General features: G+C 44.6%; 1 protein-coding gene across 2 annotated transcripts; it reads left to right on the top strand.

Moving 5' to 3' along the window:
- The first annotated feature begins 17099 nt into the window (after positions 1 to 17099).
- IL1R1 (interleukin 1 receptor type 1) lies at positions 17100 to 58562 on the top strand. 2 transcript variants are annotated; one of them, XM_080916651.1, is made up of 12 exons: positions 17100 to 17270; positions 18508 to 18603; positions 33094 to 33157; positions 43298 to 43535; positions 43631 to 43820; positions 44825 to 44993; positions 47169 to 47234; positions 50396 to 50513; positions 51355 to 51506; positions 52801 to 52944; positions 54952 to 55116; positions 55593 to 58562. In XM_080916651.1, the coding sequence occupies exons 3-12, from the start codon at positions 33100 to 33102 to the stop codon at positions 56009 to 56011; spliced, it is 1719 nt and encodes a 572-aa protein (XP_080772777.1). In that variant the 5' UTR covers positions 17100 to 17270; positions 18508 to 18603; positions 33094 to 33099; the 3' UTR covers positions 56012 to 58562. The 2 variants fall into 2 exon arrangements, with proteins under 2 accessions (XP_080772777.1, XP_080772778.1); XM_080916652.1 differs by lacking the exons at positions 17100 to 17270; positions 18508 to 18603 and adding an exon at positions 31695 to 31747.
- The last annotated feature ends 2386 nt before the right edge of the window (positions 58563 to 60948 follow it).

Consider the following 60948-nt stretch of genomic DNA (forward strand, 5'->3'; position numbering starts at 1 on the left):
GTGCCGTCTGTAGGTTACTGTTTAACCTACCTTAAGTACAGGAGATTAACTTCTGGATCGCAACTCAGTGACATGGTCTCAGAGAGATTTCACATTTATTTAACATACTGGAAAATATGTGGCAAGCCTGGTGCCAGATGGCTTTCTCTGCCAAACATGGATTTAGCTTGAAGAGACTTCACGGAAATTACAAGACAAACCCTGGCTGTTAGCATTTGGTTGAATAGGTAGGTCTTATTTATTTTAATTTTTTAGCTGCGTTGAGATATGATTGGCAAATAAAAGCTGCATCTTTTAAAGGTAGACATCATGGTGATATGATGAACTTATTTAGTATAGAATGAGCCCAGAAATCAAGTCACTTGGCATATTGCCTTACATAAACTATCATTTTTTTGTGATGTGTGTATGGGCATAACATATATAACCAACAAACATGCACAGCCATGCCACTTGTGATCAGACAGTCACCCACAGGGTCATGTTTTAAAGCCACAGTTTGTGAGGTTATTTTCCCAATTATTGTTTTTAAATAGTTAATGTGCATAATGCACATATGTGTGCATTTGTATGCATGTGTGAATGTGTGTGAGAGTGAATGTATTCACCCATGCACACATGTTTAGAAGCCAGAGTGGGTGGGTATGCTGTGTCTTCCTCCATCACTCTCTGCTTTAGTTTTTGAGATATGCTTTCTCACTGAACCTAGAACTTGCCATTTTGGGTAGACCAGTTGGCTAATGCTTTGTCTTTACCCATCTTTGTTCCTCTGCCACTGGGGGTTTTGTGACTCCATTCCTGGCTTTCACATGAGTGTTGGGATTTGGACCAGGTATTCACTTAGACTTGCACAGCAAGTACTTTACCCACTGAACCATCTCCTCCACCCTTACAGTACTAGTCTGAAGGCAGATCAGCCTTTGGCTGGTTGAAGTAGGCTTGCCTTTGATCTTTATGACTCAAAAATGTGTTTTCTCCATTTTGGCAGCTCAAAGAAACTGCAGTTTGGTTTCTGTAGCAAGCAGCCTAACTTTATAAGGTAGCACACAGGTGTAACCTCTGCTTCTGAAGCAGGTTTGCTCCACAGTGGCTGTGTGTTTCCCATCTAAATGAGCTGAACTTGCTCTAATTCTGCCACCCACATATAGTTCCTTAGTTTAATTGCATTTCTATTATGTCACAGTGATAAAAAAAAAGTAACTAATACAGTTGCCATGGTGTCTATCAGATCATGGACAGTGCAAGTTTAGACCCTTTGATCCACATCTCATTGTCTCCTCCTGTCCAGCACTTTATAATAACCACCGCACTTCCTATAAATCATCTGTGCTCATTGCTTTGTGTGCGAGTTCTGCTGTGGCCCCTGTGTAAACTGACATAGGCACATTGTATAGAACAGCTCAACCCAAAGACTCCCCTGGGTTTCAAATTTTTCATTTACTGCCCTGTGCATTGAGCCAAATAATTTCATTACTTATCTGGATGCATCAGCTCACAACCCTCAGTGGTGTCTAAAGTGAAAGGATTTTCATATGCAGGCTTTGAGGTATGTGTTGTATGAGTATGTAGGTATAAGTATATGTGGGTGTATGTTTGTAGTGTACACTTTCTGGACACTGTGTTAATGCATATGTGCTGTGTGTATTTCTTGTGTGTATTGTGAACATGTCTATTGCATGTTGTTTTTAGAACATGCATTCTGTGTATATTGCATGGTCTCCTGGGAGAGTATTGTGTGTGCTATAGGTATGTCTGCTGGATGTCTTTTGAGTGTATGATTGTAAGTGTTTTGTATATGTTATATGCATCTGTTGTGCAAATGCCTGTACTGTAGGCACTGGAATTGTGTGTGTAGTAAATATTCTATGCCTTATGATTATATTCAATGTGTAAATCATGGGTCATATTATTCTATATGTTGAGTATATAATATATACTTGATGAGTACATATAATGTATGCTACACATATAGAGTATGTTCTGTATGTTGTGTGTGGTATATGTTTTCTGAGTCTGCATCGTGTGTGTTGCATGTGTTTTATATATAGTATGTGTTGCATGAGGGTCTGGTAATGGACATATTTGATATAGTTGACCATTTTCTTGGCAGACAGTTAGATGGAGAAGAGGCTATCATTCCTTCATAAGAGACTTAGGGCACACAGTCCCAGGTGGCTGGTTAGTTTCTTGAAGACCTATTTGTGTTTGTTCCCTAGCCTTCAGTCTCAGACAGAGGGAGGCAGCCCTGGTGCGACAGACAGTCACGGACCGGTCATATGCAACCACACACATCCTTGCTCTCAAGCTTGGGCTTTCTCTTACCTTTTTTCTATTTTTTTTTACTTTATCTTTTTCACTCACTGTGTAATCCCTCCTTTTTTTTTGGTTGGTTGTGTATTATTTGTCCATGCCTTGCAGAAAGTGGGAATCTTATCTGACGTACTTCCAAGTTTTGCTTCAAACACAAAGATGCTATTTGATATGGGTCATACGTACAATAAAAATGTTTGATGATGAAGATATCTTGTTTAAAGATGAGAATAAATGAGCTCCAGAATATCTCGTTTAAGTCAAGGGTTTATCCAAATGATGGTGTTCTCAGAACGTTGGTAATATCTTGCGCAACAGTCTTCTACTGTTCCCCCTCTTGTTGAGCATCCGTCTAGTCTTGAAGAAATTGTGAAGTTAGCTTTAGTGGGATGTTATATCCTCCTTGGTTTACAGTTATCAAAAGGCCATATTTTTCTTTGATGGGGTGTAGAACCTGGTGTATCTGGTATCACTAGGAGTTTGCGTCTCAAGCTGCCGAATGCTCATAACTGTGGGTCTTCCTAAGCCGTGGCCTCCAGTCTCTTGAGCTCTCTTCAGGTCTCTTTAGGCTTTTCTCAGCAGCTTCAATCTCCATCCTTGACCCAGAAGCTTTGGCACCATCTCTGTACCCTTACTCCATGAAACAGCCGCAGCTTCTGGCTTGCTGTAGCTGGTCTCACTGGTCTTCTCTGAGGGGGTGGATTCTCTGAGGCTCTTCCTTTTGGGGAAGAGGTATCAGCTCTGTGGGTGGGGGTGGGGTCCTACTCTGAAATCTGAGCTCTTGCCTTCTTTTTCTGTCCCTCCTTCTGTGAGTCCTTCCTGCCAGACTTGAGAGGGACCTTACTAGAGAGCTGTGTGGGAGGCAGGTCTCCTGAAGCACTTCATGGTCTATCAGTCTAGCATTGTTCCTTGACTGTTGAGGTGTAGGGTGGAATCGATGATGTTTAAATGTACACTTTGGGGCTAGGTAGATGGGTCAGTCAATAAAGTGCCTGAGTTGTAAGCAGGATCCCCTTCAAACTTTGGGTAGTACATGACAATAATCCTAGTTTTGATGAAGGGGAGGGACAGTCTTAAACAGAAGGATCCCCAAACTGGTTGATCAGTCAGCCTAATTGAACTGGTGAGCTTCAGATTAACTGAGGGAGTCTGTCTCAGTGGTAAAGATGAAGTGCAATCAGGGGGAAGTATGGAATATCCAAGGCAGGCCTTGGCACTCACATGCAGCAAGCAGACCCACCCTACAAAGCATGCACTTTGTCTTTTAGCAAAGTCTCACTTAACTCATCTGAATGTATTTAGGATTTCATCTTAATGTACAGAATTTTAAAGGTAAGATGCTTCTTAACACAGATGCGTGTCCTCTTCCCTCCTGCACAGGCTCATATTTTTATTTAGACTTTTGTCCTGCTGTGAACTTAAACTCCATTCTGGGCTCCAGAGCTGAACAGCACTGTCTGTTGTCTTTGGTTTCAAGGGTACACAAACCTATGTTGTAGAAACAATACATGCACTTACAGAAGCAAACTGAGCTGTCTTATAAAGGCTTAGTTTTTTGTTTTTTTTTTTTTTTTTTTTTTTTTTTTTTTAATGTTCCTAGATTTTCAATGCTTAAAACATAGATGGGTAAAACAAAGTGAAACTTATATTGGATTTTAATAAAATCTTAATATTAACTTTATTTATGAACTAGCAGTTAAAAGGGCTAAGAGAAGTAATTCTGAACATCAACATAATAGTTCACACATGAAAATAGAACTTGGCAGTTTAAAACACTGCCTATTAATGATGTCCTAAGAACATATGGAAGTCTGTCTCATGTGGGTCCTTGTCAGTTAACAGAAAGCAAAAAAGGAGACTTGGAGGACTTTGTCGTGGGTGGGATATGAGAAGAGATGTAAGGTAGAGGAAGGAATTAGAAAGGGGATGAGGGAAAGAAAAATGGCTCCTCTGTGTGAGATCCTTCGAATAAGAGCCCACACACCACCACACGGTTTCCCATGCTGGGAAACCCTCCCTCATGGCTCTCAAAGCTGGGACAGAGAGACACTCTCTTCTTAGATACCATATATCCATTCATCTAGAACCCAGAAATTGCCCACCATGGGGTTTCTTCTCCTTTCGTAATGTACTAGTGAGAAAAAAACAATCACATCTTATACTGGGTTGGCCTAATGCTGCTTGTAGTCTAAAGCTAATTTGGGAGCACCAAGGCCATTTGCCCCAAAGACAAGAAAGTGCCTTATGAGTAAAACTCTAACTTAAGACAAACTTGTACTAGAACAGACCTCCTGAGGTGTGTGCAGCTTCTTACAACTATTACGTCAATGCACGGCTGCATGAGGCATAGCAAGACAGCTGCTGTGAAAAGAAAAGAGAGCTGCTGTATTGTTGGGAAAAGATACTCTGACAACCATATACTTTGTGTCACATAAGACACCGGGTGACCCTGTCCCCAGTTGATTGTGATTGATAAATAGAGATGTCTACAGCCAATAGCTGGGGCAACGAGAAATGGGTGGGATTGAGTTTTTGTGGGCTTAGAGGAAGGAGCAGGGAAAGAGGAAAGAGCTATGGGAAAGGTGCAGGAGAGGAGAAAAGAGAGCTGCCACGGGCTAGGAGCCAAGAGAACGTGGCCCAGAGGGTGGCCTAATGGGAGCTAGGAGCAGCCCAGATGGAACACAGCGAATAGTAAGTACTAAGGGGGTTATTGATAGGAAGCTAGAATCTAACAGCATGGAGAGGAGGCAGCTGCCCAACTATTGTGCTGACTAAGCCATATTAAAAAAAGTAAAGGCTGTGAGCGTGTTTCTTCTGGGAATTTAAATGGTCTAAGGTGGGTAGAAACCCTGAGCCAGGATTTTTTATAAATAGTTTTTACTACAACGTCTTCCTTCAGTATTTTTGCACCAGGAATTATTTTTAGCTATAATTTGTTCTGGCATGTGTACACACACACACACACACACACACAAACACACACACACACACACACACAAACACACATACACACACGTCCCCTTTCTCCTTGGGAATTGTTCCTGATGACCTTGGTAACTCTGTAACTGTTTCTTGAGTTTCCAAGGGAGTGAAGGGAAGATTTTTCTGGCATAGGTCGGGGCTGACTTGAAGATTTGTCACTGTCATCAACGGGAATATCCAGTGTGGCCTGGACAGGAAGGGATAAGAAAGGAATAGAAAAAGAGGCACAGATTACCAGGCCTTCTCAGCCCCACTGTGGCTCTCAATGTTGAGATGTCAGCTGATGTAGTTGGGTTAATTCCTATTATGTCTTTGGAATTAGGGCTAACCCCAATTAAAAAAAAATCAAGACCCAAGGGTGGAAAGGTCTAAGGATCCGTTCTTCAAAAGCAAAGAACAAAGCATTAGAGCATGCCATCTAGGGCCCAGGGAACCCAACTATGATAAATGACCTTTTTCTTGAGTTTGAAGGAGTCAGTTCCGGTATATGGTTGTCAGAGTATCTTTTCCCAGCCCTTGAAATACTGTAGCAGCTCTTTTGCTAGGCCGCATACAGCCATGCATTAATGCAATTGTTGTAAGAAGCTGCACACACCTTAGGAGGTCTGTTCTAGTCTGTCTTAGTTAGAGTTTTACTGTTAAGCAGACACCATGATCAAGGCAATTCTTATAAGGATGACATTTAATTGGGGCTGGCCTACAGGTTCAAAGGTTCAGCCCATTATCATCAAGGTATGATCCAGGCAGGCATGGTGAAGGAGGAGCTGAGAGTTCTACATCTTCATCTGAAGGCTGCTACAAGAATCCTGCCTTCTAGGCAGCTAGGATGAGGGTCTTAAAGCCCATGCTCACAATGACACACCCACTCCAACAAGGCCACACCTCCTAAGAGTGCTTTTCCCTGGGTCAAATATATTCAAGCCACTACACAGTCCTGGCCACTTACGGACAACCTAGACTCCAGCAGAGTTCTCTCTCTCTCTCCTGCCCACTGTTATACTCAGGTGCTCTCTTGCTCAAGCATAGAAGCATCTGGCTACAGTTTTCAAATCTCTAAAGAGCTCTTGGCTAGGTTTTCTCCTACTGACTTCAGAAATATTCTGATCCAGGAGTGAGAAGCCTAGCATTAATGCTCATGTGGAGTGAGAGAAAATAGAAATGGTGGGAATACTGTAAGTCATTGCAGAAAAGGGCTGGAAAAGAAAAGTATTAAAACATTAAAACACACACACACTGGGATTGAAAGCCACTAAAAAAGTACACAGGCACTTTTTAATGGACAGAGTTAAGCAATCTATTCATTCAATCAACCAGAAGTAATATCCTTTCAGGTTTTATTTAATATAACACCGATAGAACAATGAATAAAATGACCCAAATTCTACCCTCACGGGTCTTATGTTCTAGTAAGGAGAGAGTTAGGTAGGTAAAATTAAGTGGTTACGTGTACTAATAAATATGATGGGGATTCAGTACTGTGTCTGTAAGACACATGTTTATTATACTCATGTGTAACTTTTAGCAAAATCATCTAATATTTTGGAATACATGTTTGGCAACCAGCAAGGGGAATTTCTTCAGCAATAGTGATTTGGACTCCAACAATGTAAGAGGAACAAGAAAGACATATTGCAGTTGTTAAGACAGGAAGTGATTCAAGTTTGGCTAAAATGTTTTAACAATTAAAAAACCAGAGCTTAAGAGAACCACTTGGGCTCGGCAATAACTAAATGTCTCAGTTTACGTAAAGAAGGTTGTGAAAGTTTTCGAGCTTTTATTTAACTTGAAGATCTTTGGGATTTCAATTTCTATTGCTTCTTCATGTTGTTGGCCAAGTTCAAGGTCCTTCTCCCACGAGGTAGAGTTACTCATACCCAGCAGTTGGTTATGCACAAATGTTCAGTTTTTCAAGTGTGGTTTGGGTTGGTGCTGGGGGATGAGGAATTTATCAGCTGTGGTCACTAGCTTCTGGCCTGCCAACTAGCCATACTGGCCTCCTTTTTTTTTTTTTTTTTTTTTTTTTTTTTGCTACCAGAAAACTCCCCATTCCAAAAAGACATTGCTGAGTTCATACCCAAGAAAGTCCCAGAAATAGTTACTTTATTTCCATAGTACTGTTCCGTTACCCCCCACCCCCAGGCATGCTAAGTGTCTGCAACCTCAGTAAGCCTCTAATAAAAGTGGACAGATATGATTGTGTCCATTTTCTAGAGTCAAGAAGCCTGAATGAAAACAACTTCTCTAAGGCGGATAAAGACCATCTCTATCACCTGCTGTGCACCAGGCAATGTAAACTCTTTTACGTTTTAACTTTCTCCATCCTCACAGCAACTCAGTGACTTGAGACCTACCATCGTCACAAGCAGCGCTCTTTTCTTAATGACAGAGATATGTTCTGAGTAGTGTTCTCCTTAGATATCATGTATAAGAAAATGGAGATATACAGCTGAGATGGTTGTGATGTCACCAGGGCCCTATGATCTCATGGGATTATCTTTGTACACATGGTCCATCGCTGACCAAAGTGTCACATGTTTGTGATTATCAGTGGGGCAGTAAAATACATCAACGTGGACGGGAGACAGCATCTGCTTTGCATAGTGATTTGAATTCTTACCCTTGGGTCTATTCACGGTTTATCTTTAGACAAGTTCCTACTCCTATTTAGAACATCTGTTGCTGTTGATAAAAATGGGTAGTCATGCTGTCTTCTCATAGCATCTCACTTGTGGTCAGACACACGTGTGTGGTTCTTAAACACTCTCTTCCTGCATATATGATTGGTTACTGGGCAAAGGCCAGATGGAAAATCAAGAGAACTGTTCTAGTTTTAACATGAAACTCTTCACATAGGCTCATGATGAACAGTCGATGTTGTTGTATTGGGAGGTTGGAACCTTCAGGACTGCAGCCTACCTTCTGGAAGTGGGTCACACAGGGAAGGACTTGAGGGTGACATTCGCTTCAGTGTCCTGCCTTAAGTCAGCACCATGTTGGACGTTGACCATGCTTTCTGTACCGTGGTGGACTGTTTCATCTGAAACTGTGATACTACATTTCTGATTGATGTCTGAGCACAGGCCAGATCTGTTCCCTGCTTGCCCCCAATTGCTTCTGTGAGGTTTTTGGTCACAGCCTGAGGAGAGTAACTAACACAAAAGCTGTAGTGAAGCAAACTGCAGATGATGAAGGGACTCTGTGTACCTTTTAGGGGATTCAGCACAAAAAGTTTTCTACCCTGTGATGTAATATCTCTGTGGGGTTACACCGAGTCCTCATAGATGAGGCTTATCGAGGACAATGTCCTTAAGATACCATTTCAAAGCCAAAGTCAGGAAGTTAGTTCCAAGGAGGTTTTCTCCTGATATCTCTACCCTTTGTTCTTTCCCTCAGAAATTCCTCCCATGACCTACCCAGTGACCTCACTGGGCTGCTTTATGCAAAGAGGTTATCAGAGGATACTTTAAAGTCACTGGTAATGCTACAAGGCTTTTGTCTGCATGATTAATTCTACTATATTAGAAACTAAAACTATGCTGTTTTCAAAGTAAATGTTGTGGATCATTAAAACCACCAATAAAGTAAATGTAAGTAGCATGATGTCTCTCATAAAGTAACTGTGTATTTAAAACAAATAAAAATAAGAATTATGACATTGTTTTATTATGTGTACCCTGTACTGGAAAATTCCTTTATGTTTGGTTTCCCAAAAGAGAGTACATTTTAAAAATTTGCATCTGTATGTGATCTCTGAGCTAACTGCTGTGTACTCGTGGAAAACTATGGAATGCCCTCAGAGAAAGTGTATGTGAAAGCCTCTTTGAGTTGCTATGAAAGCACTTTTGATCTTGGCATCCTCTGAGGGGCTCTTGAGGAACCTTTTGAGAATCACTGAAATAGAATATCCTTTTCTCTTTAATAAGGTAAAATTTATTTTTAGTTGACATGTGAAAATTGTATGTACTTTGGAGCGAGAGTGTAATACATCTGTCACCAGACACCTTTAGAATTCCTTTCAGAAGCAATCACAACCCTCCTGGCTAGCTCCTTTGAATCGTACATTTAGTAATGATCAATCATAGTCGCCTCCGATAGATTATCGATGCTCTTTCTTCTTGCCAGTTGTCCCAGAAGCACTAGACATCATTTCTACACCACCCATTCTGCCAACCACTCCTTAATAGTTCTGCTCTCTACTTGTAGAAAACCACGAGTTCACATCTGAGAGAGCTCGAGGTATTTGTCTTTCTCTGCTGGTTGTTTTTCACTTAGCACAGTTTCTCTAGTTCCACCCACGATGCTGTAAACTATAGAACTTCTTTCTATGGCTGAATAGGAGCTTCACTGAGTATGTACAAGCACATACACTGTGTATGGTTTCTTTATCTGTTCATCTGTCTTTGGATGTGTGGGTTGATTTCCTCAATGTGATTGACCGTAACTAAGGGAAATCATGCTCCAACATTTAATGGTTGTTATAATCATCTGAGAATCCCCTCTCAGCTTCTCCCTTCTGCAACCTGCTTTTAAATAGCTACTGCTAATGATTCTTTTGGAATTCTTGGATTTGCCAGATCAAAAGAGTAGATAGCTGTCTCTTTCCTCCAGACATATCCCTTTTCCTTGTTCTCTCTTTTATTTTTATTTTGTTTCCTTACAGCTGGAAACCTAAGGAGATTTTTTTTTTTCTTTCTCATCTGTGCTGGCAACCTAAGGAGATCCCCCCCTGGCTGAAGCCTTATAACTTCTCTCTCTGCCTCTTGGATTCAACAGTAGCCAGGATATTCCTAAGTAACATCCACAGTTAACTTCCTCAAAATTCCTGCCCTAGGCAATCATTGATCAATTCTGCATTATGGTTTATGTTTTATGAAGAGTTCAAGTACTTCTGGTTAAATGGAAAGAAATAACTATTTTTCCATGAGTAAAGAATCCTAGTCAGTTTTACTGGTGAGCCTCAGAAGTTGATGGTTCTAGGGGTTGAGAAATAGAGCCTGGATAGACTTGCTCACCAGAAACCACCAAGTAACAAGAGAGAATACACAGGGTTTTAAGATATTAGATGTCAATGATGAAGACCCAACATCCTAGGAGTCAAGAAACATATGGGTGAGCCCTGAACTCTTTCTGTTTACCAATATGATATTACAGTACAGGAGAAGGCAACAAGTCATAGCTCGGCAGACTCCTGAGTGGATGAGATGGAGCTTAGAAAGGCCATGGTGGCAACTATAAGCAAACAAATGCAGAAATGGGCATTTTAGGAACCATCAGAGTTCTGTGTCAGAACTCAAACACATGCATGAGAAAGCTACCCTATCCAGGAAAGGGATCATGGGAAAACCCTGATAAAACAGTGCACAAACTTAGGAATGGCCCTTGTTGCCACTGGGTGGCTATAGAATGTCTAGATCCAGAGGTGTTTTTCAGAGAACTCAGAAGCAACAAGCTATTGGGAAACTGTGTCTTAGACCAACTGCTGCTTGTTGTGGTCCTACATAATGATTAAAAATCAAGACCCCGAGGAAGCAAACTATTCAAGAACTCAAGTGTATCCTGAGAATATAAAAGACCCGGAGTCCAGAAAGCAAACATTTGGAATATTTGGTGTCCACCCAAGAATAACCAGATGTGCAAGTCAACGAGGAAAGTGAACAAGAGACTAAAGAGGACTCGTACCAATGTTAGGGTCAGAGTATAAAAGCATTAACGTTTATTAGAGTCGTATTGAATGTGTGCTTCAGGAGATAAGCAGAGAAATCTACAGAAAAATCACAGCTCCAAACAGTTCTATCAGGCTATTAAGGAAGACACACATCAATTTTACTTGAACTCTCCTAAAAAACTGAAGGGGAATCTGCCATTTTTCAGCTCGTGAAGCCTTCCCAACTCTCCAAGGCACCTCAAAATAAGAGAATATGACACAGACACACGATGTACCAGTATTTCTCATGAACACAGACACATGCATTTTAGACAGAAAACTAGTAAATCAGACCCAGCAATCTCTAAAAAGGCAAAGACATAATGACTATTTGTCTTCACAAAGCCAGACCAGCTCAGCGCTGGAAAACTGATGGATGTCTTTCGTCATGTTAGCAGAGTTCAAAAATTGATGCTGCAACCACAGTGCTGTCCCTATAGGAAAGCACTGCAGGGGAATGGAAAGCCACTGTAATCACACAGATTGAGTACAGCACAGGGGGAGCGTGTGAGCAGGCAGGATCAGCTGAGGCACACCAACCATGGCATGGCTAAGGAAGGGAGGGTACAAAGGAGCTTCTTGTTTGCGTATAGATTGAAAGCAAGCAGATTGCCCATTTATGAGGAAGATCAAATTTTAGGGGGATGGCTTGCCCCCACATCCATCCCCAGAATCCCCAACTGCCTAAATGTAAACATCAAAATCTGACAGAACATTTTGCAATTATGACATCCTGTGTCTGCCTGGTTAGGTACCGAAGTCGAGTGACTGTGGAGCTTTTGAAGTTTTTCTAATATAACCAAGACATGAAAATACAATTTCACTTAGTTTTGAGTGACTTAGATAGCCACGGGTTTCCAGAGGCCACACACTTGGCAAGCACAGGTCCATGTGAATAAGAGAATGACATGTGTCCCCTCACAAGAGCCCATGATAGAGTCACATTCAGGAGCACCTCTGGGTCTCCATCTGGTCTGTTCTGATCCATGTTTTACTTTATGTGATTGCCAAGGAGCTGGCATTAAAGACAAACACTACTGTCGTTTTGAGGAGGTCTCAAAATTAGTCTCCTCAAAGCATAAGACAAGACTTCGAGTGAGTCCATTGGTAAGTCTTCCCCAGAGAGAGGTCAGGAAAGCCCAATCCTGCCTCTTAAGACTGGATGAAATATAACTGTGCAAGAAGCCAGAAGGATCCACTGCACTGAGACCTCCTATTTGCTTAGACACAAGGCAGAGGGCTCTCCTAGCTCCCATCCTGCCTCAAGGTGGTCATGGATAATGGTAATTATTCCTGGATAGTGGTTTTCTACTACTGGGTATCAGACACGGTTGGCTGTTAACACACTTGAGCATTAACAAGATGATCAGAAAGACATGGCTCACTGTCGCCTGCCATGCTTCCAGCTGCTGCTGGTGGAAATGGCTGCCTACTCTTCACCGTCCTAAGTTCAAGTTCTTAATGCCTTGTAGAGACTGCGCTCTAATGGGCTGCAGTTTCCTGAGAGAAGCAATGAATAATGCTAGCAATGAAGTAATTCAAATAATGGTATAGCGTCAGCACAATTTCTTTTATCTGAAATGATATCTGTTCATAATTGATTCCATCTGCCCATCTGAAAGCTCTCGTTTTAATTTAGTTTGCCTCAGAGATTGTTTCTGTGATAATCCCGAGGAACTCCTCTATCATATGTGGCATTCAGAGATGCTAAAGAAGAGAACACATGTATCGTTTAGATTTTGGGAGATCTGTCATGCTATGTATAGTTTTCATAGTACCGCTGGGCCACAGTTACACACTCCTGAGTGTGGCCATTGATTTGCTTGGCCATTACCGTGTTTTAATCCACTCTGTAACTGTGCCCTGCAGCAATGCAGCCTGAAGGATTCTGGGCCGGCTCAGTGCTACTTACTTGCAGTCCATGATGGATCCCATCGATTCGAGCTGTTTGGCTTGTCATCAAGGATAGATCACTCCCATGGCTGGGGCTGATCTGGACAGACAGCTGAGAACCAGGGTACCTGCATATGACTGCATGCGACTGGTGTTTTCCAGCGGAACAATAGTCTGAGGCTAGTAACATTTCTCGTCTGGCCGCTCAGAGCCTGAAGGATGAGTATTCAGAGGTTCCAGAAAGGGCATGAGAACTTTGGTTGGCCCCAGAAGTCACTTCCACTTCCTCCCTTCCTGCTATTGGTTGAGTAAATCACTAAAGCCTGCCCAGATTCAAGGGAAGGTAAGAAGGCATGGTGTACACATTCAGTGGGGGGAGAAACTCAATGTGGTTCCTCGGACTGAAAGATTATTGCAGTCAATTAACTACAGTGGTCATAGTAAAGGAAAACTTACAGAAGTCACACTGTCATTTATATTTAGAAGAGATGAACAGGTTGAAAGAGTCCCACATAGAAGTGTGGGTTTGAAAAATACTTATAGGAAAAAGGAAAGCAGATGTAACTTCAGGCTGTTTATAGGAATGCACAGAAAGGCAGTGATGGGGGGGGGCATTTAGAACCTCAGTTTTAAAGTGAATTTAAGGGCTGGGGGGATGGATACGCAGTCAGTACAGTGTCTGTCTTGCCAGTGCACAATCCTCAGAACGAATGTGTGGAACACACTTTCGATCTCTATGCTGGGGAGGCAGAGGCAGGTGGGAGGAGCCTGACAGATGACACTTGACCTGCTTGCACATGTATGTGCAGAAACCATTCCACACACATATACACACAAACATATATGTACACATAGAATATAGAGACATGAGGATTAAATAAAGGGGGGCTTAAGGAGGGCCGTGCTCTTCTTGTCTGGCATATGACTGGGCCTGACAGTTTCAATAGGTGTATTTGTGCAGCAGGGGAACTTATGGGAAATAGTCCAGTGGGTGACAAAAGTTCTGTTACTGGTGCTGTGAGGGCCTCACGCTTAAGTGCTCACAAAACAGAGAAATGTTGAGAGACATGGGGAGAGGGAGGGTAAGGAAGAGAGAGAGGAGGGAGAAGCGAGCACCCCACCAATCTGGTTCTGTTAGCTTGTGGACGTACTTCTCCATAAACACGAGCACAGCCAGGCACAGCACCTCCTTTGGTTATTTGTTCAGTGAAGACAGAATAAGACTAAACTGCAATGAAGCTTATGATTGGCTTGGCACATCCGTCCCATTTTTTCTCTGCGTACGAAGGAAGTTAAAAACGGTTCATTGCTCTGATGATGAATGCTCTTCATTCTTGTCGGCTGTCACCCACAGTTCACTTGTGGCTCTCTGCTCAGCAAAGGGCTAAAAACAAAACAAAACAAACAAAACAGAAACAAGAAACCCACCTCCATAGTACACTGACCGGGAAGGCAGTCCCAGAAGCCTCTGGAAAAAAAAAAGACTTAGAGAAAGGGGAAATGTTCAACCCATTAAAACTGAGATGTTGCAGAGAGACCAGACACAGGTTCAAAGGCCCCGTTTGGAGGTCAGTAGATGGAAAATGTGTGACAGGAGTGGGGGAGCTGGGCTGTGCAAGGAAGCCCATCTAGGACAGTGGTTTCCAGTCTGTGCTGCGGTTCTGCAACAGGTTACTGGAAGTTTCACAAGTCTCCAAAATAGGTGTAGCAAGAGTCACACAGAGGGCCTGCCTGTCAAAACACAGCGCTTTAGCACTCACTGCCTGTGCATTTCTCTGCCTGGTCCTTACGAATTCTTTCTTTCTGGTGATCGGAGGGAAAAAAATTACGGATTCAAAGCTGTTTCTTCTTTGTTGGATTCAAGACCCAGGATCTCCACCAGTCACAACACACTCTTGAAGATTCTCCCCCATCTGGTTCTAACTGGAAGTCTTTGTGGGCAGTGAAGATGAGGGACATTGCCAGTTGCCTGATCTCCAGGGAGGATTGCTGAGCCCCAAGTCATCTCGTGGTCTTAAGAACTGTAGCCGAACCCAGTGTTACATCCTTCTAGCCTTGTGTCCCCTGGCTTCTTACTGATTTTGGCTCTCCTGTCCCTGGCACCTTAGGAAGGTCTGGAGACTCTTGGATGCTTTTCTGAGCACTGGGCTCTCTTCGGCTCTGGCCACACTGAACACCGGACCTTGTTAGGACGCCGATGAAACCCAGGCCTGTCAGCAGCATGTGACAGTTAGCAGTGTGTTTTACGCTAAAACATGTGAATACACTCAGAACCTTTTTGTGGTGCTGGGAACTGACCAGAGCACCCTGGAAAGTGGCCATCTGTGACTTACATGAATCCCAGGAGATCGGCTGAGCTAAGCAGCCACATATAAGTTACCCCCCCCAAAGGAAGCCAAACAAAGGGCAAAGAGGAAAACACCCAACATGTCTGAGGGATGGAGGTGGCAACACCCAGGTCCTGGGTAAAACCTTTGAGATTCTAAGGTGAGAAGGGGGATCTATATTTCTTATCACTTGGAATGTGAATCTGGGAGCTCTACCTGCAAGTGGAGGCCCAAGTGTCTCCAGGCCATGTAGGGTATAGGTTGGGAGTGAGTCAGAATTTGAAAAGAAAAAAACCCTATGGTGCCTGCCCTGCTTCTTGGGAGGCTGAGTAGGTAGATATGTGAACCCAGGACTTGAAGGCTACCCTAGGTAATGCAGTGAGACTCTGGAAATAAATGTTATTTCTACATTACAGCACAAATCAACTTTGCTACTTGTAAACTGCTTTAAAATTTTTTCAGTATTTGTATCTGGGCAAGTTTATGTTCACCAACATAAACCTTCCAGATTGCTGCTTTGGCCATACATTTATCTTGCCTGTGACAGGATAAGACTCGGGACTTGGTACATGCAAGGCAGGTGCTCGGCTACCACGACAATCTCAGGTTAGGCTCACGTGCTTTTAGTATTCAATATACTACCACTTCTAACAAGACTACCACAGGATCCGTCTCAAACGCTCCTGGAGTCGTCCTGAAAACGTCTAAGTCTGCATGCAGCTACCAGCATGTCCTTCAGCACGAAGACGCCCGGCGTAGCCATCTTTGACGCTGTTCCTTTAAGCTTTCTTCCATTTCAGTTGACTCCGGGTTTCTTCAACCTCGGGTTTCTGGGCTGCATACGGAAAAATGGCAGGGAACCCAAGGCATGTCCACCCTGGAAGGCATACGCGTGATCTAGAAGGGACAAGTAGTCGCCGTCTGCAGTTGTATCGCAGGGTGGCCCCTCCTGACCGTGAAAGAAGGTGGGGCAACATGGATGGAATGGTTGGTTTCCGGGACCCCAATGTCCCCCTTGCACGTGGTCCTAAAACTTGGCTATTCTTATTTTTTTTTTCCTTCTGGGCATTCTGAGAATTCTGAACTTCTCCTTTGCACAGCAAGTCGTGCAATTAATGAGGTTATGATAAGAGGACCTGTTTTTCAGCCTGGCAGACAGCAGTAAGGCAGCAAGGTAGAAAGCTTACGAGCTATCAACTCTTTGCCAGCGCTCTTTAAACTTAACCCCTCCTACCCATCAAGGCTGCGGGCCTTTATAAACCAAAAGAGGAAATCAAGATACTGCAGACTTAGTTCTCAAAGCCGGTTGGAGGCACACAGTACTGGGCTCCAGAAGTTGTGCTGAGCCCAGAACTATGTTTGCCTCTGGATCTGATGCTTTGTAGCTCACCAGCTCAGATCTTAATTAGGTGGCACAGTCTGGTTGCAATATAGAGGTGAGTTGTCCCAGCTAATTTTGGTTTTGGTGGGAACACAGAGGCTGCTCAGAGGAGCCATGTCATTTGGGAACGGGAGAGCCATTCTTTCTGGACTCTGGGCCACCTAGCAAGGATGCAGGGACCTTGGAATGCCCCAAGGGGATGCAGAGACCCTCCAGTACCCCCACTCCCAGGGGGATACAGACCCTGTAATGTCCCGCGGGGATGTAGAGACTCTGGGATTGGGGCAGAAGCTCCATTGCCCAACCTATCCGGTTCCCAGGGCGGGGCATGGGCACCAGGCCAACTGGAGCCGGCGTCCTAGGACGCCTGCCTGCAGTCTCCGCCCGCTGCACGCCCCCGCGGGCGGGCTAGGAGTGGGAGCAGCGTGCGGCTCAGGCGGACGGAGCTCGTGCGCGCTCCAGGAGCCGCCTGGGAGCGAGGCGCCGACGAAGAAGGGTGGGAGCCCAGCTGGTGCCCGCCTGCCCCACGAGCAGCAGGAATGTGACCCCCGAGCGCACGCCCGGAGCACCCCAAGCGCGGCTCCTAGGGCTCCGGTTGCTCAGGCCTGGACGGGTTTAGTTCGGAGCTGCTGGATTGCTGCGCATTCCCACTGGGGCACCCGGGCACGCCCAGGTAGGAGAAAACTAGAGTTCCTGAGATGTGGCCAGGCTCGCATCTGACCCTGGCAAATGCCCTTCCTAAGTTACTCTGGGTAGCTAGTAGGTCAGCGTTCTCTGTGGATGGAGGATAAAGGGAATGATAGTTCAGTCTTTCTCCACCCCCCCTCCCTCTTTCCTTCGCTGCCAGGGTGTGTGTGTGTGTGTGTGTGTGTGTGTGTGTGTGTGTTTGGGGAACTTGTTCCACTCTCTTCAGTTTGTTCTAGTCTTCACTGTGTAAATTGCTCCCAGGCCTTGAGTTCTGGCCAAATGTAACTAACTTGTTCAGAAGTGTTTCTCTTAGAGGTTTGGGCTCAGAAGAGAGGTCTTAGTGAAGCCAGAGGATTCCTTAACTGCCCTGGTGGGATGCCTCCTCTCTCCAGATACGTTGATACTGGGTAATATAGATGCATTATTTACAAACACGCACATACTCGTCTGTTTATAGAGCCCCTGACTCTTACTGCCCTCTGTCTTCTCAGTGCTCCTGTGGGTGAGATGCCAAGATCACCTTGCTTTAATATCAGAAGCTTAGGGTCTATCTTGTTTGAGGATTGGCACTCTCTGGGCTTCAAATTTCTATGTCAAAAGTCTTAGGGAGTGGGGGGGGGTTAGAGTGAGAGAGGCTACCAGGGGAAGCTGGTAGACTCATGTTCATACCAGGGTAGCTCTCTGTACTGTTTGAGATGTTTACCACATGGGTACATCCCGTCATTTTGACCCCAAGGACCCTAGGAACCGAGATGAGTTTTAATCAGCTGGGCTAATCAAAAGGAGCTGAAGTCCATCTGTCATTGGAACTGGTGCCCGAATCACCCTGGCTTAATGCCAGTCTTTGGGGTGGTGGATCTACCACAAGGAACCCCAGGGCTGTGAGCTCCAGCCTGGCACTGAGGACAAGTGCTACCCCTTCCTCCTCTTAACAAGCAGCTGCTGGCATCCCTTTCTTCTTTGACCCCCTCAAGTTCCTTAATACCCTACACATTATTTTATTTGATGACAGACACACATGCCCCAAACTAACTCCTGAGCTAAGTGCAAACATCATGTCCCCTGAGATGGGGTCTGATGGGGGAGGGACCTAGGATCTGACTTACTTTCAGTCTTGGGCTGGCTGCCGGTTTTGGCCCACAGTGAGTTCTTGCCAGTAGGCTCAGTCTTGGGTGCCCAGTGTGCAGTTCAATAAAAGCCATTTGTTCTAAATTCTCACACAGCCTCGGCTCTGCTGAAGCCCTGTGTCATAATGTGGGCAGGAGCGCGCCCTTCGTGTTCCGGAGGCTTGTGACATCTTCTGCTCAATCTCCGTCCCGGTGAGACACTACTTAATGTTAGCTTTACTCATTTTAACCAAACAAATAGTCACTGAACGCTACTACGTGGCGGGCACTGGGGGAAGTACGAGGAGAAGGGAGGCGAATACATGGAAATCTTCTCATGCACAGGGCCTCTTGGCAAGTCATAGAATGCCAGAGGCTCTTTTATTCCAACACAGAACCTTGGAATTTACCTCTTTGCAAAGCGTGTGTCTGGGTGGCCTGTGGGACACAGCGAGCATCTCTAGTGGAACGGGTGTGCAGGTAACGGTCATACATGCAGCCCAGTGGTTCTCCAAGGAACATCGGGGGTGCTGAGATATCCTCTCGGGCCAGCTGTGCAGTAGAACATGGATGGATTGAGAACCGGCGGACGGGAGGAATCAACAGGGAGCGTCTACTCACCTGCAGTCAGAGATTCTGTAGCCGGAACAGCTTGTTGAAGAGCAGCACAAAGCTGGACCGTTGTGGTGGGACAGACATAGCATGTGGTACAGGGAAGGGTCTTATGCTGTATGATGGATCTATTGTGAAGCTGCCACTTCAAAACAGAGAGGTTATCAGGGCCCTGACTCATCGGACAGGACCTGGCCCACGTGTTCTTATCAAGAGCTGTCACTTGGTTTGCGTTTCCCTTCTCTTGCGACGTGGTTAGGGTTAGAGGAGAAAATCTGCAGAGTTAGCAGCTTCAGTCTCCTCTGCTTGCCCACCTGGGCCTCCGGAAGTGCCAGATTTCTAGCCACACCCGGGTGCAAGAGTGTGCAGAGGGGACCCGCCAAAGAGAGCTGTCACCAAGCGTGGAGAGTCACTGGAGAATTTCCAATCCCCCCCTTCCTGTCCCTTTGAATTCTAAGCTGTCTCTTCCTCCTGTGTGTGAGAGAGAGCGATTAAGACATTTCCCTATCTCACATGTTTTGGAAAGGACTTATAAGTTGTCATAAATTTTAAAAGAATGAGAGGAAAACAGAAAACGGAATGTTAAAAACGACCCTGAAAGCCCTGACTATTGTCTGTGTCTTCAAAATAAATGTGAAATACTTGGGAAGATAAATTTGATGTAAAGTCAGGTAGAAACCTTTATTTGGTTTTAATGAAAAGGGCGGGAAGAACAAGACATAGGCCTCTGAAGTTACCTGCTCTGCAAGTACAGGTTGGGAACCACAGCACAACATCGAGTTGACAGAAAGGGTCTTCAGGGGCTGGCCCTGCATGTCTGGCCACCTCAACTCAAAACCCAGGTCACCTAAAAGTACAGCAGTGGTCCCTAGAGGATGAAGTGAAAGGTGAGGTGCTGTCCCTTTTAATCCAGGAATCTTACCCTGTCCATTACCCAACACATTTGTGTCAATATTTTTAAACCAAAATGATATCATAAAATTTAGCTGTACTACCATTTTTTTAAACACAGCAATGTGATGTGGAAATGTAAGAAAGGCATAAAAGCACTTTTATTAAACTCGCTTATTCCAGCATATCAGTGCTTAGGGTAAGGCTACAATAGCATCTTATATAAGTTGACCAGAGAATAGTGTGGTTGCCAACACAAGTCTTCAGGGTAACGGAGGAGCTGGTGGCCACATGCCGACCTGATCTTGACTCCAGTCAAGGTCTCAGTGTAGTCAGAGGTGAGTCTTTTCGTCACCACAGCGGTTGTAAAGCTCCCCAAGCCTTTCAGTATGTATGGGAGTCATGCCAACTCTGCATTTTCCCTAAGTGTGGGGTGGAGTCAGGGGTTAAACTCCAAGCAGCAAAACATTTTCTGTTGCTGTGCCTGGGGGAGGCCTGGTGCTCATGAAAAAAAGGAGTCAACTCTTCATGAACAGGACTGCCTTGCGCTGTCCCAGATTCTAGAATTTGACCATTACCCAAAGTGTCCCCTACCACATCCCATGTGTCTCTAGGGACTTTACCTGACTGGGGGAAGCAATGGGGAAGGGACAGACAGGTACCTATAGAAAGGCTGGAATTCTCGGATAATAGAGAAGTCTTATCGCCTTGGAAGCCCAGCGTGTTTATCATATATAGTCGAACAGAGAGGTGGAGTTACAGTATGTAGCTACACAAGGGGGCAGGATTATACAGATATACAAGGAGGAAGGCTTACTGTATGTAGCCGAGCAAAGAAGCAAGGTACACTAGTCTCAGGATAATCAGTCTCCGAAGGAGAGCAGTCTTCAGGCTGCAAACATCCATAGGGGGGAAGCAATGACAGGCATGTTCTGCACACACTGTCAGCATCCACACTTGGAGCCACGAGGGGAGGCTTTCCTGGAGCCTAGCCCAGGGAAGGGATCTACGGCACCGGGATTCTTGACCCAATGTCAGTCGCATACCTTCACTTGCTCCTCATGTTTCCCTTCTGTATGAAATCTGGAATGCTCGCCCAGAGGCCCCGCCAGCCATGTTGACAATTACTGGCTGAGCTGCATGACGGGGTAGCAGTGGTTAGAGCATCTGTGTGGCTGTGGAGCCTGGCATAGCCCAAGCACTATTAGGTTGTACGAGTGGATAGTATTAGACGCTAGCCATCTAGGGTGAGATCGTATGTAGAGGTGACTGTAGAAATCAGAATACTGGGCATCGTGTTCATGGGCGTAGCTAGTGAGGGGCACAAAGAAATTTGATGGAGGGAAAATATAGGGTTATTCCTGGACCTACAGTTGTTCCAGCTTGTGGAACTATGTCTCCAAGGCTCCTGTGTTGCGCTTTCCGTGTGTTACCTCAGTTAAGCACTATGGAGGAGAAAACTGGGAATTCCAAAGGAGAACTGCTGCAGCCATTGGCTCTCTGTTGATCCTCGACTAAGAGTCCGAGCTCTTCTCACCCGCACCAGCCTCATCTTGATTGTAGTTTCTTACAACGGTAGCCACGGCTCTACCTCACTCTTCACGTTCTGCCCTTAAGCCTGGGTGCCTTCGCTGAAGTGGGTCATCTTGTAGCTTTATGCCCTGTCTAGCTGAGTGTTGACTTTTCATAGTAGCACATGAAGCCAGTTTGGCATTTTGCTTTTTTTAACCTCGTCTTCACCTTTTTGTATCCTCTGTGGTAAAAAAAGATACTTCCTTCCCTTCTTGTGTGGGTTAGTAAGCAAGCTCCGTGGACTATGATTGAAAATGGAAGGCCTCGGTGTTCCTTGGGGTTTCCAAGACGTGAGTCTCTCTGGTCCCTGCTTGTTTATGAGGCTTTCTTGCTCGCAGTTCTGCAGAGCCATTTCTCTAGTGGTTCCCACGCTTAGAATGTCTCTGTGTGTTACTCATCTCTGTAGAGTAGATACGAGTTAGATTATACAGCCCCATCTCCTTTCTGAGCTTAGGAAATTCCTAGGCCCATGGACTTTTTAGAAGTTTGTGTCAGATGCACTATCTTATCCCAAGGGTTTGAGGTTGTGGCCTTGATGCTTTTATTTCTCATGTTTGGAAATCACAAGATGATAACGGGCATTTACAGAGATAGCGCCGCGTAGACATTCAACACAAAGACGGAAGGAGAAATCAAAAGGGAGCGCCCACCCTGGCACTACAGTGCAGCTTACCTTGTGGTCTATTTCTTACTTTTCCCTTGACGAGATCTTGGAGGTGTCTTTCCTTTCTGTTCAGTGACATACTCACCTTTGTTTCAATATAAAACTCCCTTCCTAGATCTCTGTGGGTAAAACCGATGAACCCACTGGAATAGACTCAAGTCCCTTGTATGTCTGTAGGTTTCCTTGGATATGTGCCCATTCTGGTTTCAGAAGCAAGGGCTCCGGTAAGTACAGAACTGTAAAGCGGTTTCTGTAGTCACGCGGGTTTGCAGCCTCATGCGTTTCTTTCAGCCTTCCCTGCCACACTGATTCTTTTGGTCTTAAGGCTGCCAACGACAGAGTAGCTGGTTGAATGTGTATAACAAGAGGACACTTGGGGAACATTGCCATGGGCGGATTTTGTTCAATACCCACTCTCTACATTTCTACCAATTCCTAGTAGACATATAGGCTGGGGTACTTTATAAGCTGGGGAACACGCTTAGACTCCATTTTATGACCATAACTCTCAGTTATGACCAAACTAACGAGAGCTGAATTTTCTAAATATTTCTCCCGACGTTAAACCCACACATGCATCCGTGTTTCTGGGGCAAGAGGCTACAAATGTGGTTCAAGCGCTGAAGCACTCTGAGGCATTGCTTTGAACGGTAGGTATGTGGGGATGAGGCCAGAAATGTGGGATGTGTGTGCTGCGGTTTGAGTGTGGTCAGAAGAGTTCACAGGTGAGAGACAGAATCTCCAGGGCGGTTGTGTGAGGCGAGCCTCAGAGACAATTAGATCTCGAAGGCCCTGTGCTCATGAATGGATTACTGTCAGGATTGGGAAGTGAGTTCATTCTTGCAGGAGTCGGGGTGGGGGGTTATAGGAGTGAGTGCAGCCCTCTCCTGCTTGCTCATTCTTGCCCTTCTTTGCCCTTCCACATTCCGATTTCCACATTCTTCCGTGGATGACACAGCACACACACACACACACACACACACACACACACACACACACACACACACACTATGCTGGCACCATGATCTCAGACTCCAGAACTACGAGCCAAACTAATTACTGTTCATTATTAGTTGCTTGAGGTCAAGCATTTTGCCATAGCAGTTAGATAGGTAGGTAGATAGGTGGATGATAGATTAGAGATAGATGATAGATGGGTGGATGATAGATTGGAAATAGATGAAAGATTGATGGTAGATAGTAGATAATGATGATGATAGGTGATAGACTAAACATGGTTAAGAATTTCTTTAGAAATTCCAGATTTGGAGGTTGGCTCCATCAGCTCCCTGGGAGGAGGAAGAACCTATTCTTGATTTATACTCACCTCCCCACTGGGTTTCTCTTGAGGTTTTGCTTCCTCAGAATTTCCTCTAGAATTCCCCCAAGTCCATGATCTGTCTGGGTCTGCCCTGCAGCTCACCAGCATGTCCCCTGTCAGAAAAAAGTTTATAAGAATAGAAGGATAGGCCCACGAGAGATTGGACCACCGCTTGCCTCTTGATCATGCTTCAGGGTCTCAGGTACCCTGGAATTCTTCCCCCAACTTCCCAGACTCTAATTCCATGGCTGCCAAAGTCTGTCTTGGGGACTTCACTCTCAATATGTCTGCCATGGAGTCCTGGCAGGGCTGTATAGAAGGGAATGTAGCCACATGTATGGACCAGGGTGTCACCTTGTGGTACGCTCAGACGCCCTCACAGTGTGGGAAGAGCTGGCTGGAAAGAGGGTTTGGGAGGAACTATGGGCTACTGTCATGCCTGCTCTGGGTAGGTAGAGCCTACCATAGAGAGAGCACAGCCTGTCTCTGCACACTGAGTTCCCAGGGCCAGGACCAGCTTCCTCCAGCAGCATTAAGGAGTCTCTGAGGTGGACCCACACAATGGGCGTTGGCAGTGTATGTCACAGCATACCGTTCTGTTCTGGAAGGCAGGATTCCCAGTGTTGGGGGAATTTCTCAGGAAGAGGAAGAGAATTCTTCAAGTCCGCGGGAAATTTCTCATTCATAAGAAACTCTCTTGTAGATTCAGTATGGCCACATTTGAGAAACATACTCTCTTCAATCCTGAACTTGCCTTGAGGAATATTTGTCACGTTTCTTGTGCCTGCTTTGGACAAAGTGGATCTTGCAGAATGACAAAGGCATTGCCTCTTTCCCTTCTGATCCTGGGATGAGGGCCAGCTCGCTCCCACTTGCTGCTAGCTTGTCCTTCCTTCCCAGCTCTTGTCCTGGCCACCACCCTTCAGAGAAGGGGCTTTGGTTGGGAGTCAGTGATGGTCATATTGATTCTCATACTTATTCTCCATTTTATTCATAATTTACTTCCCACCAATGCCTCTCAACCCGAGTCTAGTGCTCCATTAGGCTGCATCTGTGTCTGTAACAGATCACCGGGATTTGGAGAATTTGTAAACAATAGTTTATTTAGTTTTGGGAGCTGTATCTATGGAGGGACTTGTGAGGCCTCCTCACAGCAGACAGAGGGAAAGATAGGTGGGTGCTTATGGAAGAGCCTAGCTTTATAACAGCCTACTCATGTGGACTTCAGAGACAGTGGGTGGGGGATCCCTTCCATCCCCCCCCACCTCTATTCCACTAGAGTATTTATCATGCACCTGGCCTATGTCCCTTGTGGAGTACGGCTCTCTCTGATCACAGGGATGTGGGGGTGAGGCTGACCCTATCCTGCTTTCTCCCATCTCAGGTAGAAAAGGCCAATCACTGCAGAGCTGCCTCAACTGTCTGAGGCACCTGTATGTTGTACCGTGAGATGCTGTGTAACATGTCCCTGGCTATGGGGAATGGGTGTGTGTGTGAGTGAGTGCCCAAGGCCAGTGTCTGATTGGTCACCTCCGAGCTGTCACAGGTCTGGATGCTGCTAGGGGAGGATTGAAGAGATGCATGCTGGGGCAGAATGACACAGGTACTTAGGAGCAGCAACCAAGACACTGGCTGTGATGTGGGGATTTACTTCACAGGGATGCTTCTCAGTCTGAGTCTAGCAGTATGTTAGGCTGCATCTGTTGCTGTGACAGAACACTGTTGTCTGGATAAGCTGTATCCATCCCTAGAGTCAAGGGGTGGGGGGTGAGCCAGGTGCTCTGAGCTAGAGATGGAAGTGTCTTTTGTCTAAATAAGTAAGGAGAGTTCCTGGCTCGGGCAGTGTTTCTCAGGAATCGAGATGGTATAGCTGCGTGCTTAGCTTAGTGGTCCAGTTGTGGGTAAGAAGCGAGAAGGGAGAAGCCATTTAAAGGGGGTTTCAGGTGGAAAGCGGAGAGGGTTGGGATGAATGGGGAGTCTTCTTGGCAGGTCCCCATTTAATTGTCCCTCTCTCCTGATCCCCATTTTGTGAGCCTCCCTGTGGCACTTTCTCTGCGGTTCCCATCAGCTATAGTCGGTTTTCCGAGGTTTTTGGCGACTTAGAGGTCAGGAGCTCTCAACTATTCTCTTTGATTTTGTGCTGTAATGTCCCTGATGGTGATGTTGAAGATGATGATGACCCACCATGTCCCCAACAGGGAGTGTGATGCTGAGTTCTATCTCCAGAGTCCAGTGTGATTCATGGTTTGGATTTAGTACATTTAGTCTACCGCAAACGCTTAGCGTTGATTCGGTCAGTCTGTTTTAGTGGCAAACATTCAAAGGTCCCACAGGCTCTTAATAGGCACACGGAAATGACTCAGGCATGGAGAAAAAAAAAAGACTCCAAAATTCTAGAGGAAACTGCAGACATAAATATTCTTGGCGAGATTCCTACAGCACACACCAGCAAGGCAACCGCACACAGTTTTTTTTGGAAATTATTTTAAATTCTGAATATGGGAAGCGGGTATATGGATGTTTGGCTTAAGGAAAAAAAAAACACTTTTTTTTTTTTTTCAAGGAAGCTAATGTGCCTGCCCCTAAAAGGGACTTTTCCAAGTTTTTTCTTTGGGTGTGTGGCAAAGCCTTACTTAGTCTTGAATGTCGTCATTACAGAGAAGCAGCCATCCCCAAAGGAATTTTTATCAGTTTCTGAGTTTCTCTGTTTGATAAAACACATGGTGCATGCATTTAACCCATTTAACCCTTCGTGTGCCAAATACTGTACTCCTGACTTTTTTGCCTCCTTCTCCTAAATCCTAAAGGACCATGGGACATCGAGCGCCCTCTGGCTTTGTCAGGAGTGGATAATGTCTTTACACTGGTCTTGAGGTGCTGGTGGCCCTAGGGCCCTTTCCACTGACATTTAACAGCTAATGCTCTTCTTCCCCAGGTAGACACGCCTCTTAAGGAGGCTCTCCCTCTCCTGATCAATACACTCCTATAAAAAGCAGCCTCCTCCAATGTAGCAGGCTGGGTCACCACAGGGCTTCTTAGTCTTTTCTTGGGGGTGATTGAAGGCTTTGCCCTCTCAGCCACAGGTAGTCTTAGGATAGTTTCCCTTGTATACAGGGATGTTTGCTGGGCACATTTTTCTTAGGGAGTGGATTAGTTAGGGTTTTATTGCTGTGAACAGACACCACAGGACCAAGGCAATTCTTTTAAATAACAACATTTAATTGAGGTTGGCTTACAGGTTCAGAGGTGCAGTCCATTAGCATCAAGACAAGAGCATGGCAGCATCCAGGCAGGCATGGTGCAGGAGGAACTGAGAGTTCTACATCTTCATCCAAAGGAAGCCAGGAATAGACTAATTATCCTCAGACAGCTAGGAGGAGTGTCTCCAAGCCCACCCCCAGAATGACACACTTCCTCCAACAAGACCACACCTTCTAATAGTGCCGCTCCCTGGGCCCAGCAAATGCAAACCATCACAGGGGAATAGTTGTATGTTGTGTCACATTAATTCTTATTTTTGTTTTTAAATGGAGGCAGTGAAAGAAATATGGTTGGGACTGGAGGACATAGACAAGGACTTTGTGGGTCCCATGTTGTGTGGAAGCAAATTCAAACAGTTGATGGCAGACAGGGGAAGAGCAAGGCGGTGACGCTCAAGGCTGGGACTGGAAGGAGAGAGGGGCTGACAGGGGTGTTGTCAGATTGTCAGGAGTCTGTGGCCCTCTGGCTCTTTGGTCCTACAGCAGGTCATTGCTGAGCCTCTTCCTGGGTTGCCTGATTGCAGTAGGTTCCTAGTATAAGTAGTCAGAGCTCTCTTAGAACATTCTGGGCTTCTTCTCTTGACTACACGTTCAAATTCCTAATTTCTATTTGGAAAAACAAACAAACAAACAAACAAACAAACAGAAAACCACAGCCGGCCTCCTCGCAAGGGGCACAGAGCTGCTTTTGCTGGACGAAACATACTCCAGTCATGCGAGAGCAGTCTGCATCCATCTCAGACCCTGGAGTGTGATCCTCCTTGGACCCTGTATTAGTCAGGGTTCTCTAGAGTCACAGAACTTATGGAATCTCTCTCTCTATTGGGGAAATTTATTGTGATGAATTCAGTCTCCAGTCCAACTAACCCAACCATGGTCAGCTGTGAAGGGAAACTCCAAGAATCTAGTAGTTGCTCAGTCCCAGGAGGGTAGTTGTTTCAGCTGGTCGTCTATAGAAGTGGATTCCAACAGATGTGTTGGCATGGTGTAAGCAGGTGAAGAGTGAATCTTCCTTCTTCTAATGTCCTTAAGTAGGTCTCCAGCAGAAGGTGTGGCCAAGGTTAAAGGTGTGAATCTCCATGCTTGGATCTGGGACTTGCTTTGTCCCAGGCTGACCTTGAACTCAGAGATCTCCTTGCCTCAGTCTCCTGGAATTAAAGGCATATACTACCTTGCCTGGGCCTAAACTTTTTATGGCCACTATGCCTGAAGAAAACTTGTGTCTTCCAGCCTTAAGATCTGGGTCACAGGTGAGGCCTTCAATTCTGGATTGTAGTTCATTCCAGATGTAGTCAAGTTGACAACGAGGAATAGCCATTACAGCCTGCCTGAGGGAATGTTACCATCAGACACCCACAGTCTCTCTTCTGCTCATTTGGTTGCTAAGAAATCTGTTCTCCATGTCTTTGCTCTTGACTCCTGCTTATTTTTCACACAGTGGCTAAAACCTCTACAAAAAATGAAAATCTAGCCACACCCCATGCCACTATATAAAATCTTTAAGTGACTTTTTGCCATCAGCAAATTAAAGTCCTCAGTGAGGTCTTCCTGTCCTAGCCATTGCGAGCCCCACCTTCTCATGTGCATTTTCTGGCAGCTTCTTTGCTTATTTCCAGGATGGAGACATTGCTTAATAATCTTATTTTCTCTCACAAGCAAGTTAGGGGTTTCTCTTCCCCCATTCTCCTGTGTGTGTGCACATGAGCACACATGTTTGTGTGTTTGTGTGTATAAGTGCACGTGTATGTGTGTATGTATGTGTGTGCATGTGTATATGTGTGTGTTAGTATGTGTATGTGTACATGTGTATTTGTGTGTATGTGCTTGTGTGTGTGTATGTATTTGTGTGTGCCTATGTGTGTGCATGTGTATGTTTGTGTGTGTGTGAGTGTGTGTGTGTGCATGCATGTTTGTGTGTGTGTAGATTGGGCTCTCATGGCCTGGTGGAACAGACACACTCACTTCTCCTATAACCACCGAGCTCCCTGAGCCAGGCTCCTGGTCATTATTCTTGTTTCTGTGCCCAGGACAATTCAATATACAGTTGTTCAGGGCCATGGGTAGAGAAAGAAACTGATAGAAACAAAGTTTTTTTTTTTCCCTAAGATTGTCATCTTAGTGTGGGGTTTTATGATGACAGCAGAGGGTGACCTTTAGCACAAATGGCTTCCATGTGCCAAGTCACTTTACTCTCCTCACAATGCTCAGCTACAGATAACCATTATGCCGCTTGGGGAAACCGAGGCAGAGCTAAGCTTATCCAGTGTCCTACCTCTTTGTGGAGACTTGACTTGGTCAGTCTTAACTGCTGACCTTGAAATGTCTACTTGAGGAGGTCATCTCTACCTTGGGGCTTATGTCATTTGAAGATACAGAATGTTAGTGTATTTGGGGATGTATGTTTGCTTCTTTGATGGTTTATCTTGCCTGTTTGGTTTGGAGGCACAACTGCTGTGTATCATTCAGGTTGACCTCAAACTCATGATCCTCCTGTCTAGCTTCTGGAGTGGGATTACAGATGTGTGTGCCTTCATACCCAGCATTTGTTGTTTTTTTTTCTTGGAAGTGCAGTTGGGGTCATTTCAAAGGCTTGTTTTACACTTTCTTTTCTGGTCTCTTTCTTCCTTAACTACCTGTCTTGCTTAGGGTTTAACTGCTGTGACCGAGGCAAGTCTTACAAAGGACAATGTTTAGTTGGAGCTGGCTTACAGGTTCAGACGTTCAGTCCAGTATCATCAAGGTGGAAACATGACAGCATTGAGGTAGGCATGGTGCAGGAGGAACTGAGAGTTCTACATCTTCATCTGAAGGCTCTATGAGGAGAGTCACTTCTAGGCAGTTAGGATGAGGGTATTAAGCCCACGCCCACAGTGATATACCTACTCCAACAAGGCCACACCTCCTAATAGTGCCCTGGGCCAAGCATATGCAAGCCACCATACTACCTATTTCAGCTTGGTATGGACACTTAACCCCCAGGTCCTGATGACAGATAAGGACTCCAAAAAAGCTGCTGCTGAGAGCAAAGGGTTTTCCCACATCCTGCCTAGAACAGGATAAGGCTTGATGGAAAACTTGTTCCCCCATCTCTCTGCCACTTAAGAAAACACTAGGGAAGAAACTGGTCTTAGGTCATTGGCCATAGGCCTCAGATAAGTATGGATAGTTCATCTGAGTTAACCTAGCATCCCACCTGGCAATCCATGTGCCCTAAAAGGCAGCCTGGCATACCTTTCATTTTCTGCCTAATAATCAAACAAGCCCAGTCTTGTACTGGAGTGAACTGGCAGCCAGCAGTGTTCATGTGACGTATTTATAAACACCCTTGTTGATGGCAAGATGATTGTGAGTTGCCCGGAGTGGGTGTTGAAGAGCATGGTGCCCCCCCTTCTTCCCTTCTGCTGTAAAGGCTTGACAGACAGTCAGTCCTATGCCCACAGAAGGCCATTAGAAGCCAGGCTGGGAGCTTCAAGTCCTAGCTTGCTTCATGTTCTGAATCTAGTTTAGAGTAAATACAGCAACCGTGCTATTAACCTACATTGGCAGATGACCGATTTTTATGGTAAAGGATCAGAGTTACAGGATATGTATGTAGTCTTACTACTTAGGAATGTAGTCTTACTACTCTGGGGTAGGTTTCAGGGCTTCAGCCGGGCTTAAGAGTCAACATCCTGATGCTGGGGTTACAGCCACAAGAGCTGAATGAGGCGTGTCCTGTAGGCTCCTTTAAAACCCACCTCTGGTCACTCTTCGTTTTCAGAGGCATGTGGTTAACATTTGGATACCATCTAGTGCAATTGCTCAAGTAGGACATTTCCGAGCTAATCTGTAAACCCTTCACATGCACAGTCTTCCTGCATGTCATCTTAGTCAAAGGACTGTGTTTCACACATACAGCTACAGGTGAGATTGCAGGCACATTTAATGTCTCGGAAAGATCAAAGGGTCTCATCGTCTTCTCCAGACGCGGCTCATTGCTGGGTTGAAGATGAAACTGTTTATTTTGTTTATTGTTCTCGCATTTGTCCTTGAGGCTTTAGCACAGACTTCTGGGTTCGCAGCACTGGTTCTGTGCACTGGGGTCAGGGGTGAGCAGGCTGCGTTAGTGGCTTCACGAGGCTCCCAAGCCCAGGCTAGGTGGAAGATTATGCTTAGGACGTGGCAGACCTCAGGTTGCTGTGGAGGCTCAGAGAGGAAGCCAGTCAAGAGCACTGTGGGGGGTCTAGCTCTAAGTGCTGAGGTCTGGTGCAGTAGGAACGAGTGGATTAAAGAGGAAGCAGCTAAGTACAAAGCTAAGAGGCTGGGGCCCATGGTGAAGGCTGCTGAGGGGTGAGTTGGGGAGGGAGGAACGTTCAGTAGAGCTGAAAAGAGTCAGGAACAGAGTAGCCCTATACTTGGCAAGGGAGCTGGACTTTCCTATGTGCACTGGGAACCTACATGGATTTGCTGAGCAGTTGAAGAATATAAATCCCCAGGCAGAGAGTCGAATAGGGAGCTCGGTGTTGAAATCGATCCAATCAGGGGCTGGAGGTAACTTATGCATGGGCAGTATAACAGGCCCATGCATAGACTGGGTGTGTTGGTGGGGAAGGATACCAGCTCAGGGTCTAGGGAGAGACTGTCCCTGTGGGTAGCAGCCTCAGGATCACAGAGCCCAGATCCCTTGTGAGTACATGCTTGGTCAGTCTAGAGTCCTGTAGGGCTGACAGTCGGGTGAGGAGTTCCAGGAGAGGCTAATTTGGTGGTGCAAGAATACTTGCTTGGGCTATTGGGATTGGGGCTTTCTGGGGTCCCCTGAATGGATTTCTATAAAAGCTTGCTGGAGATACGATGCTAGGACTTACCAAATGTCATCATGAGGACCTGTGAAAAAGAACGGGATATGCAGAGAAAGGAGGCTAAAACTTAAGTTTACATTGTTTGGGACTTGAGAGGTGGTAGGCAGAACTCACAACTTTGTGTTCTTCTTTGCGTTAATTTGACAGTGCCCTAGGGACTTTGGTTTGTGGATGAAGTAATGGGCACGTAAAAGATTAGGTGAGTACTTAATCCGGCAACAATCCCTTCAATATAAAAGGACAAAGATCCACATAATTAAAATAGCAAAGGTTTGCAATCAGCCTAGGTATCTTCAACATGGCTAGCACCCATGTGGTCCATAGACACAAGGGAACATTATTCAGTCGTGGAAAAAGAACAGAGTTGTATCAATTTTGGAAAAATGAGTGGAATGGGAGAAGATCGGTACTACCAAAAAGAAAGGCAAACGAGTTTTATTTCATACGTGGGACCTAGCAAAAGCCCGTGTATGACGTGTCAGGAGAAGGCGGGACTCGTTGATAGACACCTAGGCTTTCACCTATGGAGACAGGTGAGGGTAATTAAGGCTAAATAAGGTCAATGTACAGTGTCCATCCGATGAAGGTGCCACAGAACTCAGCACTCTGTAAAATGAAGCTGTAAGAGTAAGATTTTGAAAAGTAGACCCAGCCACTAGGAATGCAGTTTAACATGGAGCAGAAATGCTAAGCGCCCTCTCCAGTCGTGCTGGTGAGGACTTTGGAGCCACTGACGGGAGCTTTCTCTTTTGTATGCATACACGTTCACCAGAGACCTGGGGAATAGAAAAATCCCTAGCAAAGGGAAATCCACCCAAACCACAAGAAGAAGGCCAGCTTCGGCTTGTCAGTTTAATTTCGTTTTGTGTTTGGGTAAATCTCCATGTATCACGCTCTATAGGCAATTGAATATTGGGTTTTAAGATGATGGCTTGACTTCAGTTTGGTGTGGGAATTATCTTCCAGGTGGAGACAAATGCACAAAGGCAGAGACTTTGGGTTTAATGAGTCCGATTGTCCCTTTACCCCCATGGCGACCACCGGTGTGCTTTGATCACCTCCTGGATAGTTATGGTGTCTAATCAAGTGTGTGAGTGTCACGTCAATAGTTGTTCCCTTGTGTCCTAGAGACTCGTAATATCCTGAAAACCACGCATCTTCTACACAGAAGCACAGTCTCTCAAGGCCATTAGCCCGGCAGTTGGTTGGATCTGTAAACGTAGCTCCCATGGGTGTGAAGAACCGGGTGTGCTCTATTTTGGTTGTCAATGTGTATTGAGAAGATTCACATAGAGTTCGAGACTAGACAGGTATTTGGAGAAAGATGCCAGAAATGCTTCGAATCTCAAATTGTCAAGTGTGTCTCCAATTCCATCACACACAGCCATCCCCCTCCAACCTTACCAGAAGCCTCTCGTAACTTGGAATGGTGAGGAAGGATCTTCATCGTGACCTGGGGGTGTGGGTGAGGACAGGGCTCAGGGCGTGGAGACGTTTGCTGGGTTAGTAACACCTTGCCTCTTTTCCCCTCTTCTGTTTTTCCAGGAGAATATGAAAGTGCTACTCGGGTTCATTTGTCTCATTGTACCTCTGCTGTCGCTGGAGACCGGTAAGTCAGATGTTCCCTCTACTCTAGGTCACAGGAGGAGGTGACGGAGCACCTGTGGCACTGTCCCTCTATGGGGACTTTTTCTTCAGCTACACCTAGGACATGGAGTCTCCTGGTCCTAGAACTGTCCACCCGAAAGTCTTTCCTCCGATTCTTTAACTCTCATTCTTTGCCTGGTATTTGGGGGACCTGGGGCCCGTGAGATTAGGAGCTCAGGGCGGTGGATGTCTCTAGATCTGAAATGATAGCTGCCTTTTAGGTCTCTGGCTCTAGTCCAGGCCTCCTGACACCTCATGGCGGATGGGAAGGTGTGTGTGCCGCCTGCTTGTGCTGGATTAGGTATCAAGCCCCGTCATGGACCCACAGATGCTTTTGCTGTTCTGGTCTGGTTTCTTCCGTTTCACGGTCTGTTCTTCATTTCTTACCATAAATCTATTGGGCCTTTACAGAGTGTCTGCTGGCAGGGACTGAAGCTGTAGCAGTGACCAGTCTTTATGCAGGCAGCTGTGCCTGGTCGCATTCCTTTTGGAAGAGAAAGGATGAATTACATAAGTCACGTAGTAGTGCAGATAAGGTAGTCAGAAACACTAGGAAAACACAGAATATCTGGGGATGGGAGCAGTCAGAAGGTTTGGTTTTAAAGATGTCTCACTGAGAGGTTGATTTTGACTAGAAGCTGAAGGAGGGAAGAAAAGATGCCATGTAGATTCCAGGCTGGGGGGGGGGGGGAGAACGGGACCTTGTTAGCATGTGTAAAGGCCCAAAGTGTCAGGCACATTCCAGCACCTCCATAGAGAGAGGGAGCACTAGAACGGAGAGATGAGAGGCAAGCAGACACAACACTACTGGCTTAACAGAGAAGAGAGAGAGAGAGAGAGAGATAGAGAGAGAGAGAGAGAGATTGAGGGAAACCTTGAATGGCCTGAGTTCTTTGTTTAAAACCAGAGGGGTTGAGGCGGTGACTTTATGCTAACTGAAAAGTGAGAGAGTGAGTCAGATCTGCAGCACCCAAGTAAAAAGTCACACACTGCTATGCAAGGGCCTGCAACTCTAGTGCTGTGGGGTCAGACACAGGAGGAGGACTAGGCTAGATATCTGCAGCTGCCACCACTGCTGCTGTCCCCAGTGCTGCTACCTCTACCACCACCACATCCACCTTATTAACACCACCACATGCACCATTAACACTACCACATCTACCATTAACACCACCACATCCACCACCACCACCACCATTAACACCACCACCACCACCACCATTAACACCACCACCAACACCTCCACCACCAATTACCTCCTCCCCCTCCACCACCTCTTCCCACTCCTCCACCACCAACAATCACCTCCTCCCCTCCCTTTCCCCCACCTCCCTACCCCCACAGCCAGCAGCAGCACCACTGCAAGGACAGCTACAACATCTCAGAGAGACTAATGTATTTTATGTGACTCCTTTTTGTTTTCTGTTAGAATAGAATCTCAGGAGGCAAAGGCAGAGGCAGAAAGAGTTAGCAGTTCAGCGGTCATTGTGATGATCCAGGCAAGCCGTGATAACAGTGTGTCCTGGATTGGGGATGATGTTGACTTGACCAGAGATAAAGAAGAGAGTCATCCAAGGCTGGGGTGTATGTTGAGCTAGCAGGATTCGTAGATGGAGTCCATGTGGGGTGTAGGGCTGAGGCCTAGGCTTTGGTTTGAGCAAACAACAAAGTAGAGTTGTATGTCACTAATGCAATATGTCTGATGCTCCCAGTGTGCATATTATGTGCATACCGTGTGCATACTGATGGGTTTCTGAATGCTGCCCCTGAATGCAGCATGGGGACTAAGAGACAGGATGGAAGTATGAAATCAGAGCATCCAGCAAAGCAGCTGGTGCAAGAGCTGAGACCGATCGAGGTCACTGAGTGCGGTAAGGAAGATAGTATCAAGAACTGAGTTCTGCTTCCTGTCGGGTGATTGACGGCCCAGCCTCAATGGGCCGAGAGCTAGTAAAAGTCTGACCTAAAGTTTCAGAGGGCCAAGTAGAGAAAGTGTCTTGGGGTGAGTGTGTGTGTGTGTGTGTGTGTGTGTGTGTAAAATAGGAACACTTCAGGGCAGGTGCGCCAAGTGAGACAGCAGCTGTGAGTTATTTAATGTAGCAACTTACATGTTGCTTTCATGCTGGAGTAGGTCCAACTCAGATTACTACTGTTGCTGCTGCTGCTGCTGGTTTCTGCAGCTAAGTGTTAGAGCCCTCGACGTGAGACTCTGACCCACCCCTAGTTCAGGCTGAGTTCCTGAGAGGTTTACTGAGATCTGTCAGTATTTGACGTGTTAATGTACACGTCTATTATGAACTCACAATGGAAGCCAAGATAATAAATGCACCTACCACTCTCCAGCCTCCTCTCCATCCTTCCCCACCACCTCTTCCCAGACAAGCCACAGATGGTCCTGTACTCTCCAAAATGTTAACTGAACAGATTGATCGTCTTGTGCTCGTTTTGAGGGAAAGGGATTTGATGATTTTTTTTTTTTTAACTCAGATTAGGTGTGAGGCCCACCCCTGTGTACTAATGCTGATTACTGATTGGCTGTGGCAACCCTCTGTCTTATGGGCACAGAACAATTGTTTATCCATTTACATGCCCATGGACAATATGGTTTTACTAGTGTTTTTTAAAAATATGATTTCAATAGAAATTTAAGTAGGAATATCCTCGTTTGCTCCTTCTTGTCCTCCATCTGGCCTCTCCCACTCACCTTCCCTTGGACCCCTCCCTCTCAAGTTCAAGTTGATAGTGTTGTTGTGATTGTGATTAGTCAGTTCTGTTAGGTCCCCCTGCCTCCTCTCATTAGTTGCCTGTAGTTTTTTGGTTTTGGTCTATGGACCCTTCCAAGTTAATATGTCCCTTGATACGGCCATTGTTCTGATTTTCTTATGCAGCCATTTCTAGGGGAGACGGGTTCACAGCACACTTCCTGGTGCTGCAGCCTTTCCGCTCTCTCTTCCTTAAGTTTCCTGAGCCACAGATGCAGGAGCTGTGCTGTCGATGGAGGTAGATCCACCAGTCTGTTCATTGCGTCCAGCTATGGTTTTCTGTGATCGTCTCTACCTGCCGTAGGAGAGGTTTCTTTAGTCAGGGGAAGTAGCCACACTTATCTTTTGGTGTAAGCACACACACACACACACACACACACACACACACGCGCGCACAACATAGTTAGGTATATGTATATGCACATGCATATGTATATATACATAATGTATATGTATATGATGCATATACATATGGATGTGCACATGTATAGCATATGCATATCACACACACATCCTATGCAAATCAAATGCATATGCAAATAAGATGTATATGTAAATTATATGTATATGTATAGATGTATGTGTCTGTATATATATGATGTATATGTGTATATGATGTATATATATGGTGTATATGTATATACATGCATGTATATGTATGTATATGTGTGTGTGTGTGTGTGTGTGTGTGTGTGCTTTATACTCATCATTTTATGCCATTTTGACTTCACAAGTGGTGAAAAGAGAGAGGGTACAAGCCAAAACTACTTATATGCTTTTACAAAAAAGTCTGTTTTAGATTATGGATTTGCACAATTATGAAACCAAAGTTTTATATTTTGATTAGTTTACTGATATTTCTTATTTCTTTGTGTGGATATGGTTTGTTTTGTAGGTTTCATGACTCCCTCTGAGGTTTTGTTTTTGTTTTTGTGTTTTTTTCTTTTAATAGGAGAGTCATGGTGTTTGATGAACCACCTAGTCTTGGTTTATCTGTAAATATCTTCATTTCTCCTTCATTTTGAAATGGCATCTCATTTCCTCCTGGCCCTGGTGGGTTTTGGGAAACAATTACACTTAAGGAAAAACTTGTGTGCAGTACAAGACAGTTGTCTCTTACCGCATTCAACATTCCTTTCCTTCCTACGACTGCACTCTTGAAGTACCTAGGTGGATGTGTCTTCTGCCTTACTCTTAAAGTTGTTAAAGCTCGTTAGATGTGTAAATTAATGTGTTTGGGGGAAAGAAGTGTGATTTCTCCACATGGTTTTTATTGACTCTTCTTTTTTTCTTGGAATTCCCATTATGCATAAGTGATTTGTTCTTGGAGACACCAAAGACTCAGCTGATTAATGGTTGTTTACAAGCTCCTTTTTCTGTCATTCCATATCCAGACTCTAGTGAAACACACTTTTTCTCAGTTATGGGATTTTTTTCATCCCAAAATTTCAGATTTAATGGTTTCTTCTTCTTCTCCTCCTCTTCCTCTTCCTCTTCTTTCTCCTCTTTCTCTTCTTCCTCCTCTTCCTCCTCCTCCCCTTCTCCTCTTCTTTCTTCTTCATGAACATTCTCCTTGGTAAGACACAGTTCTTCTCTATTTTAGAAATAGTTTTTCAGTAGTTGGGATATAGTTTTGAAAGATATAATAGTTTTTGTAGGGTAAATGTAACACCCCACACTCCCCTGAAACAATTCATTGGTAGCTTTTTTTAACCCCGTGCAACTAACTTTCCTGTTTTGTTTTTCTTCTTTGTTGTTGGTTTTTGTTTGTTTGTAGTATTTTGCTGAAATCGGGCATTTTTGGTAGCCTAGCTTATAATCTGGAAATCAGGTCCTCCTTCTATGTACCCATTGTTTGTTGTTATTACTGACTCTCTCTTTCTCTGTCTTTCTGTCCCTCTCTGTCTGTCTGTCTCTGTCTGTCTGTCTGTCTGTCCCTCTGTCTGTCTCCCTGTCTGTCTGTCTGTCCCTCTCTGACCCTCTGTCTGTCTCTATCTGTCTGTCTGTCTCTCTCTCTCTCTTTGTGTGTGTGTGCGCATGTGCACACATGTACCATTGCTCATGGAGTCCAGAAGGGAATCTTGCAACGCTTGGAGCTGTGTTGCAGTAATTTCTAACACCAAACCCCATACAGTCCAGTTATTATATTTAAGTGATACGCCCAGATTGGGCAGAATTAACACTATACTGACTTATTTCCCAGCTGTGAGAACCTTCGCTACTTGCAACTTCTCCTGGCCACATGGTACTGCTCTATCTTCTTCTTCCTCCACCTCTTCCTCTCTCTCTCCCTGCCCCCACCCTCTAAGACCTCCCATCCCCCCTCCCCACTGCTCTGGCCTTTATTGACTAGTAAACGGGGAGAAGGCTCATGTGGCATGTGACTGACTGCTTGTCCAGGGGCCAGCCATCTTGAGAAGGCAGAATCAGGACGACTCACAACGGCGCTGGAGTTACCGGCCTCTTTGCTGTGTGAGGTTGGTGCTGGGATCTGAATTCTGGTCCTGAGAGGACAGTAAGCATTCTTTACCACTGAGCTATCTTTCTGGCCCATTGTAGGTGATTTTTATTTTATAAATGCTTTAAGTCACTGCTGCTGTTTTTGTTAATTTGTTTGATAGGCTTTTTGAACCAGCCTTGTAAAGTCTAGTGTGTGTCCATTGATGTCATGGCTGGTGATCGGAAGATCTGTGGCCATATGTTCTCTACCCTTTGCTGAGGGGCAGCATGCAGGCTGTTTACAGTTCTTCCTTAGCCTTCACTTCCTGGCCATGTATGACCTCAGAGTTTTTCAGATGTGAGTCTGAAACCTTTTCCGGATCCGTTGGACAGCTATGGTGTGTGAGTGTGATTCTCATTCCCGGGAATATGCCAGAACGTTCAGGTCTCCCTTAGGCTATGGCTCTTGTGCTCCGACTGACGTTTTAGCTTCAGTGAACACGTGCTGCCGTGCTATATAGTTGACACAGTTTGTTCACAGAGCACCTGGAGGATTGGGCTCTTCTTCTGAAGAATCTCTGGGTCAGGTCAGCAACCCGACGTTTGACAAACTCCAGACCTGCTCTGCCCGTGAAAAGCTGCTAGTTTTCAGAGACACGATGGGTGCACAGGTCCTGGCTTGAAAATTAGGGAACTGAGGAGAGGGGGTGGTAGCTAAAGCACAAAGCAATAAGACATGCTGTTCCATTTTTATCAGCAACTTTCTGACTCTTCCTTCTTTCTAACAAATGTTTCTCTGAGTGTCAGAAGCCTATTACTTAGGGAGAGCCTAAAGAAACCTGAAGCCAATCAACCCCTTTCCCTGCTTTTAGAGACAAATGATTTACAGATTTCGTAGGTTCGTAGTTTAGAAACCCTCCCTAAGTTGTTTTTCTTTGGAACATACAAATTGAGGAGATGACTGTTTCTTATAATTTATTTTATACTTTTGTCAAAATCCACCTCAGTATATTTGTGTGATTCTGTCCAGGTCTCTTAGCTCTTCCAGTGACATATTTATTTATATTCTGATGCTACGCTGACTTAGTTGTGCTAACGTTATAAAGCTTTATAGGTTTATAAGATTTTGGTAATCAGTTTTTGTGGTGCTCAGAGAGAAGAAACCAAATGCCTTGTTTGTCAATTTGTATGAAATTTTCTGACCATATTTTGGCTAAGTTAAATTAAATATAAATATGTTTGGAACAAGAATAGCTTAGCAAGAAAAAAAATCTTCTGTTTTACAAACACAACATTTACCTACTTATTTGTAATTTATTTAACTTACTGAAGTGAAATTTTCAAAGTTTCACTCTATAATTTTATTTTATATGTTTAGCTTCAGTTCTTAATGCCTTTGCTACTACTGTAATGTGATCTTTAAAACCACAGTTTGCTGTGAGTTCTATTGAATTTTAAATAAATACCTCTTTCTGCATCTGTTGAGATTTTTGCATAATGGAAATAAATCTCTTAGCATATGGGAATATTTAAAGTTTTAATTTTTCAAATATAAATTTATAGTAATTATCTTTTAACTATATTCTGTAGGATTCAATTTGGTAAATATTTGAAAGATCCGCGTCTGTGTTTATAAGAGAGTTTGGTTTGTCGTTTCATTGTAACGCAATTAGTTTGAATAACAGATTGGTGCTGATCACATGTGAGGGCATCACCATATCCTAATATTTGGGAGGCTTTGTTCAAAGCTGACAGCCATGTCTCTGATATCAGGAAGGACTTGAAGGTGAAGCCACACGGACTTGAAACATTCTCTTTTAGGGTCCTTTACTACAAGTTCTCTTAGAAAGCACAGGGCAGTTTAGGCTATCTGTTTCTCCTTGAGGAAGTTTTGATAGGTTTTGTCTTTCAAAAATCTTAGCCATTTTGTTTATGATGTTGGATTTATTACAGTCAGGCTGTACATAATAACCCTCTTACCCTTTTAAGATCCCTTTAATGAGACTCCTTTTTTTCTCCTGGTTAGAGATTTATTTATTAAAGGTTTGTTTTAACCCTGCCAGATCTTTATTGATTTTTTTGAAAGATGTATTTATTCTGGAATCTTTAATTTTTCTTTCTTCTCTTATTTCGACAGTCTCTTCCCAGTTATTTACTATTGGCTTATGCTGCTGCTGGACTAATCGAGTTTGGTATTTTCTAAATGGTATGCTAGCTCAACATTTCGAGGAGCTGTTCACACCTGGGAAGGCTGTGCAGGCAAGGCCTAGTAATTTCTAGGGTTTGTGGGCAGTTAGCCTCCTGGGGCGTGCTTTCTCTGTTTCTTACCCCCCCCCCTATGATCAGCTGTTCACACATTAAAGATGGCTTTAATTCTGCTATGAGTGAGTACACAGCCAGGTGGCAGTCACCCATGAATAAGCTCCCACTGTCTTGGATGCGCTGTCTCCTGTGTGGATCCTGAAACAGCTGAGCCAGCCACTGTGGCTTTCAAAGCACAACCAAGTGTTTCATTTATTTAAAATTGCTTGTTGATTATCTCAGTCACAACAACAAGTGAAAAAAAGATGAAGGGAAAAAGGTAAAACCAGAGAAGTGACCCTGATGCTGTGACAAGTCATCATCTTTGGAAAAAAAAATTTGTTTTGAGGAATTTATGGGAAAAAGAGAGATGTCAGTTAGAAAGCCCTGGAATTTTGTAATCAGAACTTCCTTCATGATTTTGGTGGGAGCTCGGACCAAAATGCCAGTAGGAATGTGGAAATTTAAGATGATTCTCTGTTGATCTAGAGGCTGTTAATAGCGCCTTCTTGTAAAGAACTTGTCTAGTGTGGTCTGTGTCTGGAAACTATGCGCAAGCTGAATTTAGAGGTGACTGCTGATTTTTATGGAGGGGATTTCAAGGCAGTCTACCATCCAAAATACAGCATAGTTGTTGCTGGCAGTGTTGGTTTTTAGTCGGGTTTCTAGTGAGGTTAGAGATCTCACTGGCAGAGCAGAGGAGTTTTTTTTTTTTTTTTTTAAAAGGCAGAGTAAAGCTGATAATGGGAAGATGTGGTGTCTGAGGATATGGGTGCCCTCTAAAAGAAGCTTAGTGTTTTACATGGTATGAATGCACCTCTGGGGAACCCATTCACCACAAAGGAATGCCTGCCCAAGCAAAAGACACTGTTTCTGTTGCTTGAGTCCCCTAGGCACCCAGAGGCCACACAGCAGTGCTCTAAGAAGGTACAGCTAACATTGAAGCAAGCAGCAGACCTCAGTGTCAGCCACGCAATGCCCTCATTCATGATACAAAAAAGTAAGGTTTCAAAGGAATTCCTGAAAATACGGGCACTGTCACAGGCTTGGGAGCCCTGTAGGCAACCCTGAGAGGTCATTTAGGGAAACTGGACCCTGTGGTGTGTTTTCCTGATTAGTTCTTGATATAACTGTGGGTGATATAACTTTTTTTTGGTTGTTATTGTTAGAGGTGCCCACAGTAAGAGATGGTCTTGAGTCTCCGTACAGACATGGGCTCAGAGTTCTGAGTACAGTTAGAACTTAGAGGACCTTCAGGATTCTTACAGACGGGCTAAAAGCAGCTTGCATCGTGAACAGTTGTGTCTCTTTGAGGCCAGGGTTGAGTGTTAGGATTTGAAGATTAAAATTTCCCCCATAGGCTCATCAAATGTTAAGCACCTGCAACTGTGAACTTTCACTGTGAAGGAAGTATTATCTAACAGGGCGTTTCGTCCAATATTGTCTTCTTGTTTATGAAAGAATTCTTTGACTATCTCTGGAGAATATAGGTCTCCTGAGGGTGGGTTCTTAGAGCTTTTAAAATCCTCTCTCTGCTTTTGAAAGACATTTTCACTGGGATTACAGCTGGATACTATTTTTACTCCCTAGAAGGATGGTTGTAACCTTTGGTTTTGTTCATCCACAACTGTTACTTAAAAATGCAAAAGTAGCCAGGTGGTGGTGGCACATGCTTTTAATCCCAGTGCCTTAAAGGCTGAGGCAGGTTGATCTCCCTAAGTTCGAGGCCAGCCTGGTCTACAATGTGAGTTCTAGGATAGCCAAGACATCACACAAAAACCGTGTCTTGGAAAAAAGAATAAGCAAATACATTTTTCAAAGGTATCTCTGGCTACTTAAGATTTTCTGTCATTGGTGTTGCTAATCTTGTTTGAGATAGTTGGTGTGATTTCCCTTTTTCTTTTCTTGGTCTTTATGTTGTCTTTGGGGCTCAGGCAAGTTATAACAGCTCGAGAAATTTCAGCATGCCTTCCAAACATGCTTTCAGTGTCAAACACTCCCCCAGCCATTCGTATGCAGCATGTCCCAGATGCTCTCTATCGCTCAGTCTCGGGCATTTCCTACTGTTGCTTCTTTGTGGTTTTGGTTTTGTTTTTTTAAATTTTCCTTCCCAGCATATTTTCAACTTGCTGATGCATTTTTTTTTTAATTTCTAGACATCTTTTAGAAAATTGTTTCATGTCTCTGTTGACCATCTCTTACATCTCTTTGAGCATCTTGAGAAAATGGAAGTCAGCATGATGTCAGGCCTGGAACAGTTGTGTGTCCTGTGGCTGTCCACATAGTTTGTTCAAGGGGGAGGGTATCCACTCAGCCTTCACTATTCTCCGTTGTACGGAAGTTGCTGCTATAAGGAGAACGTAAGAGGGGATAAGTGACCTGCCCAGGGTACAGCCTACAGGGAACACACGGCAGAGCTGGAACCGACTGTAAATGGTTCACACTCTGGAGACCATGCTCTCGGATGCACAGCTGGAATCTGTACATATGGTGGGAACTGGCATCCTTACTAGCCAATGAGCTCAGAGAGAACGTGTAAGTCTCACAAAGACACAGCAGAAACGTCTCCTGAAACCGCCTCTCCTTTCCCTCTTCTGAAGACGAGTGCACAGAGTATCCGAATCAGATCGTCTTATTCTTATCCGTGAATGAGATTGATATTCGCAACTGTCCTCTCACGCTGAACGAGGTACGTGGCAGCACCATAACTTGGTATAAAAATGACAGCAAGACTCCCATATCAGCGGACTGGGACTCCAGGATTCACCAGCAGAATGAGCGTCTTTGGTTTGTTCCTGCCAAGATGGAGGATTCAGGATATTACTATTGTATAGTAAGGTAAGAAAGGAATGTGTATATACAGACTAGAGTCCTAAGATTCTACATAAAAAACCCTTGATAATGATCAATTTCCATATTTTGCTTTGTTTTAGAAACTCAACTTACTGCCTCAAAACCAAAATAACCGTGAATGTCTTAGAGAATGACCCTGGCTTGTGTTACAACGCACAAGCCAGCTTCACACAGCGCCTTCACATCGCAGGGGATGGAAGTCTCGTCTGCCCTTATTTGGATTTTTTTAAAGATGAAAATAATGACTTACCTGAAGTTCAGTGGTATAAGGTAATTTTGTTTTTAGCATGATAATACTTTTACAGTTTTCCATTGTGAACAGTAAAATGTATCTATGAAAGGGTTTGCCTGGCTGCTGTTTTCTCTGTAGGAGTGCACCTTCATAGGGAAACAAACAAAAATATTTGGGACTGTGTTCATTGATCCTTACGGCTCACCTGAAATCTTAAAACCATTGTCTCTGCTTTAGTAAGTTTCAAGAAAAGTAATAAAACATTTTTAGAGAAGATGAATTAGAGATTTAAGCCACTTAAAGGATACCTTTTTATAACAGTATTTTTTGTTTCACCAAAAACATATGTTCTGGGGCTGCAGGCATGGCCCAGTGATTAAGAACACGCAAGGCTCTTGCACAGAACTGAAAGTTGTTTCCCAGTGTGAACAGTAGGCAGCTCACAGGGGCCTGTAATTACAGCTCCACCTGCTGCCCTCTTCTGGCCTCCATGGGTACTACACTCATGTGCAGAAACCTGTAAAACACACACACACACACACACACACACACACACACACACACTCACACACACATACAAAGACTATTGAAAAGTTAAATGCTTCATATATAACATAGTAGTGCCTGTAGCCACTTAAACAGTAGGGTGGGACATAGCACATTTTATTACCTAGTCTGGTGGAACTTTCACGGGAACATCATCTTTTAGAGCTGAAAGAATACAAAATAAATAATATCCATGCAGCAAGGGACTGTGGTGTTGACAAATGTGCTCCAATCGTGTCTTCTGTGAAATAAATTTGTCTTTACTCGTCTTTGTGGCATAAGTCTCTGAGCTTGAAAATTTGAAATGTAGTTACCCACCCCCCAAAAAAAAAAAAAAACAAATATAGTGATTAAAAACATGCGGTATGCATCTGAGTTTCTAGTCACTTTCTCAGTCATGAATCTGCAGAGGTGAAGAAAGAACTGCTGTTCCTATTTCATTGCACAGGAGAGTTACTGACCGTCCCACGCCTCTTTTTTGTTTCTTCTTCTCTAGAACTGCAAACCTCTGCCTGTTGACAACACGAGCTTCTCCGGAGTCAAGAATAGACTGCTGGTGAGGAACGTGGCAGAAGAACACAGAGGGCATTATACCTGCCGCACATCCTACACGTACCGGGGGAAGCAATATCCGGTCACCCGAGTAATACAATTTGTCACCATCGGTGAGTCGTAGCTCTGACCCACGTGCTGTCTTGTGGAAACGGCTCTAGGAACCATCGCTCTGATGTCATCCCTCCGTTGTCTAAAAAGGAACTAAGTCTAGGAACTGACCAATGACTCACAATGTCTGTTGGTCACAAAAACCAAAACAGGGAAGAAGCGGTTTATTTTGACTCGTGTGTCCGGAGAGAAGACAGTTGGTCTTGGTGAGGGAGGCATGGCAGCTGGAATGTGAGGCTGGCCCGTAATCAGGAAGCAGGATGATGATATTTCATGGGCTCACTGGAAGGAGTGAGGGAGAGAGAGGGAGAGAGAGGGAGAGAGAGGGAGAGGGGGAGGGGGGCCAAAGAAAGGGAAGAAGGAAAGGGGGAGAGGGCAGGGAGAGTGGGAAAGGAAGAGAGTGAAGGGGAGGAGGGCAGAGGAAGGGGGAGAATAAGAGGGGGAGGGTAAAAGGGGGGAGGGTAAGAAGGTTTGCAGGGGGAGAGGGGGAGGGTAAGAAGAAGAAGGGGGAGAGAATAGATATATAGAGCCAGAAATAGAGATAGAGAGATAAAGATAGATAGGTAAGTAGATGGATGGATGGATGGATGGATGGATGGATAGATGGATAGGTGGATAGATAGAAGTGGGGTCATCTATCTTGTCTCCAACTCTGCTTCATCTCCCAAAGGTTCCATAGCTTTTCTAAGCAGTGGTACCAGCTCGGGATCAAATATCCAAACTCATGAGCCCGTGAGGGACATTCCATGTTTAAAGTACAATGCAAAGTCCTTCAGTCTTAATTTCAATTTGGTTGTTGTTGTTAGGAAGTAGCACATGGAAAATTTCCATTCCTGCTTCTGATGCAGTGCTAATTATGAATTACACTTTCCAATGGGCCTTGTAAAATTCTTAGATATGATAGAAGGTAGTTCCTCAAAGGAGCCCCTGGCCTCTGTTTAGTGGGTATATGTTACCGTGTGAGAGCCTGCCCTGGGGCGTCTGACTCTACAGGAGTCACTGGCATTGGGGATATAGCACAGTGGTGGGGCATTTGTCTTCTGTGGATGGAACTTTGGGTCCCACACTCAGGAGTGACAGTAACAAACTGAAAAGTATAATAGAGTGGTCACGCAGTGGAGTCGGTTCCCAGAAGCTGGGAGATGTGACATGCCCAGTATGTATGTAACTGTTTTGTTTCCTTGGTCCCTAATCTTGGTGTCTGTTCTTCTGTAAGAAGATGGCGTGTGTGGCCTGTCAGGCTTTGAGAAGGTTAGGGTGACGAACGTTCACCCCACAGTCACGTGCTTTGCTATGAAACAGATGTGCAGTTAGCATGCATGTGAGGACCGTTCTTCATGTTTTCAGAGCTCCCTGAATATGATATGAGTATCACATCCATATATCATGTAAAAACCAGTTTCACAATAAAAATGAACCAAACTGCACTTTTACAAGTTACCTGGGAACAGGCAAGCATTCACCCTTTCTGTAAATGTATTTTCAGTAAGAAGAAGCTGAGCTAACCAGGCCTTTTAAAAATTTTAATTACTTAATTAATTAATTAATTAATTAATTTTTGTGGAAGAAGAGCAGAAAGATCATCTTCGAGTAATTATGCTCGGACACAGTTGCAGCTCTCCCAGGCAAGCTCATGCTAGGCTCACCGTACACACAACACACAGCCGCATTTCCCACACTCCACACAGTCATTTCAGCACACGGGGCCCAGCACTGACCCTACAGATACCACCTTCCCCACTTTTCAATTCGAGGGGAACCCTCCAACCCCCAGGCTCCTGTGCACATAGGTGTGTATACGGAACAGATTCTCATTAATGGCTGTACTTTCTTAGTTCCTGGTTCTCCGTCTTCTCTTGTGTGGGTATGTTTGTGTTTCTGCGTACATGAACACACATGTATGTAAGAGTGCAGGTGTACCTGTGTGTGTGTGTGTGTGTGTGTGTGTGTGTGTGTGTACTGGAGGATACCTACTCTACCTCTGTGCTGTGTATGGTCCAGGCTTGCGTCAGGGGTTCAGTTTCTGGGGTCCCCTCTCCTCTTCCTCACTTCCTGTCTCTGCTGCTGTACTTGAGGGACTATCCAACCAGGTCCAGTTCAGTGTTGGCCCAGCGCTGGTATCCCCTGTGACCTGCCTGGACAAAGGCTCAGGAGCTCTTTGCGGTTTCTTCTTGCAGAGGAAGTCAAGAGGGACCGACCTGTGATCCTGAGTCCACGGAATGAGACGATCGAAGCTGATCCAGGTAAGCAGGCTTCCTCCCGGCGGGGTGTGGAGAAGCCGTTATCCCTGGACTCAAGAGGAAGTTACACGACACACACAGCACAAGGCACAGAGAGACGGTGGCACACCGTCCACTGTCCACTGTATAGTTAAATGAGTTTTGAATAGTTTCAATTTATTTCTTAATTTTTAAAAAAGTTTTTGCCTCTTAAGGTAAAAATCTAACCATATCAGATTCTCCTACTTCCCAATGAAACCTTACTATCTGTGCAAAGAGCAGCCACATGCTAATGATATGTAATTTATCTAATCAGCACAGATTTTTTTTATAGGCAGAGCTAATCTTTTAGGCTGTAAGAGTTAAGACTATGTAAAAAATATATGTAAAAAATGATAATTGTTCTACAAAATGCTTTCCCAAGCTGATCAGCTTTTTAAAGACTAAAGAGAAAAGATCCATCTTGATCATTGTAGTAATGTGTGTCCCCTCCTGTCATGTAGGGACTAGTCTTTGCAGCTTGGAGAGAGAGAGAGAGAGAGAGAGAGAGAGAGAGAGAGAGAGAGAGAGAGAGAGAGAGAGAGAGAGAGAGAGAGAGAGCACGCTGTGTTAGGCTGGCGGTGTGCACCATAGCTTAGGAAGTGCAGGCAGGAGGATTGTGAGCTTGAGGTTAGCCCTGACCACAAACGGGTTCTATCTTAAAAATAATGAAACAGAAAGACGATGGAGTGACTCTATCAGCAAAGGCTTGTGGGGACGTGAGTTTGAAAGCATCGTCCATGCTGAGACCTGGGTGTGGTGGTGTACAATGTGATCTCAGTGCTGGTGAGGCAGAGACACTGCAGATCGGTGGCTGGATGACCAGCCCGTCTGGAGTAGTAGGTAAGCTCCACTATGCCAGAGGAAGCCATCTCAAAGGGGAAGGGTAGTGTTCCTGAGGACATCTAAGTTTGTTGCTGAGCCTCCAATGCACATGCATATACACATACACCTGCACCCTTATACACACATACACAAATACACCTGCACCCTTACACACACACAGATAAACCTGCACTCTTACACATACACACACACACACTGATACACCTGCACCCTTACACATACATACACACCATACATACACACACATCACACACTGAGAGATACATTGCACCCTTACACACACACACACACACACACACACACACACACACAGAGAGAGAGAGACATACTCACAGATACACCTGCACCCTTACATACTCACACACACAGATATACACAGATATACACACAGATACACCTGCACTTTTACACACATACACAGATATATCTGCACACACACAGATACACCTATACTCTTACACACATACACTGATACACACACTTGTACAGGTACACCTGTACCCTTACACACACATATACACTCACATACACACAGATGCATCTGTACTCTATAATATATACAAGCTTATACACAGGTACACACACATACACAGGTACACCTGCACCCTTACACTTGCACACACACATACACACATACATAGGTACACCTTCACACTTGCACAAACATACATATGCACACCTGCATCCTTACACGTACACACACACAAGCACACATATACATACATGTGCAACTACACCTGAACCCTTACACACACACACAAACAAGGAAGGTGATGAATATATCATCACATGTACTTACTTTTACTAAGAAAGTAAAGGATAAATGAGAAGTTATCCTACAATAAAGGTAACATAACTTAGAAACTTCATATCAACAATGGTCCTGAATGAAATCCACTGCTTGGATTAAAGCTTTTTGTCCAAGCTAGCCAAGAAGATAGAGCAATACATCTCAGAAGGCTTCAGAATCCAAAGGCAAATGTCTGCACAAATACACTCCTTCACTCTTCCCTGGTTTGGTAGTGGAGAGGGATCTTAGAAAAAAAAAATCCTGAATGAAGAGAGATACAGTGAAGGATGCGTCTTATAAATTTTGGCCATGAAAAGACAAATGGTCGGTGTCAATGAGTTTGCATAAACGGTAAAGACAGCTAGCTTGGAAATCTTTCCGGGACATTTTCCTGTTAGGAAGAGGAGGTGTCTTTATTAATGAGGAGCAGCTAGACACCAGTGTGCTCATTCTGACAGAGAGGCTAAGCAATGTATCCTACCTGTCTGTGAGGAGCATCTAGAGGCCAGTGAATAGTAACCTAGGAAACATGTGTCAGTGGGAGGAGCTAGAGAGATGGCTCTGTGGTTAAAGCTGCTTTTCCAGAGGTTCTGAGTTCATTTCCCAGCATACACATAGCAGCCCACGATGATCACCAACTCCAGAGGGTCTAACACCCTCTAGCCTCTGTGTGTAGCCTGTCTACAGGCAAAACGCTCATGCAGGCGAAATAAATTTTTTAAAAAAGTAATAAAAAAAGATGCAGGTGGGCCGGGCTGTGATGAAGACCATGTCTGGTATACTCCGGGATCTTATTTCCCGCTCCAGAGCCTCCCATGGGAGAAAACATGTTTTTAAAAAATTGAGCTCGATTTTTCTTCTCTCAGTGCACAATACTTAGCAAATAACCCATGTTTTCTGGGGCTCTGTGTGAAATGACAGCTGAGCGTGCTGCTCTATGGAGCCTGACTTGATTGGAGTTTGGATACAAAGCTGTATCTTCTTGTAAGGACGGGGAACTCGGAAAGGGCATGGATTTGAGTCCCACTGCTACAAGAAAGTTCTGCCTCTGGGTTCTCATTCCAAGCGATGCTTGCAGATTTGTGAAAATGGTAATGTAAGCGGAATGTTCCTTAAAATATTAACCATGATCACAAAAATTTTAGAAATTTCATTCAGCAATAACTGTACCGTTTAGTGCTTAACAATGTGATGAAACGCTAAATGGCCTCATAGCAACAGGGTATTTCTGAGGACTAACCGTGGAGGCTGAAGTTCCCAGCCACAATAATTACAAATTAATAGGCAATCAGATCCCATTTGCAGATTGGTGCTGTCTAAAGAGAGAGACCAAGACTCGGATGTATAGAGAACCAAATGGTGGTGTTCTCTGGGTGATGAGGATTAGGGAAATTTTCCTTTCTCGTTCTGGTTTTCCATACTTTAACATTCCTATTCAACAAAGACTCATAAATATAGACAGATTGTAATAAAGACAACAGTCTTTGAAGTCAAATGCATTGTTTTTCAGGATCCACGCTACAACTGATCTGCAATGTCACGGGCCAGTTCTCAGACCTTGTCTACTGGAAGTGGAATGGGTCTGAAATTGACTGGGACGATCCACTCCTAGCTGAAGACTATCAGTTGTGAGTTTGCCAATCAATTCCAACGCTACATCCTGTGGCACACCTGTGACACGCCTGTGGCACACCTGTGGCACACCTGTGACACATCTGTGGCACACCTGTGGCACACCTGTGACACACCTGTGACACATCTGTGGCACACCTGTGGCACACCTGTGACACATCTGTGGCACACTTGCTCTAGTTCTGACTGTGTGACTAAGGGCCAGCTTAAGGTTGGCTGCTCTTAGCCCTTTGCTGCCCACTTTGAGCTTTGCTGAGTGATTGACAACTTTGTGAGAATTTGTATTTTCGTTGTTGTTGTTAAAATTATGTGTCACTACACAAATTCTACACCGGCTAGAAGCACCTTTCTTACATTCCATTTTGTGCTGTGACAGCAGGTCATTGAGGTGCTTTTCATGTGTATTAAGTAGAGTCTGGAAAGGCTTTTGGAGGGAATCAGGAATCAGATGCTTGGCCTCAGTCTCCACGAAATGGATGAAGAGCTCTGGGGTTTTGATTAACTCCTTCTTGTTCCTTCTTGTGCAACACACTTTGTCATCTGTCCCTGCCACATGTGTGTGTGTATGTGTGTGAAAGAGAGAGTATATGTGTGTGTGTCAGAGTGTGTGTGAGTGTGCATATGTGTGTGAGAGTGTATGTGTGAAAGAGTGTGTGTGAGAGAGAAAGAGTGTGAAAGAGTGTGTGAGGGAGGGTGTTTATGTGAGTGTGTACATGTTTGTGAGAGTGTGTGCATGCATGCATGTGTGTGTGTATTTTGTGAGAGTGTATGCGTGAGAGACTGTGTGTGTGTGTGCATATTTTATTAACCCCTTCTTCACCCCTTTCTCTTGAACAGTTTGGAACATCCTTCAGCCAAAAGAAAGTACACACTTATTACAACACTTAACATTTCAGAAGTCAGAAGCCAGTTTTATCGCTATCCGTTTATCTGTTTCGTTAAGAACACAAATATTTTAGAATCTGCACACGTGCGGTTAGTATACCCAGGTGAGTAACAGACACTCGTTTAAGAGCTGATAGCCTGATGGATTCCACTGTGCTTTTCTTTGCCTGGAACGCCCCTCGCCCCTCACTCCTTCTTCAGCTATGACTTTCCATCCATTCTTCCTGTGCTGAATTCTCTGATCTGTCCATCCCTCTGGCTGGACCCAGTGACTGAACCTCTTTTCCTGCCTCTGTCTGGGTACCACTTTAGAGACATCCTTTATTCCAGGCACAGAAAGGAACTCTTCTTAGTATCTTTGACTGTGATACCACCCATTTCTCTTCCTCTTCCTACTCCTCCTTCTTCACTATCTCCTTCTTCACCTTTCTCTTCTTCTCCTTCCCCTACTTCCCCTCCTTCCCCTTCCTCTTCTTCTTCCCCTCCTTTCCCTTTCCCTCCTTCCCCTCCTTTCCCTTCCCCTCCTTCCCCTTCTTCCCCTTCTCCTTCTTCCCTTTCCCCTCCTTTCCCTTCTTCTTCCCCTTCCCCTTTTCCTCCTCCTCTTCTTCTCCACCTCCTCCTGCTTCTTCTCCCTGGCCAATAGCTACCTATATTTGCTTTATTGAAAGTACCCCATGAATATGCTTGAGCACACAACCAAACAAGATGGCTGTACACAGGAAAGCATAAATACCCTGCTTATAAAAAGGATGTCCGAGACCACTAGTTTTCAAGAATTGGTATGGTCGAAAAAATAAAAAAGAAAAAAGAAAGAAAAAACCTGAAAATGATTGTGAGATATTGTTTAAATACTCTAAAGCTGGCTAAGCAAAACGGGGCATGTGCGCAAATGTGAAGTGTTGTGTAAATGCTCTGTAGTGACTAAGAATATATACAAATGTGAAAACAAATGAAACAGAAAGGTAATCATTAAGTATTTATAGTTTTCCTGGATGCTATTCATGTCTTGGCAGCAAAAAGCAGTTTTTGTTGCTTTTCCTCTTCTGGATTCTTCTCCCCATTCCTGCCTCTCTGGCCTTTAGCTTTTGTTTCTTTCTGACACACTCGCCCCACACAGGGAATCCTGCAGGCTTTTGACTTCCACTGTGTCCCCATGAACTCTGTCTCTGTGGTTTGCAGTGGGTTTTCTTTTACTGTGCGTCATGCTATAGATGAAAATTTAAAAGAATGACCTTAATTTTTTGATGGACTTTCTTCGCCCTTCTTACTAGTGGCCATACTGGGTCTGATAAAGTGGTTCCTGAATATGCTTTGTTGGTGGTAAAAGCATTCAAATGGCCGTGCCAAGAACTCCCGTCCTTCTTTGTTTGAACGATTCTCTCCTCTTTTTTGTTGTAGTTCCTGACATCAAAAATTACCTCATCGGGGGCTTTGTCATCCTCACAGCTACCATTGTGTGCTGTGTTTGTATCTATAAAGTCTTCAAGGTTGATATAGTGCTTTGGTACAGGGACACCTGCTCTGGTTTTCTTCCTTCAAAAGGTACGATTTTGTATTCCAGGAAAAGTCTTCTCTGAATAGTCAAATATGAATATGAATGGCATCTGTATTGAGGACTCTTACCAATGACATTAACTTATAGAAGAGGAACATTTTATTCTTGTTTAGTTTCATAACAGATAAGGCTTGGTAACACTCATATGTAAATTACCATCCTAGCTTTCATATTAGCAGGACATGCAGGTGTTTAGAGCACCTGTCTGTAAGTTAGTTACCCAGAATCCATTGTTGCGACATGCTCTGCGCTGCATGTGCCCTGTGGACTCCATAACTCACATTCAAATGAAATAAAGAGATTTCCATACCCAAGTAAAGTCCCCTTTTCTCTATAAAATCACATCACATCAAAGTAATATAGGAGGAAGAATAATAGAATGTAGTTTTTGAGGTATTTAGGCAATAGAGTAAGAAAAGGTGACAAGGGCCTGGTCGTGTTGCTTGAATATGGGGGGCAAAGAATGCTATATGAGGGCAGTTTTGTAGTAAAACAGGATTTCAAAAGGTATCGTGGGAGAGGAGCAAAAGGAAGAGAAGCAGGGTAACCGGATAAATTAACACGTAGATGAAAACATCACAAACAAACAAGTAACTATTTTAGAGTTGGCATGTATTAGTGAAAACAGAGGCTGACATAGAAGAAGAAGAAAAGAAGAAGGAGGAGGAGGAGGAGGAGGGTGGGAGGAGGAAAAGGAAGAAGAGGAAGAAGAAGGAAGAAGGAAGGAGGAGGAGGAGGAGAAGAAGAAGAAGAAGATTTCAACATGCAATTTTTGTTTCCAGGAAGTAAAAATAAACTTGCAAGCATAACAAACAATATTCTATAGGAAAAGTCAAATGTATAAGTTTAAGAAAAAAAATAGGGACAATTTGTGTGTTGCTAGTGTTAGAAAAGAAGCCATGGCTGCCTGTGAAGATCCAGCCGTGGGGAGTGAGCCCCACCCCTAGCTGAGATGGCTGCTGGGGACAGTTAGTCTTCTTTGGTATTCTGTTCCTTGGTACGTGGCCTGTGTTCTAGAAGATGGCTCTATGCTGATTCCAGTACAAAGGATTCTAACTGGACTCAGAGGGATATAAGTGAAGGACAGGAATTTGGGGCGGGGGTGGGGGCGGGGTGTGTGCTCCGAGGAGTGCTCTGGGGAGAGGTGGAGTGGAGCAGAGGCAGGTAGATAGGATCCGAATACACTCCATGCATGTATGAAGTTTACAAGGAATGGATAACGTGCATTTTTGAAATAGAAAAAGATTGTCCGTGTTTTAAAAGTTAACACCAGTGTATCTAAAATCCCATTATTTAGGTTATATTTTATACATTCAAAAGAATGGAATGATAGTTTTTTGCTAATAGTCAAAGGTTACAGTCTGATTATAGCCTCTGTGATCATTTGTCTTAGTTAAGGGTTCTTTTCTCTGAGAAAAGACTATTACCAAAACCACTTACTGAGGTAAGGGTGTATTTTTTTTCTTTAACCTTACAGCTTGTAGTCTATCTCTGGGGAAATCAGGGCAGGAACCTGGAGGCAGGAAGTGAAGCAGAGAGTATGGAGGGGTGCTACTTACTGGTTCCTTCCCCACACTTTGCTCAACTCATTTTCTAAAGCCATTGAGGACCACCGGCCTAGGGATGGCTCTGCCCACAGTGGGCTGGGCCCTCCCACGTCAATCATAAGTCAAGAAAATGCCTTATTGCTAGTCTAGTGGGAGCTCTCTCAAGAGGTTCCATCTTCTCAAACAACAAGTTGTGTCAAGCTGACAATAAAAACTAGTGTGGAGACTATTTAAATATATGAGGAAAACTTACATGCATACTTAAAATTTATGAAAAGGCATGTTGTTCTCTAAGGAGCATGGAAACAGAAGCTACAATCTCTCTTGTGTTTAAAGCACCCTTAGACTTTCAGTATTGCTGTTTCTGTCAGCCATGAATTTTTGTGGTGTTGATTTCTACAATCCCCTTCCCATCACGGCTCTAAATGTATTTTATTTCCCTCTCAGCTTCAGATGGAAAGACCTACGATGCCTATATACTTTATCCCAAGACCTTCGGGGAGGAATCCTTAAACCTGGATACTTTTGTGTTTAAACTGCTGCCTGAGGTCTTGGAGGGACAGTTTGGATACAAACTGTTCATTGATGGAAGGGATGACTATGTTGGAGAAGGTATGTAAATGCTCCTTGTGAAGTTAGTTGCTGAGTTCTGATTCTTGAAGGATGTCACCGTTGTCCATATCTGAAGACTGGAGAATGTCTTCAGTGGTGTGTGGCATCAACTTTCTCTTAGTTTGTTGGGTCAATGTTGACTTTTATTATCCTGAAATTTTTAGTGACTCGTTAGATCTAATCATCCTCAACTGCTTTAATAGACTAGGAGTGTTATAGATCAATGAATTTAACAAGAAGTTTAAAGTTATTTTCACTGAGGGGTCTCCAGGTTCTAAGAGCAAAGTCCATCCTCTGTGGGCCAGTTTTTGAGCTGGTCTGTAAGTTTTAATTGTCTTTGAATCTCAAGTAAGGCAAGGAAGAAGCAGCAGGAGACATAGGAAAGAGTCTGGGAAGAACTTCTTTGAGTGTTGAGTTCAGAAGAGAATGTACAGATGGCCGCTTGCCTGACCGCGTTGTGCTCTGTGTCCCCGCAGATACCATCGAGGTTACTAATGAAAACGTAAGAAAAAGCAGAAGGTTGATCATCATTTTAGTGAGAGACATGGGAGGCCTCAGCTGGCTGGGTCGATCGTCTGAAGAGCAAATAGCGATATACAATGCTCTCATCCGGGAAGGAATTAAAATTGTCCTGCTTGAGTTGGAGAAAATCCAAGACTATGAGAAAATGCCAGAATCGATCCAATTTATCAAGCAGAAACATGGAGCCATTTGCTGGTCAGGAGACTTTAAAGAAAGACCACAGTCTGCAAAGACCAGGTTCTGGAAAAACTTAAGATACCAGATGCCAGCCCAACAGCGATCACAGTTGCCTAAACACCAGTTACCACCCCTGGATCCTGTGCTGGACAGTAAGAAGAAACTGCAGACAGAAACACACTTACCAATGGGCTAGCATGGCAAAAATGGGCGGGCCAAGAACTTTGCAATGACTCCTGTCATGAGATGCTGCAACTGGGCTGTGCCTCCCAGTAAAACAGTCATGAAACAAACCTGTGCAGTCCCTTGTCCCGGGTCACCTGGAATAGGATTGTGAGCAGAACAGGACTTGGTGGCAGAGCCGTCCAGAGCAGATTGCTTGGGAAGTCCCGGAGCAATGGTGGCTCAGAGATGCTACTCAGGAAGCTTGACTAACAGTCGAGGCAGTGATCCAGGAGTAGGAAGCTTCAGGAAATGGTCCTTTGGTTTCATTAGATTCTGTGGAGTCTCACAGTGGGATTGTCATTGTCTGAGGACACTTTGGCTCCCCTAAGTCTCAGTGCAGGTGAGGTTTACTGATACCCCTCAGTGGAAGGGCACTCCTTACATGTATTTTCCAGACAGCTTGGCCGCGAAAGTTCGTTTTCAAAGACTAGATTCTATTGTGTGGATCTTGAAAACCGCCTTTTCAGAGAAGAAAGATTCTCTGTGGTTCTCTTCCCTGCAGTCACTTGAGCTTTCTGCAGAAGAGTAGATGTTAAAACAGCTGTAGAAGGAAGCCAGCCAGCCTCAGGTTTCTTTTATTCGAGCCTCCACCCAGGAATGGTTCTGCATTTAACCTTTAACGGGGCCTCATTGCTTCTCTGGAAATAAAAGCGATGCTTCTTCTCTCCGTCTGTCTGTCCTGTCACCAGAACGGTCTGAACATTTGCCTGCAAGCATGAGGTTCTGCTCTGACCCCTCCCCCACCGCCAGGGTGGGGGCTTCACCCCCTACCCTGAGTCTGTAATACTTCTGGGTGTGCGCTCGCTTCAGAGGCAGAAACTGAAGTCTATGCTCCTCTCCTTGTCTGGTCCGGTGCTCCTGTCAGCCCTCCCCCTCCACACCCCACCGCCCTTCCACCCCTCCCCACCCCCCTCCTTCACCGTCCTGCTGTGAAACTGCTATGAAACCTCTCTGTACCCACCGCTTCAACGCACTACCTCCATCTTTGCCCTGACATCCACTTCCCATGCCGACAATTTGCTCTTGCATTTTCTCCACCTGACAAGGAGTTTGCTCAAGTTTAAAGTTTATTTCCATGCTAAAATCCCGAATGCACAATCTCTGCTTACTCTAAGACTTGTCCACTCGGGCTGCCTGCCGTCCTTCCTGTCTGTCATTCCAACTCTGCTGCTTCCGTGTGGATGGTTGTTTCTTTCCTAGCATAAATCAGTCCTCCGAGGGAGAGGTGGTGGGTGTGTCTTTGCTCACTGCTTTCCACCATGGGAACAGATGGTATAGATTTGCTGAGGCCTTTATTTTAAACTGATCTTGCATAATCGTATTTAAATTTGCAGTTATCCTGATTTTATAGAGACTGACCCATTTATCAAAAGGACTCTTCTGACTCTACTGGACCTAGGCCTTAAACTTGCTGGTTTCTGTCTCTGTGCTCTGACTTTTGGATTTCAGGTCTAGCCCTGAGTGCTTACCTCAGTCCTCAGTACTTACTTAGTACTCAGTACTTAGTGCTCAGTACTTATTCAGTACTCAGTACTTAGTACTTATGGGAAAAGACCTGGGTGTTCTTTGGGAAGCAACTGAGTGGAGGTGTGTCTTGACAGGAGGAACCCACAGTTCCTTTTCAGTGTTGGGATTATAAACACCTACCTTTTTCAGATTTTCTCTTAAGGTCAACATTTCTTCTCCCGAGAAAAATTAAGGAAGAAAAAAAAATTTTTTTTTTGGTGGTACAGAAGTTTTTGGTTTTTGTTTTTTGTTTGTTTTTTAACTTGATGACTGTCTTCAGAATAATCTCACAGTTCACTGGACTGCTGGGGCAGAGAAAGAAAGGCTGCCCCAGACAGCAGCCAGAAGTCTGAGGGAGTGAGGTCATTACCTGACCTGTGATGCTTTAAAGGGTTAATTTTGCAGAGATTATATATGCCTGTTATCCAGAAAATGTATTGGCATGCATATATATTATTACGTGTGAATGGAAGTTAACAGAAGCTTGGTCAGACAGTATGAAGGGGAGAGCAAGAACAGAGAACCACAGATCTTGTGACACTGGGGACACTGAGGGGGAATAGGACCTGTGCCGAGAAAGCCCCTCAACCGGAAAGTAGAGTCGTTGCTGCTTCCCAGAGGCACTCAGAGAGGATGAAACATCACATATGGGCCATGGGGACTTCCCGTGACTTCTCCCCATGTGCCCCAGAAGTATCTGGTGTCAGCTGAGGATCATGTTTTCCCCAGTGCTTAGATTTCACCGTACTTTCTGACGGTGTGTTACAAAGGCCAAGTGTTGTAGAAGTTTGCACTTGCAACCGTGTATGAATTGCCAGTGTTTAAAACTGGTTTAGCAGAATTTATATTTTTTCCCCTCTCCTGCCTTTTGAATTTTACATATGATAGAGAAAGTATTGAGCCATGACTTTTTAAAATAATTTATATTTATGCTGGTCAGTAATGAAGGGTGTTTTTTTATTATTAAAGAACTTGATTTTATAATTCTGCAGCAGATGCCACATATTATGTACCACAGACACAACACTTATGTACAGTGTATATTATGGATCAATAAACTGAATTTGTTTTCCAATATATTGTTAAAGCCTCCTTTGAATATCACTGGAAATTGGTTTCTCTGTCCTTTCTTCGTCTTACACAGGTTCTGATGTGAAGGACAAGGTCTTTTGCAGGGTGTTCTGGGAATAGGGGAGCTGAGGTTTGTGCTAGTTAGTTTTATTCAGATTGACATATGCTAGAGTCACAGGCAAGTGGGGAGCCTCAGTTAAGAAAACGCACCCATAATTTTGGGCTGTACACAATCCTGTAGAACATTGTCTGAATTAGAGATTGATGGGGGAGGCCCAGCCCATTGTGGGTGGAGCCATCCCTGGCCCAGCCCATTGTGGGTGGAGCCATCCCTGGGCTGGTGGTCCTGAGTTCTATAAGAAAGCAGGCTGAGGAAGCCATAGGGGAGCAAGCCAGCAAGCAACATCCCTCCATGGCCTCTGCATCAGCTCCTGCCCTGTTTCTGTTCTGAGTTCTTCAGTGATGAACAGTGATGTGGAGGTGTAAACCAAATAAAACTTTCTTCCGAAGTTGCTTTGGTCATGGTGTTTATCACAGCAAGGCTAACTCCAACTAAGGCAAGGTATGAGGCTGATGTTCAAACAGGAAGTTCTGTGCACACCACATGACCTGATTGCCCTTACTTAGAATCATATGTTCCTTTGTTTATGGAGGGTATTAAGGGTGAGCCGGTTGCTCAGTGGTAAACTAATTGCCTAGCTGGGGCCCTGGGCTTGGTCCCCAACACAGCACTAAACTGATGACAAACAGATGTAAATCTTCTGTGCTATTACTGTTGCTATCATTGTCACTGTTACTGTCCCCTTTAGCCTTTATGGGTAAATATCCATATCCCTCAGACAAATGAGCAAGGCATCTGAAATGAATGTACTATAAAGCTTGGCCCCCCAGTGTTCTTAGTTTCACTGAGTAAACCACTCAATAAAAAGTTAAAATGTAGGTACACAGAAGTTTGCAGTCCGGTGTCTGGAAACTTGTTTTAACCATTGTGTTAGGTCAGATCTAACATGGCTAGTGAGTCACACAGAACCTCTCTCCACCAAATGCCATTCCTGGCTTATTTTGAACTGCCTTCTTGTGGAGATCGAGGTCTCCGGAATTAATTCTCCATGAGAGTGCCACCCACTTTCAAAGACGCGAATTATGAATTCCTGACCAGTCTAGGTTCTGAATGAGAGTGGAGGTCCTGGCCTTTCTGAAGCCTAGGTTGGCTCTCTGTGGTAGGGCTTCATTTATATCCAGGTCACACGTGGAACGCTTCCATCCTGTACCTGGGACTCCAAATAGAGCTTCTTGGTTTTATCAGCCACAAAACCACACGTGTTTTCACGTTCACTAGAATAGATTGCAGAGATGAATCATTGCAGCTGCAAGGATGAATGGGAGAGAAGATTCTTCACGAGAAACCACGTGTACGATGAGACAGGGCGGGGGAGAGGAATTTGGGGGTGTAATTTATTTTACAAACAGAATTAAGGCTTCTGTGTGCTGGGGGATGGGGAGGTGGGTGTTTGCATGTGTGAGCACAGGCCCAAGTAAGTTTTGGAGGAGGAAAACCTTGCAGGAAATGGATGACGGCACCATTTCAAACGAGCACTGGTCTTGCACACGGAGATGTGCCCGTCCTGCAGTTCAGGCGTCTGCTGAGGAAGACTTGGCTGGTTCAGGCAGCTAACTCCTGCTTATTAATTCATCTTAAATCCAAAGATGAAACAGGAACACTGCCTCTCTGAGCCGGGGAGCTGCTGGACCAGTCCGGTCTGTCTTGCGAGACTGGGCTGGTAGGATCCTGTTGACACCCACTAGGATCTAAGATCGCAGCCAGCTGGGAGCCATATTCGTTCAACCTTTTTAAGGACCTTTCACCTAGAATGGATTGCCAGTGTCACTTGGGTATTGTTTCCTGGTCCAGGGAGAGTCTAGGGCTTGTTGGCTGTCTGTCTGTCCTTCAGTATGTCTCCAGAAGGACTCCTCGGACTTCTCTGAAACAGCAGTTGCCTGCTTCTCACCTCTGGCTTTGTCAGCTTATTTCAGTCTGGTTCCTGATTTTTTCCCTCTTCACAGCCATCTTTACTTGTCCTGTTTCTCCTGAGTGATGCAGTGCCTTGTTCACCCCGGTGGACAGCGGTAGTCCCTCCTGAACACTTGGTCATTGACCGAGTTTCTGTCCTGCTTCAGTGCTTGAGTTCCCTGCTTCCTTGCACAATTCCATCCATGTGGCTAATACCCAGCCTCCAAAATGAACTGCGAGAGCCCAACACCAAGGAAACAAGATGGCCAGTCAGCAAATGGGTGAACAGTTAAACAGGCAGATTTCAAACACAGGGGCGA

The sequence above is a fragment of the Micromys minutus genome, assembly GCF_963924665.1.
Source record: "Micromys minutus genome assembly, chromosome: 5".
NCBI lineage: Eukaryota > Metazoa > Chordata > Mammalia > Rodentia > Muridae > Micromys > Micromys minutus.

Bases quoted from the DNA above. Each gene is read 5' to 3' on its own strand.
- IL1R1 (XM_080916651.1), top strand. From the start codon at position 33,100: ATGAAAGTGCTACTCGGGTTCATTTGTCTCATTGTACCTCTGCTGTCG. The intron at 33,158-43,297 runs GTAAGTCAGATG...CCTCTTCTGAAG, and splicing joins TCTGCTGTCGCTGGAGACCG to ACGAGTGCACAGAGTATCCG. The intron at 43,536-43,630 runs GTAAGAAAGGAA...GCTTTGTTTTAG, and splicing joins TATTACTATTGTATAGTAAG to AAACTCAACTTACTGCCTCA.